Raw genomic sequence first — 72089 nt, forward strand, 5'->3', positions numbered from 1 at the left:
AGGTGACAAGGATGCACTAGAAAGAGGACAGGTTGGACACCCCATAGTGCTACTGAGACCTTCACCCCACATTGTCTAAGATTCGGGCTTCAGGAACTGGGTTTGACACCAATTCTGGACCAAGGTCAGATGGCTTACAAGGGACTCAGAGGGTGGGCTACAGATTGGGCTTAGGTGGGTGGACCAGTAACAGCAAACACAATGGGGCAGTAGCAGGTGGAATCTCCCCTTCAGGGTAAATTGAATTAAAGAGCCTTATGCTAGGATATGTAGCCTTGGGTTGCCATTTATTAAAAACAACCAAAGAAGAGATCTGAAGAGAGGAATTTGTGCACCTTTGTCACTGCCTAATAGGGAAATGCTAGTGGAGCTTAAATGGGAATTAGACAAGAAAGCTGGAGAGAAGAAGCTAAAGAGAACCAAGCTTCCTAGAACACGAGAGTTCCAGTTATGCAATTTAAGTAAGTTTTAATTTGCAAGATGACTGCAGGTAGAAGAGTGGCACTATTTAAGCATCAAGAGGCCATTCACAGGGCTTGCTTTTACCTGTGTTGTTATGGTCTTATTGTTTCTGTGTCCACTTTGGCTCTATTCTTTGAATAGCAAAATTTCCAAATACCTTTCTGCATAATCATGGAAGAGAGCGTAGGACAGCAATCCTGCTGTGCACTGATAGGAATGGGGAAGTTGCCCTAAAAGGTGTGTTCCACTGCCAACCTCTTTGAAATCGTAGCTTTCATTGTTTGTGATCTCTACAGCATTTCCAAGATCCGTTTTTGTGAAGAATCTAAGCTTTGACACTAACTTTCAAACGCTGAAGATATAAATCTCCTTCTAAAAACTTGTCTATAGAAGAGATGCTGCCAATGTATCCCGATGCATTAAAAACTCAGCTTCATGGGCTTTTGAGAAGAAATGAGCTTTAGTATGTTTACCATTTCCATTGCATATTTCAGCATGGTGTGATCTTCCTAATGATCCCCAGCTAAACAGTTTGAATATTCCAAGATTTGGATGAGCACAAAGGAATGTGCCCATCACTTCCTTTGTCCATTAAAATAAAAGGGAATTTAAAACACATGTTCTATGCTTGTAGTGTATATTTCAAGAAAGGAAAATTGACACTTGTTCCTGATTACTTTTGTGTGGAATAAATGCCATACAATACTTGCTATTTAAATACAATCTACTGTTTTGCCGAAGCATCGCTCAGTGATGGGGATGCCCAGTATCTCTTCTTATTTCCTTTTCAGTGTACACACAGCTTATAGCGCTGATGTGCAAAACAGTAAATATAGAACTGAAACATTTGTTTCTATGCCAGTCCACTGGTTCTAACAGGCCAAGGTAACCCCTACGTCTTGTAATCTTTTTATTTTCATATAGTTTAAAACTTTAAAAAGAATGGCCTGTCCAAGGCCATCCATGATACCTTGTACCAAGCAGGTGTACAGCTGTAGAGAAGTATTCTCATCATAAAGTTCTCTGTTCAATGGTTTATAACTTTGCTTGAAATATCTCATCTAGAAAGCAATATCATATATTGGGGCAGATACTCTGCACAGTGCTGCTCCATTTACAGCACTTGGGCAGTACAAAGGCAATGAAAAACCACCTGCAAGTACCCAAGTGTAGTGGCAGGGTAGGGCAGTGTTCAAAGTGTAATGCACTTCAGCCAGTGCATAGCCCATAGAGGGCTAGTGGAAGCCGCGATCAGCGGGACCTGCGGACGCGGCTGGTAAACAAACCAGCCCAGCCTGCCAGGGGCTTTCCCTGCACAAGTGGCGTCCCAAGTTTGGGAAGCACTGGTCTAGATAATTCTTCAACCTGCTTCAGAGCAGGGGATTGGACTAGATTTATTGAGGTCACTTCCAGTGTTACACTTCTAGGATTCCACTTGGCCTATGGTTAACTTTTTCACTGTAAGACCAAGGACAGATGTGCTAATAGATATCTTAATATAAATTAGATGCACAATTGTACCATTTGGTTAAATTCATTATAAATGCAAAACTGTTACCGTCCTTCATAATAGTTTCCATTTAGGCAATATATTGGCACTTCACCTGTTTGTAACATCGGAGGCCCGAGACTCAAAGGCAGCCTTTTAAAATTAATTTGTCTAAAAAAAAGATGTTTTCTTTAATGAGGAAGAAGGAGAGGCACCAACACTACAAACAAACACACACAAAATTCAGCAGCTTGCAAGCCGAGTAGGACTAATATTACAGGCCAATGTACCAACACTCCAGGAAACTATCGTTACACACAGAGAAAATAGTGAATTTGTGTGTCATTGGAAGCTGTGAATTTTTGCAATGAATCACCATTAAATAAGTGTGTCAAATAGCTTTGGGTTACGCTGGGAAGCTTTGCAATATTCTGTTACCCAACAATAAAAAAAATAATATTTCTCACTTGGGGGGCCTGCTTCAGTTATTGGACTGCTGTCAGTGTACCAGGTGTTTGAATTAAGTTATTTTAAATATTTACTGATGCATTGTGGGTATTTACATTGTCTTTAAAATCACCTTTTTTTGTTGTGTTCTTCCCTTCAGTTCTGCCTATATTGCATTGTATTTATCCTAGGAGCATTTAGGTCAGGATCAAAGTTGTGGGGAGGCAAAGATGGTTTTATTCACCATCTTTGTGGCTGCCTGACTCTGGGGTCTGCTGGGGCTGTCTTGACCTCTGAAATACTTAGGACAGTTCCCCGAGACTTTGTTCTGGCAGCTGGGAATAGCAAAGGTAGAGAGATGGTGCTCTGGTCATTGCATACAGTATGTTGGCCGTGTTCCACCTGATCTTGGGAACCATCTCCAGGAGTCTATTTAAATTGGTTTCATAGTCCCTTTGTGCCACGATAGTGATGCAAAGGGGCCACAGCGTAGGGAAGAATCTGCGCTTTGAACTTTTGTGTCATAGAATGTGAAGTGTTGCAGTGGTAGAGAGGTCAAGGGCTGGCTTCCAAATTCCAAAATACACCTAGTTTAACCCCTTTCTTTCTCCAGGTTGCATCATGTCTTCAAGCACTGAAGCATCAGATCCTAGGAGTGTCAGTGTGGATAACAATCAGTTAAAAAAGAAAGTCACCATTTGCGTCGATTGTATTGATTTGCAGCGGCTTGGGAAAATAAACCCTTTCTGGAAGTAACAAAAGGAAATGTTATTGTAACAGATCTAGATGCTGATTACCATGTCTTTCAGTGATAAGGGTTAACAAATTTAGTAAGCTGGGTCTGATGGAGTTTTGCAAAATACCGGTAAGTCTTTGAGTGCTTTAGGACTAAATGCTTCACTCGGATTGTGGGAACTCAACAGATTGATTTTGTTTGCCTTTTGATTAAGAGAACAGGATTTGGACATGAAAATCCAATTAGATGATTGTTTGGGGAGGAGAAGGGGGAGAGAAAAAGATGAAGTTGACAATGGCATACAAATCTCCTGCAAACATACTCAGCTCCAAATTCTGGACTACATCTTCATTGGCTTCAATTAGTTGTAAACCAGTTCTTTTCTGTAGCTCCATTTAAAGAAATAACATCAATTCAGAGTCTTGGGATTACCAGGGACTAATATGGAACATTTTTAAAATGACAACTTAAAATAATGAAAAGTAAATAAGAGTCTTAAAGTGCAAGAGGGCACTGATTTGTTATCTTCAGTATTACTTGGGGTCATATGTCTGCAACGGTCTTGTATCTTCAGTTTTGTTGTCAATAAACCAAATCACAAACCCCATCTGTTTTTCATTCATAAAATTAGATGTTATCTGTCTGCAGAACCATAAGCTGTATTGGGAGTTTATCCAAGAAGCAGACTCCAATGTCTAACTACACTGATCAAAACACTTACTTTCCAGGTAAAAGAATATTTAAGGCAGTTGTTCCTCTACTATATTAGAGACAATTATAATGTCACAGTAGTAGAATATAAACCTTCTCACACATCTTGTTCACCTATATATAGATTACCATCCAGCTGCAGACATAGCAGGGAATACAAAATGTATACAGTGCTGGGGAACAAGACAGACAACATAAGAATATAGGAATTGCCAGATGTCACAGATCAGTGACCCAGTTAATGTGGTCTATCCTATCACTAACACAGTGCTTCAGAGGAGCTACGTTAAACCTTGCTGGAGGCAGTTACTGGCTAACTTGTCCTTCCTAAGGCGCACTAGTTAGAAGCTGGTTTCAGTCCTGAAGCATGACGGCTAGTGTTCCTTCCAAAACACACTTTAATATTTACCATTATAAAGACATATTTTTGTTTTCTTTATAAAGGTCTAATCTAATGTGGATTTTGCTGAAATGTTGAGTTCAGTGCTGTCTTGTGGCAATGAGTTCCACAGGCTAATTGTCGTCATGTGGTGACTTATAATAAAGGTTTGTAACACAGCTGTGGCCTGCAGTCATACAGACCTGTGTGAAAGTGGCAAAGAAATTCCAAAATCTTGTGGGGGCATATAATTTTGTATGGAAGTGCTACAGCAGCAACCCTCATTGTTTTCCAGGGTGGTAGTGTACAGGGAGAAAGAGAGACTTGTAAATAATGCACAGGCAAGGCGGAAAGTGAGAGGAGAAATTGAGAGGAGAATACAAGGTTTAATGTTATAACATGGAGTGGCAGATATGGGGGACAAAGTGCCACCCTCGTTTATAAACTGTGCTTGGAATGCTGTTCTGAGGTTACTGAGGATTAGGGAACTGTCTTTTCATTATAAGTATGTACAGCGCCTAACACAATGAGGTCACAATTCCTGACTGGAACTTCTAGATGCTAATGCAATACAAATAAATAATGTAACAATGAAGTACCAGCTGAGTACAATGCAGATGGATAACAATGTGGTTCTACCATCAGACCACTCAGGGGGCTCCCAAACACCTGTGTGAGGCTGCTAAAGAGTTGCACCAAAACCAACATGGGGTGCAAGGGAGGCCGTGGCAGGCAGCAGTGGGAAGCAGCTGTACAGCCTTGCTACTGAGGGCTTGGCTACACTTGCAGGTGTGCAGCGCTAGGAGTTACAGCTGTCTTCGTACAGCTGTGCAGGGAAAGCGCTGGAGTGTGGCCACACACTGACAGCTACCAGCGCTGCAGCATTTGCAATGGTGTTGGGAGTGGTGCATTATGGGCAGCTATCCCACAGAGCACCTTGTCCCATTTTGGCGCCGTGGGTTGTGGGAAGGGGACGGAAGGGTGCGGGTCATTCTGTTCCTGTCCCAGACGTGATGCATCGCTTCACATCCCACAGTCCTGCTTTCCCGTCACATTTTGAAGCCATTGTGCTCTCCAACGTTGTGACAAGCGGATTTTGTGGAAATGAGCCAAATGCGAGGAGTATGCTGACGAGTCTCGCAACAACAGTTTGGCAGTTGAGCTATTCCTTAGCTAAAGTGATGAGAGTCGACGTGATAGCGAGTTCGCTAGACGCGTACGACACGACATTGCTTGTGGCATTCAGGAAATGTCAGCATGGGGAATGCGCTTGGCTCAGGCAAGCACAGAGTGTGAATAATCGCATGGAAGGTCTGGGATGAGACCAGTGGCTGGAGACTTTTGGATGAGAAAAGCCACTCATGGGACTGGGTGTTGAGCTCCGCCACCCTGCGCGCACGGAACAGATTGAGAGCTGCCTGCGATGGAATACCAGGTGGCTATTGCAATCTTGGAAGTGGACTCCAGACAGCTACCGATGTCGGGAAAAGTTTGGCGTGGAAAGTCGACCGGCTGAATATTTTGATGCAAGTTGCAGGGCCATTATCACATCCTCCTAAGAAGAACGTGACTCTGGGGGATTAAGGACATTCTGGATGGCTTTCCACAAATGGTTTTCCTAACTGTGGAGGCGATAGGGACACATATTCTATTTGTACCATCCACCTAGCTTTCGAGTAAGTTATCGAAGGGGTATTTTCTATGTTCTCAGGAGCTATGGAGCCACGTGGGCGTTTCATAACATTACACACGCTGGCTGGAAGGTGCATGATGCACGATCTTTCGCACACGGCCTGTTCAGCAGCTGCAGCAGGACTTTTTCCAGAACCGGAAGATCACAGTAGGGGACTTGAAATGCCCATTGTGATCCTTGGAGACCGCCGCTTAGAACCCGTTAATGCCCTTGGTTCATGAAACCATTATACAGTGAAGACTTTGACAGGAGCAAGGACAGTTCAGCTACAGCGTGAGCCGGTGCCGAATGACATGTGGAGTGTGCTTTTGGATGTTTAAAAAAGGATCGCTGGAGATCTCTGTATGGGAAGCTAGACTTGGGGGAAAGCAAGCAATCCCTGCGGTTGATATCCGCATGCCTTTTGGGTTAAAAACCTCCAGAAATATATTGTTGAAGGAAGGTTAAAGATTTCAGTCAGGCATGGACCTCTGATGTTCAATGCCTGGAGGCTGAATTTGGCACAGCCAGAGAGCAGGGCTACTAGAGAAGGCCCCAGCACAAGGGCTTCAAGGATTTAGGATCCGGGTTGAGAGAGGAATTTGAGGCTGAAAACCAACTAGTAAATGTTTGGTGCCTTGCATGGGAGTGAAGTGGCAGTGGTTACAATGTTAGTAGGAAAATCTGTTTTTCCTAAGCTGATTTGCAGTGCCTGTTTCTTTCCTGGGCTAAGGTATCTTTTTTACTTTCTGCAATAATAAAGACTGTTTCAAAGCCCAAGAAAATTATAATATTGAAAAGAAAAATAACTTTGATTGACAGAACACACAACATTTTGGGAACCTAAAAGGGCAGGGTGCGGTGCGGATGGTGAACTGTAACAGTCACAGGTATTGAATATGTCCTGTCTGGAAAGTGCTGTGCAATGACTGCTGCACTTCAGATTGCCCTATAACTGCCATGGTGATGGGGGTTGAGTGCAGAGGGTACAGGGTCAAAATAGTTTCTCAGGGCTTGAATTGGTGGACGTACAGGTGTTGGAAGGCAGCTGGTGGTTTTGGTGGTAAGAACCTGGATGCTGGGGTATTAAGGGGGTTTTGAGGTGACATTGGGGCCACAAAAGTGAATAGACCTTTGGCACGGGGAGGGTGCGGGGTTGGCAGCAGTAGAGCTCCTGCCTGAATTGTCTTAACGAGCGCCTGGATAGAGTCCACTTGGCCGAGCGCGAGATGCTTATCAGCTGCTTTTGTGTTTTTCTTCCTGTGCCGCTGCAATTTCTTCTGGTGGATCCTGCTTTCCATTTTCCCTCCAGAGTCCCTGCAGTTTTTGATTCTCTCTGGCAAGAGTGATCCATAACTGCTTGCAGCAGGTAGTTTTTGCTTTTCGCTAGCTTCTTCCAGAGGTTTGGAGTCTTTCAGCTGTTGATATACGTGCCATCTGAATCATGGCATAAACCCCCACTCTGAAAACCTTGGCGTACAAAAGCATGGAGTAACAGAGCGCATTGTTATATCCCTCTAAGACGTTAATTACCAAGCTAGTGAAGGGTTGACAGTTTACCTGTAAAGGGTTAACAAAGGGAACCAAAACCTGACCAGAGGACCAATCAGGAAACTGGATTTTTCAAAGTGAGGGAGGGAACTTCTGGTGTGTTTGTCTTTGTTCTGTCTGTTTGTTTCTCTCGGCTATGAGGGAAGAGCTTTTTTTTTTCTATCTCCAAGCTTCTTTCTACCCTTCTGTTCCCAAGTTGTGAGTACAAAAGGAAAAGCAATAGTTTATATTGTATTTTGTATTTACATGTGTGGAGTTGCTGGAATGTTTAAAATTGGATATCTTTTTGATAAGGCTGATTATTCATATTTTCTTTTAAGCAATAGCCCTGTGTTATGTCATCTTGATGCAGTGACCATAGTGTATGTTCTTAATGTCCTTTTCTTTCTTTTTTTATATAAAGCTTTCTTTTTAAAACTTGTTGGATTTTTTTCCTAGTTTAGGCAAGGGGAAGATTCTCTGTGCCAGGAGTACTGTCTCTCTCAGGAAAGACTGGGAGGGGGGAGAAGAGGAGGGGGAAAGAAGTAAAATATCTCGTTCTTGTGCTTGAGGTTTGTTCTCTTTGTGGAAGAGAGGGGACAGGCTTCTTTGTATTGTGAGTAAAGAGAAAATTGCATCAATACTCTCAAGTTAGCCCAGAGAGGAAGTCTGGGTGGGAGAGGGAGGGGGAAGGAAGTGAGTATTTCCCTTGGTAAGACTCAGGAGCTTGCTGGGTCTTGGGGGTCTCTCCAGGGGAAGGTTGGGGAGACCAGAGGTACTCAAACCCTGGAAAATTTTGGATGGCAGCAGGAGATAAGATCAAGCTGGTAATTAAGCTTGGAGGTTATGCAACACCGAAATGGTAAGTAAGGGGGACTGATTGATTTGCTTCTGGGCTGTACTGGGGTTTTCTGTGCATTGGGGAAAGCAAACAAGCTGCAGGGGCACCTACACTGAACAGTCTCTCCAACATTTTCCACAAAGGATTGCATGCTGCAAGATAAATCTCGCTGCTGCGGGTCACCTGGGAAGGGGGGAAGGGAGGATATCACAATGCGGATTCGCCTGGCTGTGCAGCTTGCGTGTGCAGATGGTCTCCACCCCTGTGGCACGTGGGTGGACACATTAGCCTGATGGAACAGGACCCACAGTGGTCTCTATAAACTGGCGCAAGCGCATTGCACACTCTGGCAAGAATTTAAGAATTACGAGGCAATTACTGTGAGTGATAGACACATTAATGGCTTTCCACATCTAGCATGCATGCAGCAGCCTAACTCCTTCTTCAAAAACATTTCCATCTGAAATAAAACACTCGGGAGCCCGCTCTCTGCTTGTTTTCACCAGTACAGCTGCTGCGGCTGCTACCTTCCTCCTGGCTTGAGAAGAACTCCTGGCTGCATGCCTCCTGGGACTCCAGGGTGTCTCCCTCCACCCCAGTACCCTCACTCTCGGTTTCCTCCTTCTCCTCCACCTCCACCTGTCCCCCACGCTCTGAAGTGTCCATCGTGGTCCTTGGATTGGCGGTGGGGTCACCCCCAATTATCGCGTCCAGCTCTTTGTAAAAACGGCAGGTCGTGGGGGCAGCACCAGAGCAGCGGTTTCCCTCACAGGCTTTGCAATAGGCTCTCCGCAGCTCCTTCACTTTAACCCTGCACTGCACTGCGTCCCGGTCATGGCCCCTTTCCAGCATCACCCTTGAGATCTGCCCATAGGTATCGTAATTCCTACGGCTGGAGCGCAGCTGTGACTGCACAACTTCCTCCCCCAAACACTGATGAGGTCCAGCAACTTGCCATTGCTCCATGCTGGGGCTCATTTGGTGCGTGGAGGCATGGTCACCTGGAAGGAGTCACTGATTGCACTCCACACCTGGCTGAGCAGACAGGAAGGGGATTTTTAAAATTCCCGGGGCATTTAAAGGGCAGGTCACCTGAGGCCAGGGCAGTAGAGTTCGAACTGATGAGCAGAGTAGCTGAGCAGGCATTCTGGGATATCTCCGAATACCTCTGAAGGCCAATAACAGCGCTTTTGGTGGCCACACTGGCGGAGCAGCGCTGCATCACCAGTTCTGGAGTTGTTATTCCCCAGGCAGAGGTGGAGTACATGCAGCCTGTAGCCAGGGAGATACAGTGCTGTATGTGCCTTGCAAGTGTGGACGGTGAGTAAGTTGCAGTGCTGTAAAGCCACCACCAGCACTGCAACTCTCCAGTGTAGCCAAGGCCTGAGTGTAACTAGAAACAAGCCAACTCTAGAACACTGGCTGGTGGGAGTGGGAACAGGGTGAGGTATGTGACAGAGTGAATTATGGTTTTTAAAAAGTGACAAGAAGTCCTGTGGCACCTTATAGACTAACAGACGTATTGGAGCATAAGCTTTCGTGGGTGAATACGGACAAAATGGATATTCACCCACGAAAGCTTATGCTCCAATATGTCTGTTAGTCTATAAGGTACCACAGGACGCTTTGTTGCTTGTTACAGATCCAGACTAACACGGCTACCCCTCTGATGGTTTTTAAACATGCAGGATAATTTTATGGCAGCCGGGGTGCTCTGGGGACTCACAGGCCACATGGCTTACTTCAGCATCAGATAAATTTGTTGAAACAATGAAGAGTTACAAACACCTAGATCAGAGGTAGGCAACCTATGGCATGCATGCAAAAGGCGGCACACGAGCTGATTTTCAGTGGCACTCACACTGCCCAAGTCCTCGCCACCGGTCTGCAGGGCTCTGCATTTTAATTTAATTTTAAATGAAGCTTCTTAAACATTTTAAAAACCTTATTTACTTTATATACAACAATAGTTTAGTTATATATTATAGACTTAAAAAAGGAGACCTTCTAAAAATGTTAAAATATATGACTGGCATGTGAAACCTTAAATTAGAGTGAATAACTTAAGACTCGGCACCCCACTTCTGAAAGGTTGCCGACCCCTGACCTAGATGAACTTGATGTGATAGGGACTAAGCAGCATGGCCTGGACCAAGGATCCACAGAAACCGGAAGTTTTATGCTGAAGAGAAGGGAATGCTTTTGCAACAGGGGCGTCCTGTTTAACTGCAGGACCAGCCAAGGTCAGAGAAAGCTAGCTCAAGAGGTGCCACGATCCTGTAGAAAAGCCAATGAGCTTCGGGAGAAGGATCCTGGAAACTCTAGAGGACCTTGACAAGCCCAAGCGCTCTCCCCAGTGGGGAAGAGACTGAGGCAGGAACATGTGTAAAGTGTATTTTATTATTGTGTCTAGATCTGTGCATTTCTCATGCTGCTAAGAAGAGTCAATTGTGTTCAGATGTCTGTGCAAAGTCTGCATGTCTGTTTGCTTTCACTGGCACTTGCCCCTATAAATCCAGAGTGCCCAAGCAGCTGGAGTTCTGAAAGAGAGGCTGTGCTTAAGCTATGAAGGATCAGAGGGGTCAGTATTGCTTCCAGGGGCTGGGCAGTGGAACCATGGGCTCTCCCCTCTCATGAGGGGTGCTAGACGGAGGATCTGCACACCAGGGTGTGCCTAGAGAGCCCAAGCTTGGGGTAGTGCCTGGACTCTGTTCAGACTTAAGAGGCTTTAGAGTATGTCTACACTGCAGGTGGGAGTGAGCATCGCAGCCTGGATAGACAGACACACACCAGTTGGGCTCAAGGTAGCGCACTAAAATTAGCAGGGTGGACATTGAGGATCAGAGCTCAGATCCACCTGGGACCCTGGAAGTAGACATGCCCTTAAAGCACATGGATCTCAGTGAAGTGGGCCCCAAAGACAATACCCAGGGGAACGTCCAGCCGGATGGAGCTCCGCTAGGGCAATAATATATTGTATGTTCATGATTTTCTTGTGTTTATTGAGCTGTTCACATCATCTGGGGAATTCTAAACATGATAAACAAGGCAATGATCAGGGCCAAATGTAAGTGTTGGCAGTTAACTTGGATGTTCAACACTTGGTACATTAGAGATATAAACTTATCAAAAATATTAGCAACATTATAAACACTGCAGTCCAAGAAATCCCCTACACAGCCTTGATTCTTCTTTGTGAGCGTAACCCAGTTGCCAGTGACTAGTGGGTGTTGTGATTTCCTACATCAACCACTGCTGTCAGGAAGCCTGTTAACAAAAACATTAAGCAATTTTCTTTCTTTGCAGTAATTTCCACTGCAAGAAGCCAGTTTTTAAAAATAAGCCTCAGCTGGTTTGGTCTGCTAAGACACATTACTCCCGATTGAGCCTGTCATATCCTGTTAAATTATCCATTGCCCCATCTAGTGACATTGTTGAGCCGTTCAGCGTGATGTGTGGCAATGTAGTAGGTCACCTGGGAATGTTAAAAATTCACTTTGCTGAAACCAGTGGGTTTTATTTTAGTTCCATTTATTCCATGCTACTCACAGTATTGGAGCCAATGAAAAAAGCACCTGCACTTGAAAGGCGGTTGTTTTTTATGCAGTCTCCTTCTTAGTTTGGGCCCTCAGTACAGCCAACAGAGATGGAGCTCGGACCCAAAAGCCTGCAGGCTTGTCTAAGTAGCAGTCCAGCCCCCTGCACAGGAAAGGAAGAGGCCACTGTGTTGTGGGTGAGAGACGGAAGCTACGCTGGCCCTGGCAGTGGATCGCCATAATGGCAGAGCCTGTGGTTCCTGCTTCTCTGCCATTCTATGTGAGGCCAGCATAGAGTCCTGTTAGGCAGCACACAGCTGCAGAGCTCCCTCCCCTACCTCCACCCCCCACATACTCTGTGTCCTACCACTGTAAGACTTGGGAGTGCTTTGCAAGGTCCCTCTGCTCTAGGATTAATTTCACCCATAGGCCTGGTCTACACTGGTGGAGAGGAGGGGGTGTCAGTCTAAGATATGCAACTTCAGCTACAGGAATAGCATAGCTGAAGTTGACGTAACTTATTTCGATTTACCTCCCGTCCTCACGGTGCGGGATCAACGGCCGCGGCTCCCCCTGTCGACTCCACTACCGTCACTTGCCCTGGTGGAGTTTCAGAGTCGATGGAGCGCGTTCAGGGATCGATATATCACATTTAGATGAGACGCAATGTATTGACTCCCAATAGATAGATCGCTACCCACCGATCCGGCGGGTAGTTTGGATGTACCCGTAAAACGTAATCAGCGCGCAGTAACGGTGGCCTTTCAAGTACAACTCAGGTGTTGCATGTACGATTGTTACCCAATATAATATAATCAGCCTCACTGCAGGCACACTTGCCCTCCTGGTGGCTGGTAGCGTCTAAAGAGCAGCTCTATGTAAGCTCGAAAGTTTCTCTCTCTCACCAGCAGAAGTTGGTCCAATAAGAGATATTACCTCATGCACCTTGTCTCATCCAAAACAGTCCCAACCCAGCCCCTCAGGGAAGTTCTGTACAAATGTAATAAGAGTCTTGTTGGGACCCCTCCTCACCAGCCTGTTTTCTATGGTGGTTTCTCTTCCTGCTGCAGCCACTGCCAGGACCCACTGCCAGCAAACTTGTGCAACTCTGGCTCTCATCCTTAACATCCCAGCTCCCAAGCTGCCTCCTGTCAAGGCTGAATCCCCACTATGTCACTCTGAGTGCAGAAGGTGGGGGCCCAAAAGGAGTCTAAAAATTAATACTTGCCACTCCGGGCTTGTATTAAACTCCCAACGTTACAGCTTTCTCTCACCTTGGCTTTGTAAACACTGCCACCACCCAAATGCAAAAAAAAAAACCTCTTTGAACACAGGAAGGAGCACTTGGGAATTCCTCTCTGTGGGGTACCCTCAAGCCCTTTCACCCCCCGTCCGGGAAAAGCTGAGAAAGAAAACAAATGAAATTAGCTGTGGCTGTCAGCTAATCAAACAACATGTACCGAAAAGCCAACCCTGTTCTTAAAAAAGGTAAAAAGAAAATACATCTGGAACTTAGGCTTTCACTAGATTTTAAAAGAACAATTCCAAAAATCAAAATAACATTCTTGGGGGTTCAGCTTAAAGGTTACAAGCAAACAAAAGCGTGTGGGGTTAGTACAGAGGAGATCCACAAGCCAAAATAAAAAATAAACCTGATTATGTCTGTCTAAACATTCCCTATCCAAATAATTTCTTCCAGGTATGGAAGATGAATTTTCATACCTGGTTCAAGCCTTACACAGCAATGTTGCTCCATCCCTGAAGCCCAGAGAACAGACACAGGGGAAGTTTTTTTCCTAATTTTAAAAGTTCCAGCCTTCCCATCGGCTCTTTTGGTCTGGTGCTCACTCCTTTTCTTTTACCTGTGGGCTTGTTAACCCTTTACAGGTAAAGCGAGCAGAGAACTGACACCAAGGGGGATTTTATAGCTAATTGGTTTGCCTGGTGTTCATAAAAGGAGGCTACCCTCCCCCCTTTTATTCATCACACCTCCAGGACCAGCTACTAAACTGCAGGCTCCATCCTGCTATGCCACTCACATAGCTTCCTTCTCCTTCCTGAACCTGGTCCTGTGGGATCTCAGGTTATACTTCCCATTCCTGTTCTCCAGAGGTTATGAGTCCTTTGCAGTCTGGATGTTGATTTGGGAGTAAACACCAGACCCAATAATGAGTCAGTAGGTTCATTACAAAAAAACCCATGTATACATCTCGTAACTTCAGCATCCTCTGGAAGGGTCTGTCTCCCCACTAAGATCTTCTAGACTTCAAGATTTATCCTGGAGATAAGCCTCTTTTGTACTTTATTTTTTAAGGAAAAAAGTTATCTACATTCAGAAAATATTTGAATTAACTGGGTTCCATTAGAGCTGGGTGAATAATGGATTTTTGGGTTCTCTGGCAAGTCTGAAAAAAAATCATTTCAGGTCAAACAAAAAATCAAACTATTCAAAAAAGTTCGGCAAATTGAAAAGTGATAAACAAACAAACAAATAAACAACTTGAAAGTTTTGTTTGACCTGGAACAAAATGTTTCCTTTAGATTTTGAGCATTTTAAAAAATAAATGAAAGGACATTTCAAAATGAAGTAATTTCAGACTGAAAAATCAAAGTAACTGATTTTGAAAATGTCGTAACAAAATATTTCAGGGTTTTTTCAGAATTTTATTTAGAGGGCTTTTTAAGTGAAACAATTCATCAAAATTGTCATGATTTCAAGGAATGGTTGAGTGTTGCTGAATATTCACTTTTCATTGAAAAAAAGTTTTGGTTGAAAAATTTCACCTAGCTCTAGTTTTCGATGCAATTAATAGGGTACATTATCTACGAAAAGCCCATTGTTATTTTACTGTTGTTAGCTCTGCATTGATCATGTCCTGTTGTAGCGGGTACCATTTTTCTCTTTTCCCATGCCATCTCTTATGTGACTCAATGATCCATACTCCAGCGTTTCAAAAGATTGCAAATCTTTAAGCTTTTGTTATTTACCAGTCAGCTGTAACTGCCATTGACTACTCATTCCCATCTGTATATTTAAGCCACAACCACGAAGCATATTTATCAAAATAGTTTTTCACATTTTCTTTTAACCGTAGTGATTAATTACTACACATTCCAAGAAGCCTAGAAAGGATAAGCAGAGGCATCTTCACATTTGCTGTGCGTACATGACAAACTGTGTTGATATTATAGGGATAGAATTATTGACACCTTTCTTAAATGTTTTACCAAACTGAAAGAAATGCCAGGTTTTCTATCGCCACTCTTCTGTTTAAGAGGATGCAATTGGTATTTAGTGCACTGGTTAATAATAATTATTAAACAGATCATATGCAAGAAAATAAAAGCATGTAACTGAAACAGGCATGCACCTAAAGCCATCAGATTACATTAGTATAATGAATGTCAATACAATAATAATGCATACGTTAATTATTATTTGTCTTACAATGAATTCATTGTAAGACAACAATAATTTATATCAACACATTACTGTGGAATTCTAACAGTCTAGGTTTATAGAACATTGGGTTGGCTGGAATTAGTAGATTTAAAATACATATTGCACATTGGTTATTTTTCAAGCTTGTAAATTTCCCCATAACAAATATGTTCCTTATATTGTTATACAGTCATAGAATCGTAGGGCTGGAAGGGACCTCAGTAAGTCATCTAGTCCAGTCCCCTGCATTCAAGGCACTCATCTTCCGACATCCCAGAATGAGTATAAATGGATATCATTACCTTATGGGGAAAGACAGGTGTAATTTATAGGATATGGTAATATCCCTTTAAATAGTCTGTAAGCCTGCTAGTACATTCCCTTATACAAAGTGCTTACAAATTTTTTTTGTATAAACCACAGTGGGTAAAGGGCCAGGTAATCTTCTCATCTGAGATTTCAGCATTAACTCCCTGCAACATGACGGACATAGATGAATTTTATGATGATTTGGTTTTTAATCTGTCTTGTCGTGTCCTGAATGATGTTTTTTTTAATCTCAGAGACACCCACCAAAGCAAACATTGACTGGCCAGACCATATGTATTTAAATCACTTAAACGCAGATGGGGGGGAGGGAGTTGACGGGTTCCCCCGGGGTGCCACCTGGAACTGTGGTACCACTGAGTCCTCTGATCCACCAGCCTGGGCTCTCTCACACTGTACTGCTGTGACAAGCTGCAAAGCCCTCCAGCCTGCACTTTCACCAGCATTCATACAGGCAGAGAAACACCCAGCTGCAGTTACATGCAGGATCTCTGACCAGCCCCTGCATAGGAAGGCTGCAGCCAAGGTAACTCCCATGCAGTCACCCTGGAGTATAAACCCCAAATTATACCATCTTGTGCTGCACAGGGAATTGTACAGTGTAAGCTCATAAAGTTTGCCCCCTCCCTCAATTTGGAGAGGAATATGAAACAGCTTTTGGCCCTTGAGCTATGATTCCCATACACTACACTCCAACTCACTGGTTTAGATAAAGCAAAAACAAGTTTATTAACTACAAAATATAGATTTTAAGTGATAGCAAACAGATCAAAGCAGATTACCTAGCAAATAAAAAATGCAAATTAAGCTTAATATACTAAATATAATAAATTAACAGATTCTCACCCTCAGAGATGATACAAGCAGGCTGCAGATTCCTGAGGGGCAAGCTTCACTTGCTTTACAGCTTGGAATCCCCAGGTGTTTCATTCACAGGCTAGAAATCTCTTTTGCCTGGTCCAGCAATTCCCCCAGTTCAGTCTTTGTTCCTCAGGTTTCCTTTGTTTCCAGGAGTCTTCTTGTGCGGGGCATGAAGAACACCAGATGATGTCACTCCCTGCCTTATATTTCTTTGCATAAAGAAATAGCAAAGGCCACTCCATCTTGTGTCCCTCTTCCCTTGCAGAACCCACTGCAGGGTTAAGTGGTGTGCGGGGCCTGGTAGCGAAATGCATGGATCCCATACAGACCCACGTGCATTGTCTACTCAAATGCACGCATTAGCCATATTTTACTGTACCTCTCATTCTCAAAAACATGCAACACATACTAAAGACTCAGCATTCGTGTGACTTGTTGGACCTAGGAAGACTCTCCAGTCATTCACTTTGATTTCATTAAGCTTTTGTGAGTGTGCAAACTCCAGTTGCTGACAGTATAACATGAGTTCATTTTTTGTTACTCTTTCTACTCTAGGGGTAGGCAAACTCTTTGGCCTGAGGATCGCATCAGGTTTTGTAAATTGTATGGAGGGCTGGTTAGGGGAGGGGGCTGTGGCCAGGCCCCCACCTCCTATCTGCTCCCACCTGGGACCCCTGCCCCATCTACCATCACCCCGCTCCCTGTCCCCTGACTGCACCCGAACCCTCCCCACCCCATCCAACCCCTCCTCTTATTCCTGACGGCCCGCCCGGGACCTCTTCCCCATCCAACCACCCCTTCTCCCTGTCCCGTGACTGCCCCTGGAATCCCTGCTCCTGACTGCCCCTTGCTGCCCCATCCAACCTCCCCCTCCTTCCTGACTGCCTACCCTGGGACCCCTGCCTCCATTCAATCCCCTGTTCCTCCCCTGGCCACCCTTGCCCCCTATCCACACCCCTGCCCCCTGACCACCACCCCAAACTCCCCTTCCCTCTATCCAATCCCCATGATCTCTGCCCCTTTACCGTGCTGCCTTGAGCACTGGTGGATGGTGGCACTACAGCTGTGCCGGCACTGCCACCACGCAGCACAGAGACCAGGTCAGGGCGGGCCCTGTAGCTGCACTGCCCCAGGAGCTCACAGCCCCGCTGCCCAGAGCATTGCGCCGGTGGCAGAGCAAGCGAGCTGAGGCTGCGGGGGGGAGGGAGGACAGTAGGGAGGAGCTGGGGGTGAGCCTCCCGGGCCAGGAGCTCAGGGGCCAGGCAGGATGGTCCCGCGGGCCGGATGTGGCCCGCAGACCGTAGTTTGCCCACCTCTGCTCTACTCTACTGAATACTGTGTATGTGGACCATATTTAGCTGGTGAAAAGAGCCCTTCTTTTGAATTGGCAGTGTTTTTAAAAAGCAGACATTAGAAAATTAGTTTTTCTCTGGTCAGTTTGTTGTTTGCTTTTCTAAGGGCTAAAGCGCTGCTGTGGCGCAGTGCTGGGACAGAGCTCTCCCAGCGCTCTAAAATTGAATCCAGATCTTAGCTTAGTGCTCTTTTCACCCATCATCCTGCCTTTCAGAAGGTCACACTGATCCTTTAACTCTCTAATTTGCTACTGTGCTTAGTAATTATTTGGAGGTCACTTTATACCGCCAACCTCAGAAGGCAAGTGAAGGATTAGATCTATTAATAAGCAGTTGCTGAGTTTTTGCGGGCTTTACCCTTTTAATTCGCATGCACTGTTTTTTCAGTTCGACTGTGAGAACTGCAAAACAACTACATTGTTTTGCTTTTATATTTGGACTGCTAAAAAAAAAACAACTCAACAACTTATGTCGCTTTGATTTAAACATACTTGATGCAGAAGGCTTTTCTATAAGTAATTCCATTACTCATTAGTGAGCAGAACCCAGATGGATTATATTTCAGGAGAGCACAACAGCCAGGCACTAGATAATTTCACTGCTTCTCTCCTACACTGAATCTATGTTGGTCTATTGGGCAAAGGTGAATTTCACACAGCCTTGTTGGAATGCAGGAGACTTCTGAGCCCCACTCAAGGATTTGCAAGATCAAATTCTATGTGAAAAAAGAAAATGAAAATAGCTGCATATGTGCAAAATTATTGTGATATGTGTTCCAGGATACATGCTGAGATTTTCAATGTAACCTAAGGAAATTAGGTGCAAAACAGCCACTGAATTTCAATGGGATTTGGGCACTTATGTCTTCTAACACTTCTTTGAAAATCTTAGCCATGGTGCATGCATTTTCCTATGACTAAATTCTGATTCCCTTACTCAGGTGGAATGGGAATCTGGCCATGGGTGAAGAATGTGCTTCCTAATATAAGGGTTTCAATTGTGTTTTGCAAAGGCCTCTCAGACTTGGTCCAGTTAACCTGTCACTGTGGTTATTCAGCATACAGAAAGAGGAAAAAGAAAAACTGCAGGGATACTTTAGTTTCTGTCAATGTGTGAACTTTTCTCTACTCTGTGGTATACAAATACAGTAACCCAGGGGTGTTTAAACAGCGATTCCAACTTCAAACAATGGTGCCTGTTTGCTTAATTAGGTTTCTGCGAGATTACAATTGTCCAACAAGGTTGGCCTTTGTTTATACAGATCTCTTGATTTCTCCTCTTCCTTTGACACACAAATCTTCAGTTCTGCATCACAGGGAGAGTGACGCATTTAGGCTCCCATCCTGCACCACAGAAATTAGTGGGAGTTTTGCTCTTGATTTTGCCAGGTGTAGGATAGAGTCTTTACAACATATATTTGGGATTTCTTCATTTTGACGTTTCTTCCCATTGTATTAAAAGCCGCTTGAAGTGACTCTTTTTAAAAGTCTGTAAGTTGTTATCTTGAAAGTGATGCTAATCTTTGAATCTAGTATAATAATCTATTGATGTATAAATCAAACATTGAGGTCTTATAGCTCATTTCTCAGCTGTGCTGAGTTGATGACCTGCATTTCCTTATTTATACCCCAGGCAGCTGATGGTGGGAGAGTGGGATCCTAAACTACCTTTCTCCGCCCCTGATTCTGAGCAGCAGCAGCATTCCAATGTGAAACCCATCATGTGTATTCCACCTGCCTTACCCTGGCAGACCATGACCCAGTTTTCTTATGCCCTCATAAGACAAAGATCCAGCTGCTTTCCACTGCCTTTGCAGGCACTAAGATTTGAGTCCATAGTGTAGAAATATATTTTAATGGCACTAATTAAGAAATAATTAACAATAGTAAGTACCTTTTGTACTTGTGCTTTTAAACAAAAGCTTGATTGTCTTTTCTTTCATGCTAGGATATGGGGATTGAGATAGTTCCAAACCAAACCACCAGATCAGTGATCTTTGGGGAAGGTGAGATCATTTCAAAAGATGAGCAGAAAATACTTCATGGGACAGTCTAACTCTAAGAAAAATTTATGGCTTGTCTATTCTGGGAAGTTAATTTCGAGAAAGGAAGAGTGTGAATTTAAAGTGGAATAAGCTATTCCTGATTAATGGGTTGTATGGATGCTCTTATTCTGGAGTAAGAGCGCTTTATTCCAAATTAGCTTAATCCCATCCAGAATAGATTGGGAATAGTTAATCAGAAATAATTCCCCATATAGAGAAGCCCTTAATTACTTAGAAAAGAGCTTTAGGTTAAAATCTATTAAAGAGAAATAAAACCTTGCATGGCAAGAAGGTCTATTATTTTCTTACTAGCAGTTCACTGGCTGTATCATTTCTGGCATCTTTCTCTAGGTCCAATGTCTTATCTCATTATAAATACATAGCCCATACTTACAAATGTATCAGTATTATAACATATTTAATTAAGTTCAATTATCCTTCCCTCTCTCTCTAGCTATATAAAAATCCTCTGTCTCAATTTGCATGGGGCATATCAAATGATACTGGCCCATTTCAAAAGATTCTTTAGATCATGTGTAAGGGGAAAACCTTTTAAGTTAAAAACACACACGTTAGATCTTTGCAAAATAGATGCATTTCCTGGCTGAGGTCTGAGCAAACATCTTTTTTAGAATTAGCTCTATTAGCATTTTAATAACATTCTCACTCCAGGAAGTCTTTGTTTCATTGGCTGAATATAGCAAAATATCCTACCCACACAAAATTTAAGTTAACTGCCATTTACCTCTTAAATTCAAATCAGATCAGACGGCAAGTTCTGATCATGACCCAGATATGAATACCAAACCATATACAAACAACCATATAAAAATGGACCAATATCTCTGCATAGTTTTAAAAATGTCCACTTTCTGCTTCTATATAAATTATGAATGCTGATAAATGTTGATAGCTGAGATTTCTGGGGTGTATTTTCACAGACAGTGATAAGAGTGATTCAATGTTCTCATTAGAGCTGGTTGGGAAAGGTACTTGTTTGTGTGGGGGAGGCGGGTGGGGGGTTCTGTGTAGAATTTAGCCTTTTAATTGAAAATCCAATAATTTTGAAAGCCCCAAACTGCCAAAACCCTAAAAACGGTGTCTAAAAGTGCCAAAATCTTTTAAAAAAAAATTGATGAAAAATCAAAAATTTTCAAGGCAAGTAGACAAATTTCCAGCAAAACTTTTGTTTACTTAAAAATCTAATTTTCCATTAAAAAAAAAGTTAGATGGAAATTTGTTCTACCCTCACTCAGGCTGAACTTTAAGCATAGACGTTATCCCGTTGGCTCCTGATTTGATGAAAGTGGAGCACGTTCCTAAGCGCTTTGCTGAACTGGGGCTTATAGGTTGTTTTAAAAATTCTCCTATCAGTATAATTGCTCAGGGACTCACAGTACCTTGTTCTCATTTCTCCATGAGGGGATGAGAGAAGAGAACAAAGAAGTACACATCCTCGGTCATTTTGACCCAGACACCAGAATGCCTGTCAGCTCCCAAGAACAGGCTAGGATCTGTAGTCATGGCTGTCTGTCAGTTCCATTAAATCTCTTTGCCATAGAGCTCTCTAAAAACATAGACTCTACAGAATTTCTGTATGTCTGCCTGTCTGGTGATCTATTTCTTATTCACTCATCACCATGGTACCCTGAGGCCATATACAAAATCAAGAATCCCATGGAACTTTCCATAAAGAAGTCTACTCTTTGCCGCTCCCTGCTTCCATCGCTGTGTGATTTTTTTGCCATGCAAGTAGCGTTAATAATTGCCATCATCACATATTTTTGAAAATGCTTTTTGTTGATGGCATCATCATAATCCTTCCTTTCTCCCATACTTGTTCTGTCTTCCCTGTTTAGCTAGTAAGCTCTTTGGGGGAGAGTCTGTATCATCCTATGTGTATGTAGAGTACCTTGCAAAATGAGTGTCTAGTTTTGCTTAGGGCATCTGCTGTAATACAAAAAGCTAGACCAATACTACTCCTAACACTGTTTTTCGGGGAGAATCCTATCCGAACTTCTTTCTGAGACATTGGTATCCTAAACTGAGCCCAAACATTACAGATTAAGCTGCCTGACCCCATTAACTTTAGAGGCAAATCCCCATTTCAAACACAGATTCTCTCCATTTCCTTCTCTTCCACACCCAGAACATTATGTGACACTCTTGTCTCATTTGAAGACAAGCTTAGGAGTGTGCCTCACTGTTGTGTTGCCTTGGCAATCACATACAGCTTCAGGCTCCAGCATATGTGTGAGCACTGAGTGGGCATGGCATCAGATTGTCCTAGAACATTTATTAGAAATGTTTCATGAAGTCCAGGCTAGACAGTCCATTACAAACAGAAGGTCCAATCCTGCAAGGTGCAAAGTACTTCTCATGTGATCCCTGTTGATATCAGCAGCAGCGTGGGATCAACCCCTGTTAATTTCCATGCCTTGTAGGCAAAGGCCCCAAGTTTGTGTCCTGAACATGTTGAAAAGTATTGAAGAATGGAGACACTGCTAATTGTCCAGTACTCTGTTTTTGGCCCTGTGACAGAAGTGCTTAAAAAGCATTAGGAGCCCTTTGGAAGTGGGACAAACAGTGAGGACTTGGGAATGTTCTTTATTCCAATTCCACTGAAAAATCCTACAGTGACACCAGCATAAACAGCTATGGAGCACCTGCACCTCTTCAGTTCTCACTGAAAGCTACAGAAGTTGAGAATGCTTTTCCCCTCATGGGAGGTGATGAGGATACCCTGCAGACTCATAGACTTTAAGGCCATAAGGGAAACCATTGTGATAATCTCATCTGATCTCCTGCATATTACAGGCCACAGAATCTCATCCACCCACTCCTGTAATAGACTCGTAACCTCTGGTGGAGTTACTGAAGTCTTCAAATGATTTAAAGACATCCAGTTACAGAAGTAGGGGTCATGAAGAAAGCAAGCAAGGGAATTATGTACATTCATCCTAGGAGAGAACTGGAAGCACCATTGATTTTGCTGAAATAAACCCATCTTTGGAAGGAAAATGTGAGAACATTTATCATGGAAGTAAACAATTCTTGAGAAACATTTTTTTCAGCTGAAGATCCTTTCTTCCAGGTCCATCCAACAATGCTCTTTAGACAATTATTTGTGATCTGACCAAGATAAGCATAAGTAATGCATGTTGCAATTCATTCTGAATTCCTATGATGTAGGTGTATGCATTGTATATGAACTCAAAGATGCATCCAAATTTAATGTACCTCAGAAGAGTAGTGCATGTTTTTCCCCCTCTATATCTCTAATTTGCTTTTTACTGGGTTAAAAAAATTGCTTTCATATAGCAAATGTAAGTCTCTTCTTCCCCAGCTCCGGTTCTCCAAGCTCATAATCCTAGTGTGGAATACATCCATACATGACTAGAAAGTTAAAACAGAAAATTACTAAAAACCATCAAAGTAACAAGCTATGCTTTGCAAAAATGACAAATAATTTTCTTCCAGTGGAACTTGGGAACAACTTTACAAGCTAAGCAATAAAAAATGCATTTTTATTGCTGAAGTACATTATAACCCTCATTTGAGAAGAATTTCAGGCTGGTTTGAAATCATTCAGTGCATATGTTATAGAAAGTCTGGAGGCATTTTGTTCTTTATTAATGAAGCATGAAAAGAATGGCACTGAGAATATTTTTGTTATAAGTTGAGACTTCAACTTTCTCATATGTACATTACACATTGAGTCTCATTACTAAGGTGATTTTCATAAATTAAAGGACCCAAGTGGGGCAATCACATGTGATTTGCTGATGGACATTTTAATAATGGTGTAACTGTAATTCTTTCAGTTGTGGGAACTAATGTTTGGCACTCTCTTTTCTCTGGCAGGTTCATGAAAAGGGGAACAGACTTGCAAAACTGAACTTGACTGGCTTGCTTTCAGAATTTGGAGAGAGAATGTTAGAAAATCCATTGTGCTAAAAAACCCCAGCAAACAGCATTTTCTCAACCCAACTCTGGTTATTCAGAAGGCCAGAGACACTGGCGTTTCACTAAGGCAGATAGTGGGGGCTCACCTGGTCTCATGGCGAACCCGTACAGCACCATGCTTGAGGTCATACAAGAAAGAGGTGATCTACCGTGCTATGCATGACTGTCACGGGGCCTGCTGGCTGGCTACCTCCAAAGAATATGAACACAGTCCGGAAGGTTCTGTGATATGCTATAACCTGATGCTGCAGACGTTCCCTGTCTCCAGTCATGGGTCTGGAATGTCAAGATGACTTCTGAAGTCCAGATGGTTGAGGTAGACTTAGGGAACTATGGCATGTAGTGCAATTTCAGTTCTACAGGTGTGCTGCTATGCAATAAATAAAGTACTTTGGAGGAATTAACTATGGGAACCCACTGGAATCAATAAGCGTTTTGCCATTGATTTCAAAGAAGCTACATTGTGCCCTTTATAAGGATAAGTTTAGATCAGAGCTATAATGCAAGTAGTGTGGTCCAGTGAATAGGGCAATAGACTGAGACAAAAGAGACCTGAACTTTATTCTTAGTTCTTCCACTGAACTACTATGTAACTTTGGACAAATCACATCACTTTCTGTGCCTCTGTTTCCTCTCCCATCTTTTTTCTATTTAGCCTGTAAGCTTTTCAGTGTGTGGATGATCTCTCTTCTTGTTTATGCAGCACTTATCACACCAACTGGGGCCCCAATCTTGCCTTGGGTTACTAAGCATCACCATAATGCAAATAATAGTTATGGTTAAAATAAAATAGATGCTTTCTGTGACAGACTCAGTGTTGGTGTGTGAATATTAAGGGTAGTGCTGTGTAAGATATGCAGAGAGTGTTCTGTATAGCTGTTCTTTGACAGCAGGACCTGGGTATTAATTGGTACTGGAATATTCCTCTTTCTTGTTTTTGCTAAAAGAATTAAGCTCAGAACTGCCAAAATCCATTTTAGTTCTAAGAATAGTCCACTGAGGTATTTTTTATTGTTCTTTCATCCATGAATCTAAATGTGCTTTCCAGACATCAATGAATTACCTGAGGGGGTGAAGTGAGACCCAGAGACAAGCATTGTTTTGACTATTTTACAAATGGGTGACATACAAGCACATTTGGGAGGGAGGACCAGATTATGAAAATCTACTCCCCTTTTTTGCACCTTGATATTGCTAGTGAAAATCATTGTGGGATGAAATGCGCTGGCTGCTTTACTAGCAGCCTTGTACCCTAAGCTGCAGCCAGGTACTAGGGCAGTCCTTGTGCTTCTTGGAGTGCTGGAACTGTTCCTTCTGTCCTCCCAAATGGGAATGGGGAAGTGGCAGGGCAAAGGCCACCGGGTGTCTCCCCGCCCACCCCTGGAGAATGCCTGGTATGCTGCATCCCTGAAGCGGGTGTAGCTGTTGGATGTGGTCCCTTGAGTAGTACAGCTTCCTGGGGATGTGCCTAAATGAAATAATAGAGCCTTGTAGTGACATACTCAGCTTAGCGCATGTTTATGTCTACCTGACTGGGCCCAAAAATCACCTACGAAGAATTTGGTTGTAAGCGACTTAAGGTAAATCAGTACCATGGTCAGGAACAGAACCCAGAGTGCCTCGATGTATTCAGCAACATTCTACCTCTTATGCCATTTCTGATGAATGCACATAAATATCACAGGTTCCCAGAGTCTGATATCCTTCCTCAGCTTGAATAATACCTTACTTTGAGAGCAATGCCATTGATTTCAATAGGACTGTCATGGTCTCTGTGCAAGCTGCCCCTTCTGCGTCTCTTTTCCAGTCCCCTCAATGTCTCCCTTTCCAGTGACGGTCTGTTCCTCCACATCTCCTTGGAATTGGACCCCATGATGGAACCCACTCTCTGACTGGGATTCTGAGTTACACCTCCCAGCCCCACACTGGTTACAAAGCGTGATACCTATCAGGCCCAGTAGGCTTGGCACCTACAAGAGGGCTTGTTGAGTTTTTTTTTTTCTTCGAGCCTGTGATAGTATATGTTTTCAGTGACACAGAAACCGTGTCTTCAGAACCAAGTATGATTTATTTGCCAAAAGATGCACAGCACTCCGAGACATTGATTTAAAGCAACAAAGAGTTCTAAATGCATATTGTCTGATGTATATTTGGCATTCCCTTCAAACCCTTAATAGATATTTCCTAGTTCACTAATCACAACACAAGTTACTCAACATGAGTCAGGGTAACAGAACCTGGCCTACACATTGTTGATCATAGCCCAGATTATGTCACTTTTGTGATTACAGAATGGATATGTCTACTAGAAAATCTTTCCTAGTAGATGCAGCTAATGATTTCCAGACACATAAGGGAGTGCTATTTACCCTTTCTCGTAACACAAGATCCAGAGGTTACCCAATGAAGTTAATAGGCAGCAGGTTTGAAGCGATCATAAGGAAGTGCTTCTTCACACAATAAACAGTGAGCCTATAGATTTGTTGCCAGGGGATATTGTGAAAGCCAAAAGTATAACTGTGTTCAAAAAATAATTAGATAAGTTCATGGACGATAGGTCCATCATCGGTTGTTAGCCAAGATGGTCAGGGATGCAACCCCATGCTCTAGGTGTCCCTAAACCTCTGACTGCCAGAATCTGGGACTGATAATAGGGTGTGGATCATTCAATAAACTGTCCTGTTCTATTCATTCTGTCTGAAGCATCTGGCACTGGCCACTGTTGGAAGACAGGCTATTGGGCTAGATGGACCACTGATCTGACCAGTATAGCTGTTCTTATGTTCTTAAATATTTTGGTCATTTTTAATGTTTCTTTTTTCCATACTAGCTAAGCCTCCAATTTGAGTTTCAAAGACTAGAAAAAATGAATAATAGGACTGTTGATTAATCAAAGTTAACTCACACAATTAACTCAAAAAATAATCCCAATTAAAAAAATTAATCACAATTAATCACAGTTTTAATTGTACTGTTAAACAACAGAATACCAACTAAAATGTATTAAATATTTTGGATGTTTTTCTAAATATCTTGTGATGCTGGCTACAATAGTGCCATACGAACACTTGTTCTCATTTTCAGGTGACATTGTAAACAAGACATGGGCAGCATTATCGCCTGCAAATTTAAACAAACTTGTTTGTCTGAGCAATTGACTGAACAAGAAGTAGGACTGAGTGGACCTGCAGGCTCTAAAACTTTACATTGGTCTATTTTTGAATGCAGTTATTTTCTGTACATAATTCTACATTTGTAAGTTCATATTTCATGATAAAGAGATTGTACTACACTACTTGTATTAGGTGAATTGAAAAATTCTATTTCTTTTGTTGTTTTACAGTGCAAGTACTTGTAATCAAAAATAAAGTGAGCACTGTACACTTTGTCTTCTGTATTGTAATTGAAATCAATACATTTGAAAATGTAAAAAACATCAAAAATATTTAAATACATGGTATTCCATTATTGTTTAACAGTGTGATTAATCATGATTATTTTTTATCACAATTGATCGTGATTAATTTTTTTAATCACGCGATTAATTTTTTAATCGCTTGACAGCCCTAATGAATAACTATTTTCTTGCACTCATTATGGTGCAAAACCCACTCCCTAGAGGTTAGATGTGAAAGGTTTTTTGGCCCTGGAATCAGTGTGAGGGAGGCAATGTTTGGATAACTACACAGAGGATAGATTTTCTTATGTGGATTGTAGACTGAAGTAACCTGCATTGAACAGTATTTCTGTCATGTTGGGGAGAGGATTATTTTCTTCCTTCACCCCATTGAACCACCCAGCCCCCAAAAGAAGCTCTTTACATTGATATGACGGCATGGATTTCCATGAAAAGTGCATAGTAATGTCTGAAACCTGTACATTCCTATAGTGACTCATATAAGTCCTAGCAGTGTAACAGTGAAGTCAATTGGAGCTGTGACATTTATTTCAAAGGGTGCAGGATCCGGTCCATAATGTAAAAGTAGCTATAATTCTGCAAAAACAAAAACAAAAAGCCCCACTAGCCTATAGTCTGAAGGTTTCACACCAAATTTAAAACCCAAAGCAACATGTTTTGGCCTGAATGATATCCCCAGGAAGAGCAACTTCTAACTGCAACACCAGCAGAACTCTGATGGCAGTGGAATTAGCAGAAGCCCTTAGTGTTTGACTGTATTCTGAGGCTGATATTCCAGACATTGGATATGTGCCATATAACTTATACATGCAGAGTTCAGGGGAAGCATAAGAACAATAAGCAGTATTTGGAAGAAGACAAGCAAATCACCTGTTGTTTTCCAATTTAAAATATATATATAAATAATGCAGCTGCAGCCTTCAGTTAGCCAAACAGAATGGAGAAATGGGCCGCATAACATTTTGCTCTTGCTGACTGTTTTCATTAATGGTGCCAACTGTCCTTCTGACTCTGGGCTTTAACAAACTGTTTAGAATTAACATGTACGATTTGTGTGCCTTTCTGTTAACACATAATCCTCTGAAGCCCATCTTAGGCCTGTGTTTATAATTCAAGTGGTAATGAAAAAGGAAATTAAAATCCTTCTAATTTATCAAAAGAATGAAAATTGCATTCTGAAAAGAAAAGAAAAGAAGAAAAAAATAGATCACTCTTGGGATTTGAGAAAATTAGTCCCACAATATATTTTTTTCCTCTGAAAAAGGACTATTAGTTAGATTTATTAACTTAATTCTTTTGCCCTTTCTTCTCTGATGTTCTTAACTCTTCATATTTTAAATCAAATAATTTGCTACCAAACTCTTAAATGGATGCAGCGTTTATCTTTTTTATAATGTTTTTGAATTGGTTTATTCTCCTGAATATTTTTTTTCAGCAAAAAAAAGCAGGCATCTCATAGGTAAGAATTTAAAAATTTGTGTTCCTAAAAGAAACAGAAGTATAACACACAACTACCTCCAGTGAATAACTTATATATTCACACATATATAGTTTAAACCCATTGTATGAGGAATGTTTTAATATTCTGAATTAAGCCAGTTTTTAATATTTGTAAATGAATTTTTTCAAAACACAATTGCATAATATAGATTGAAAATTTAGCAGGGAGTGAGGGGGAGAATGACTGAGACATAATTATATAAGTGCTTGGTTATTAAGTTCACAATGGGGACTGGAATTTTAAAATTATTGTTACTCTGTGATATGAGAGCGTGTATGTGTTTTCTAATGTGTCTCTTTTTTTTTTATTTGGAGGAGTATTGGTTTTTGATATTTTTATTAGATGTTATGTAAGTTATAAAAGAGTTAGGTATTTTCTATTTATTTATTAGTGTTGCACCTAGAGGCTCCTACCAAGTTTGGGGCCTATTTGTACACTATACAAATGCAGAATAAGTCTGCCTCTGCCCAGAAGAGCTTATAATCTAAATAGACAAGACAGACCAAAGGTGGAAGAAAATAAATGTTATCAGTTTTACAGCTGGGGTCACTGAGGCACCAGGGAATAAGTAATTAGCCTATAGAAAAATTATGGTTAAACAGGGATTAGAATCTAGACACTTGAGACTTAAACTAATAACCTTACCACAAGAACTTCCTTCCTCTTGATGCAAGGTAATAGTGTCTATGAGGGAGTATTAATGCTGTCTCCTATTTGTAGGGGGGACTCATCTTGCTTGTGCTCTTCCACCTCATCTGAGTAGAGCTGGAGAAGAACTCTCCCTCACCCAATGACCACCTGGTGATCGGAAGTGCTTCTCTTATTTGGTTTTTTGAGTGCCTGGTCAGGGATTGGCTGGTTTGAAACTGGCCTCCTTTTGAGTTGGCCAATCTATTGTGTGCTGTAGGGGATGAAAGGGGAATGTTCACTGAAGAAACACACCTGCTTCCTTTGTGGACAGAGGCCTTTGTTGGGACTAGGATTAGGAAGAAGGCAACACCCTGATGCTGAGTAAGCTGCAGCGAGCAAGAGTTACATTTTTTAGGCTGGAGGCAGATGGCAGCAGCTCATACTGAGGCTCAGGCATGGTAGCTTCCTTCCCTCCTTGGTCCAAGGACGCTTTTGTTTGCAGATGTGCTCTAGGTTATTGCTGCTGAGGGAAGAACTCAATGGCCTCTCACTAGTTCTCACCACCTACCTGTCTGTAGGCAGCAGCCTCCTCCCCCAGCCCAGAGTTGCCTGGTAGTGTTGGGGTTACAGGACAACTAGCTATATCAGGAGCATACCCAGCAGTGTGGGGACTTTGCAGTCAGAAGGGGGTACACACATCTTGCTATAAAGTGTTTACCTCACTCAAAGTAGATTCATATGTAAATTTTTATAGGGCATATGACTCTCCGGCACTTAGCCAGCTGCTGTCACTTAAAAGCCACCATTTTAATCCATTATAGTTTGAATTACATTTATGTGTAAAAGCCTTCTCAGATTCTTGACTTAATTATTTTGTCAGGTTGGTAAATATTCTTTAAGCAAGGATTCTTCCCTTACGCTCCCAAAACAACCTTGACACTCACATTAAAGAGATGCTGATACACTCTGAACTATATTCTTACCTGAGTGCAGCTCTGCCTATAATAAGCAGAGCTGATGTTTTATCATGACAATTTCAGAGAAATATTACAAGGTAGTGATGGGGATTAGCCCAAAAGTAATGCAATGCAGTAGATGAAATCATGCCTTGGCATTGTTTTGTGCCCTGAAGAGCCCTTACTTCCTCATTTCAATAACTAGAGCCCTGGTTTTGTGACAACAAAGTAATCACAGTAATTGCTATGATGGAAATCACCTTTGCAAAACCGGTGTAACGCACCCTTGTTTTAAGAGTTTATTTTTAAAAGGGGATGGGAGAAATGTGCTTTCTACACCTTACTTCTCAGAGAAATAAATGATCCCACTGACACTTCATTGGTCCTTCGTTTTGCTGCAGGATTGTTACTGAGTTCCTCTTTCCTATTAGCCTACTGTGCAGCTCTTGGTTTTACTTGGCAGCATTCAAATTTCTCACTGAAACCGGTTCAGCTGTTATCATGTTCAGTGACCCACATGCAAAGAGATCCCTGCATTATAAAAGTCAAAGTATTTCAAACAAACATTAAATGATCATAAACCGTGGCTCTTTCAACAGTCAAGATAATGCCATAGGTAAATGTTTAACATGAGTCGTTTCTGCCGTTGTTTTTTAATTTCTAGGACTGCTTGCAAAGTGCCCTGTGGGGCTTGAAACACACAGCTCCCATGACTTCCATTATGAAAAGGCCACTCAACTCTAAAAGTGTAGGAGTATCCTGAGCCAAGTGATATTGTGGCTTTAAATGGTGAAATCTGGTTCTCAAGTCTAACATCCAACAGGAGCAGTTTTCAGAGGTGCGAAGCCACTGCAGCTCCCAGTGGGCGCTCCTAAAAATCCGGTTCACTGGTATGAAATCTTGGGAGTTTTTCCATTGATTTAATTAAGAACCAGAATTTCCCCCTTGTATCTTTAAGTTCATATTGGGGTCAGTTCTACAAAGTGCTGGATGCTCTGGCCCCAATCCAACAAAGCAATTAGTCACAAGCTTCACTTTAAGTATTACAAAACTAAGTGTTTGGGCAACAAAATGGCACATGAAATTAACTGTGGATAAATGTAAAGTAATGCACATTGGAAAAAATAACCCCAACTATACATACAATATGATGGGGGCTAATTTAGCTACAACGAGTCAGGAAAAAGATCTTGGAATCATTGTGGATAGTTCTCTGAAGATGTCCACAGTGTGCAGAGTTGGTCAAAAAAGCAAACAGGATGTTAGGAATCATTAAATAGGGGATAGAGAATAAGACTGAGAATATATTATTGCCCTTATATAAACCCATGGCACGCAAACATCTCGAATACTCAGGAGCGGCGCCAGGGCTTTTGGCGCCCTAAGCGGGGGTCCTTCCGTGCTCCCAGTCATTGGCAGCAATTCTGCGACGGGGGGGGGGGTCCTTCCTCACTCCCGGTCTTCAGGGCACTTCGGTGGTAGGTCCCGGAGCAAGTGAAGGACCCGCCGCAGAATTGCTGCCACTGACCCAGAGCACGTAAGGCCCCCCCTGCCACCGAATTGCCGCTGAGGGCGGCAAAATGCCACCCTCCCAAATCCTGGCACCCTAGGCGACCGCCTAGGTTGCCTAAATGGAAGCGCTGGCTCTGTGAATACTGTGTACAGATGTGGTCTCCTCACCTCAAAAAAGATATTCTAGCACTAGAAAAGGTTCAGAAAAGGGCAACTAAAATGATTAAGGGTTTGGAGAGGGTCCCATATGAGGAAAGATTAAAGAGGCTAGGACTCTTCAGCTTGGAAGAGAGGAGACTAAGGGGGGATAATGATAGAGGTATATAAATATGAGTGATGTGAGGAAGTTATTTACTTATTCCCATAATACAGGAACTAGGGTCAAATGAAATTAATAGGCAGTTCTTCGTCACACAGCGCACAGTCAATTGTGGAATTCCTTACCTGAGGAGGTGTGAAGGCTGGACTATAACAATGTTTAAAGAGAACTGGATAAATTCATGGAGGTAAGTCCATAAAGGCTATTAGCCAGGATGATAAGGAATGGGTGGGCCCTACCTCTGTTTGTCAGAGGGTGGAGAAGGATGGCAGGAGAGAGATCACTTGATCATTACCTGTTAGGTTCACTCTCTCTGGGGCACCTGGCATTGGCCACTGTTGGTAGACAGATACTAGGCTAGATGGACCTTTGGTCTGACCCTGTACGGCCATTCTTATGTTCTTATCTGTGTAGTCTGTTCAGATCATTTGGTTCAAAATGGCAAGCTCTGTAGGTGGAGAAAAGGGCAAAAATATTTTGTGAAAAGTAGTTACTGTATATACTCGTTCATAGGCTGAATATTTTTGGTAAAAAAGTGATGCATCGAAGAGCAGGGGTTGGCTTATAAATGGGTCTACTCCAAAATTTGATGATCTTAAACTTTCTGGAATCATTGAATTGATTATCTAATACAGGACTCAGCAACCTTAGTCATGCAGCATACCAGGGTAAGCACCCTGATGGTCAGGCTGGTTTGTTTACCTGCCACATCCGCAGGTTCGGCTGATTGCAGCTTCCACTGGCCACAGTTCGCCACTCCAGGCCAATGCAGGCAGCAGGAAGCTGCGTCCAGCACATCCCTCGGCCCGCGCCACTTCCCGTGTGCCAAAGGTTGCCGATCCCTGATCTAATACATTGTAATTTTGTTTACCTAAAGCGTCTGCAGGCATGGAGCCCCTCAGCTCTCTGTGACCGCAGTTCGCCGTTTCCAGCCAATGGAAGTTGCGGGAAGTGGCGCCAAGTAAATAAAACATCCCGACCTGCCAGCGGCTTACCCTGATGGGCCAGGAGCCAAAGTTTTCCAACCCCTGAAATATAGGGTCGGCTTATGAAAGAGTCATACATTTTTTGCTATCTTTACCTATCCATTTTGGGGGATCGGCTTATAAATGAACGGGCTAATGAACGAGTATATACGGTATTTGTTTGCACTGAGCTAGCATCTAGAGGGCACAGCCAGGGCTAAAGTACTTGATCTGCAGCTGGTGTAAATCAGTTTAGCTCCACACTGGCCCTAAAAGTATCATAATGCTTCCCTTGTGGTTACTCACTTTCTCCCACAGCAGTGATGTACCACAGAATAGCATCCAAAGGCTCTATCTGTTTACAGACTCCATAGCTATAGAACAATTTGCATTGCTGAGTGACCTTTCGCATTAGTACTTCCTCCTTTGCAAGGACTGAGGTTCCCTTCATTTTGGCCTTGCAAAGATCTAACGTGTGCTTGACAAACTGTCCAAATCTTCAGCAGCAGCAGCAGCATCCTGGGCAAAGGATCTGGAGTGCATGTGCTTTTAAAGCCATTGCAAGCGGCATCCAGGCACACACCAATGAAGCGGTTTTGCTGCATTGGTCTGGGTGACACATCAGTTCTTGTCTGGTGGAAGCTGTCTCAATACCACATGCTTTGCTTTTAAATCTTCACTGCTTCTGTATAAGGGTTTATAAAATAAAGGAAATGTCTGAACTTGTATTTGAAATCCAATGTCTACCATGCACTGAGAAAACCCCACAGAAAATGCCAACATGTGGCCGATTTTTTCAGATGTTAGTTGAATACAGACTAGTGTATGGTACAGCTGGTAACATCCCTGCCCTTGTAGAAGAGACACATGCATGAGAAGGTGAGTGTGCGTGGAATGAAAATGTACCTGAAGGGATAAAAAATGTCTGGCAGAGTCCTTAGTGAACCATTTTATTAACTACACCTAACTGTGACATAGTGACAGAACAACAGTTAGGAAGGATATCTGCACACAAATGGTTATTGTTAGCTTATATTTACTAATTCCTCAAAAGAGTAAGGGTAATTACAAAGACAAATGTTGAATCCTGAGTAGAAATTACTTCCTTTGAAGCACAGTGTGTTTATATTTGGCATTTTCTAAGGGAAACAGGAAGGTAAAACTACTTTAAATCAGTAGCAATTGGCTTGAAAATGGGCAGCCAGTTAAAGCCGAAAGCACTTGTACCCACTTTCCTCTTTATTATGTCTATTTTTTGTGCAACATAGTTTGTAAAAATGCATTAGCCTGAAAGTTCAGTTGATTAAAAGTGACACTGTAAATATAGGCAAAGGCAATTTGTATTAGAAACTATTTTTGATAAGAAGGTTGCCCTCTGTAATGTTATTAGCCTTTGTGAGATGAAAGACAATGAAATCCTAATTTGCATATAATGCTGCTTAGTACTTTTTAATAAGGTTTCATGTATTCTCCAATCATAGTTCTTGGTTTGCACAGATGAAACCAAAGCTATAAACTTAACAAAAAGAAGTATTTCAATATGAGGTTTTGGGGGGAACAGGTGTTTTGGTTTTTTTTCATGGGAAAAGAATTCATACTGACGGGGGTGGGGATGGGGGCTGAAAGAATTCTACACTGCCCTCAGACCATGCTCAGGACTCCAATTGATGTTACTGTCTTGGCATGCTGGTTAGTGAGCCGAGATGCAGTATTTATATGCTGTCCTCAAGGCTATATGGACGTTCAGATGACACTCTGCAGCTTTGTGTTAAAAAATAAATTCATAGCTATGCAGGCTGCACATCACCCAGACTCCTAAGCATGACAATCCATGTCTAGGAGTCCATTAAAAAGCACCGAGCATTTTAGCATATTCAAATTATTAACACAGAGACTGATACAACAAAGTCAATCCAGCCAATTGAAGTAAACGGAAAGACTCCTGTGGACTTCCATGGGCATTGGATCAAACCCATAGAGAGGCAGAAAGAAGGTAAAATAAAATACAGGATTCCCAAAAGGGTGTAGAAAGACAAAGTGCCCAAGATGTGGAAGTGTCATTATAGTTTTAAAAAATTGACTCTGTGTGACTTTGTGGGTTCTTTATTAATTCCCTCCCAGGGGCTCCCTTATCAAATTTGCCCTGTTTACTAATCCAAGGACAGTTTTCCCAGCTGCCAGCACTGCTGACTCAACTTGGGGATCTTAAACTCAAGCTGATCTAGCTGATAATGCTAGTGATGACAGAAAAAGGCAAAATAGTCTCCAGTTGACTCTTCTGTAGCTGCACTGGCTTTGCAATGCTACTAGGCATAAAACCTTGTTTTCTGAGTAATATCAATATACACAATTCTGTTCATATACACAGAAAGCATAACACTCATGCTGAGACCAGATGACTTTCATATTAGCTGGAGTAAAACAATAAACAAAGAAAGAACGAATATAATTTTTCATGACACAGCATGCGCGTGTTAGTCACACACAGTGTGCGATTCATTCTGCAGCAGTTATTTTGGATTAACTCAGCATTTTCGCTGCCCACTGCAACCCTCATCAAGGAGACTCCTTATGTTTAAGGGTGCCACGCACAGAAAACAAGATCATAACACCTCCCTTATATTTGCATAGCCACAGACATGGCCCGAAGACACCTGAGGAGCAGGTCTGTGGACTAAGTGGAGGCCACTATTACACATTTTTTATCATAATTACACATTAAAATAAGGTGGAATTTTTTTTAAAGGCTGCTTCTCTCTCACAATTAACAGCTCTAGCAAAACACTTGTGAGAATAGCAGACGAGTTGTTCTACTGTCTCACTACAAGCTCCTTATGTTACTCTGACTATATCAATTGCTCAAGTTCAAGCACTTCAGATGACTTCTATTCTGTACTAGTTTTACATGGACAATGCTTCAGGGGCTGAGAAGAGTGCTGTGTTCTTTACAGAAGTGGAGACAGAACTATACTCCAGAGATGGCCTAATTAGTTTCTGTGTTGTCAGTTAAGAGTTTTAACTCTATAAATTTATGAGTGCAGTTGTATGCCAGAGCGGCTTGTGATGGCTGAGGGACAGGGCTCAACAGCCCTAGGGCTTACTACTGGTTTATGCCTTATGTTCCTAAAAGCTCATGCCTCTGGGTTTTAGCCAGCCAGCTGCAGAGGTCAGAAGGGAACCCCTTCCCCAAAGTATTCTATGACATTTTAAAATCTCCTTCCTCTGAAGCATCAGGCCACAGCTGGAGATGGGACGTTAGATGGGGAGATCCCAGGGCTACAAGGTGGCACTGAGCATTTTCTCTCTCAGATGCTTGGCTGACTGTTTCTTGCTCACATGCTCAGGGTCTAACTGATCGTCATATGTGGGATCGAGAAGGAATTCTTCCCCCAGATCAGATTGGTAGTGACCCTGTTTTTTTTTTGACCTTCCTCTGTTTACATGTGGATGTGGGTCACTTGCCAGGATTATCTGGGTATATCTCACCTAATCAACTCCCTGCCACTTCAGGAGCTTTGGGCACTGGTGCATCCCAGTCCCTCCTCTTCTCTGCTTGTGACAGATAATTGTCTATAATTATCTGTAATACTTTGGTCTAATTTCCATTGTTGGGTGGTGTAGGTGGCCTGGGATGTACAGGAGGTCAGACTCTGGTGGGCCCTTCTGGCCTTAAACTCTTACTGTTTGGGTCCTCTGTGAAGAGGATCCTCCATGCAAAATGATTGTAGAGATTGCTTCAGAGTGATCCCCATTAAATTGTTTTGTCCTGGGCTCCCATTTTCATTTCTATTTCATTTTAACCCTGCTTTCATCCTTGTGAACCTAGCAACCCTGCAAGTAGCTACAGCAGAGAAAATGAAGGTACGCCTTTCAAACCTGCTACAAGTCACCAGATGTCTGTTTAAAAGGAAGGGAAGGGTCACAGGGATAAATGGGTTAGCATAGCAACTGGTGTTATGACCCCCAGAAACCCCAGAACCTTTCAGCTGTTCACCCATGTGCATCCACACCTATTTCACATTCGCATTAATGGGAGCTATGTGGGTATGTGGACCCCTGTGTGAACTGAGAAATGAGTTTGGTAATGCATGTATAAGCAGCAGATTGGCAATGCAGGGGAAAGCAAATAAGGGGGTGAGAGGAACACAGAAGATAGGCTGAAGGGACCATGCTGCTCTTAAATGATCAAATTTTATTGCTGTAACAAAAAGAAAACCCTAAAAAAGAAAATCCTAAAAAAGAACAGCTTCTGCAGCTGGATCAGAAACCTGAAGTCCTGTGAGATCTACAATATGCATCTCTTCAATACAGCATTGCAATATTACCACCTGCTGTGGTCAACGAGGTTGAATGACTACCTGAACTAGAGGGAATATGACTACTCAGTATGCCCTGATTCTCAGGCACTGAGATAGGATAGTATCCATGTAGTGTCTTATGAGCAGAGACCAGAAAAAAGAAACTGCTGGAAAGACAAATGTAGTTCCTCAATTACCACCCTTGGGGAAATGCCTTTTTCATGTCGGTTGAGTAGAATGGCCATCAGAATGTAAATGCTGATGGTTGTTAAAAGCTGTCTATTTCACAAGCCATCTAAAAATTGTTATTTTGTTTTTATAATGGACCAGCTGTGGGTGTTGTGACAAAAGGATGGAGTGGAAGCCAGAATACTGATTGAGAATGCTGAGCAGGTGAGGATGGGTTAGGAACCCAGGTACAGGGAAAGAGCCTGGGGGAACACAATAGAAAATTATTTAGGACAAAGAATGGAAGGATGGAACCAGGGTAGCAGAGTGTAGATTGGGAGCCAGTGTAGGCAGTTAGGGGTATTTGGAGTCAGGAGATAGGGCAAAACATGAACTGAGGGTAGAGATGAATGGGGGAATGGACTAGATTGGCCTAGGGAAGCAGAGAATATAGGGGGCCTGTTGGAAGTAGAAGACAGATTGAGACAGAGAATTATTCTGCAGCCAGAGAATTTGTTGGCGAGGCTGTGGGCAAGAGTATAGACTGCGAGCAGAGAACTGATTACAGAGGCAATGGAAGAGAGAAAGATTAGGTTGGAAGAAGATGTCTGGATTGTTGGGTCAGACTAGGGACAGTGTTAGACTTGGTAGAGCTGAACGATAATTGGGGAAAATGGAGGGAGAGGAGGACATTGGATTCTGACACAGATTTTCAAAAGTGCCTAATCAGTCTGGGATGTCTCAGTGTTAGGGTGTCCAACCTGAGACCCTGATTTTCAGAAACAGCTGAGCACCATCCCTCTGAAAATTAAACCTTTTGGCATACAAAAACATTAGACATTTTTTAAAATTGTGGCTGATTTCTTTTTTAGAATGTTTTAATAAAGGGGGGGAAGGGGCAGAAGGGAATACATGCATGAATTTGATCCTAGGGATTTTGGCACAAGTTAATCAGTGTTAAACAAAGCATAATTGCACATAATCAGATCGCTTAGCTTTTCCCTCTTTTCCTCTAAATCCTTAGCCTAAAGTCTTCTAAAATACTGGGGACTGCACTGTGTATTCCAAAATTTGACAGGTGAGGACCCCTGGATTCACCCACTAAAAGGTTTCTTGCCTTTTCACAGCATCCTTACATTTGTTTGACATGCCATGGCCCTGGGTATCTCTGTCTGTGATCTTCATGGAGCCAGAGAGTTTGACTCTAAACAAAGTGAATGACTTCATATCTGCTGGAAAATCATGCCAACTCTTGTTTCATGAGGCTACAAGAGATAGTGAGCTCCTTTATGGCATTTTTTATTTATTCCACCATAATGAGGCTCAGCTGATTTTTTGAAGTTCTTGTTAGTAAATCTAGGGCATAATAAAATCCTCTTTGCAGTCTGTGTTCTCCCTTCTCAAGAGTATGACATTTGCACAGGAAATGCTGCAAAAGGAAAATAAAAATTCTGCCTAATGAATCCCTACCCAAGGAAAGATGCCGATCCTTTGCATTAGCTTACTGAGCAATAGCCAAAAACTAAATGAATCTGAAGTGGAAACACAAGGTTTTGTTCAGATTGTCTGTCTGCTGTATTGTCCAGTTGTGGGCAGAGTTTATAAGGTAACACTGAATTTGTGTGCAGTGTTGCGAGACAAGAAGTTAAACACAGATGAAAAATCAAAGAAATCCTTCAATCCATAAAACATACTGTGACAAACATATGCTATTGCAGAAAGTCGCATTGCACTATCTGAATTTCTCAGACAATATTAGTCCACCTTTATTACGATGAGATAAGGAGATATATTTTTAAAAGTTATATAGAGTAACTCATGAAAACGCAATTCCTTTTGATCACATTCTGATCAAGGGCAAACATGATAATAGCAAATAAACCTTGAAATCCATTACATTTTGAGCCTAATACTAAGCTCACCGGAGTGTTTCCATTGACTTCAGTGAGGTTGTATCTGGCCTTTTTGTGTGTTTGAGACTTTATTTTATTTTGCATAGGTCAATGTACAGTGGCCAACTGGGAATGAATGTAATGGACAGTCTTGGAGCAATGCATTCCTTAAAGTGTACCTCCAAACCAGTTTTGAGGCTTCAAGACTCTTTCAGTTGGCTCTGTCTCCATCATAATATAACATAATATCCTGTTTGCAGTAGTAAATTGTGTTGCAGATAATGAACAGTTGAAGTGTTCCTTTATGAGTAACCAGGGAAGGCTGATGATATACATACCCCAGTGAAGAAATAGCAGTTAAATATAAGCTAAAACCCACTTGATTACAGATTGCCTATAATCTTAGGGAGTCTGTGTTCTTTGCAACCAATAAAATATTTATGAGATTATCTAGGAAGCATATAATTGTTTCTTATGTTCTGGAATACCAGTTATTTTCAGATGACTATGGACTCTTTAAGTGCAAGATGTGGTGACAAAAATACAGGCATTTAAAGACAGGAGCATCATGTAAATCTCAGTAAAATCCTTCGCTGCTTAAGTGGCATTAGCTGAGTAAATATTATCACATAGATTTGCTTAATTAAAAGCTTCACTAATACCCATGCACCTACTTCTAGAGACACTAGATATGTAGGGGTATATTAACTTTTAGCGATTTTATTTAGTGTTTATTATTAGTCTGTGCTGAAATGTATTAACTGAGTTTCTTTGTTGCCTGTATTATAGATCGGCCAAATGTCAGGGCTCTTGGGCCATAATATTGCAATTAAACAGGCACATAAAAAGTAGTTAGAGCTGTGTGAAACCTGGCTTCTTCACTTGACAAAGCATTCAGAAAACCCTTGTGGATTTGTTTTGGGTAGGATCACATTTTCTGTTTCTTTCTGGGTTCAAGGCCAAAGCTAACAAATTTCACATGATTTTAAAGCATAGCTTCCTACCCTTCTCTAATAGTCTGACTTTCACTAACAGTCCAGCCTCCCCTACCCTGCTGTCTTCTAAGTGTGGAAGGGCATTAGCCTACGCTGTCTCCTCAACCTGATGTGTACAGAGTGTGGCTGCCTGTCCTTTTTCCCACACAGCTATTCAAGAGTAGCTGATGACCCTCCTTCCCTCCAGCTTTCATTTCATAAGCCCCCTAACCCCTGCCAACTCTCTATTCCGGTGGTACATTTTGTGTGGGCGGCTTGTGATGCCCCTCTCAATTCACCAAGGACAGAAGGTGTAACAACACCCCAAACCATAGGAGAGACCCCCTCATTCATGCAAGCATCTTAACACAAGGGTGGATTCATTCCTTTGGTGTCAATGACACCCTCTGTTTTCCAGGGCAGCTAGGGAATGCTGAGCACTTCTGAAAATCTGGCCACTTTGTTTAGGTACTGAAATGGGAACTGAAAGCTTTAGAAAAATCTTGCCCTTAGCTTTACACAGTACTGACTTGATTTACAACAGGATGTTGTGAATAGTCAGTACCAGACTTACCAACCTCCCAGTCGTGCACGCTGTTCTGTCCTGGCTGTTCCCATGTGATCACACAGAAATCCACTGACATAAAGGGGGTTCTCTATACAAGCAAAGGTCTGCCTGTCTGCAGAGGAAAGTGTCATGCTTTGTGTGCAAGTAGTCACAGGGTAAAATCCTGTCTACTCTGGCACTACTCTATTAAAAGTCAGACTAGATGCTTCTGATGGGTCTTTCAGGGCCTGTGAATGTGTGTGCTTATCAGCTTGCAGGGTCAAGGCCCTAGACTTTTTCTTTTCTGCTCTTTTATGAGCAAAGATTTGGGGCGTTCGTTCATAGGTGCTGGAACTACGGGTGCTGGGGGTGCTACTGCACCTCCAGGCTTGAAGTGGTTTCCATCATATACAGGGTTTACAGTTTGGTTCAATGGTTCTTAACACCCCCACTAAATTGTTCCAGCACCCCTGTGTTTGTTTATGTGATTTTTTTTTTAGCTTTAAAGAAACTTCAGATGAGATTTTCAAAAGGGTATAGTCCACTGAGAATCAGTCGGACTTGTGCACCTAAATGACTTTGGCAGTTTTGAAAATCACACCTTTCTCTCATTCCGTGTGATGCCTGGTAGCTGCGGTGTTTCCTTGTACCTCTTGGAAATGCTGAGAAGCAAGTGGAGAGGTCATGATCCATGTTGCTTGGCCTTTTTCAATCAGCAGCTGAAAATGATTTGCTCTGATTGGGTTCTGTAAGATTGTTACATTTAGGACAGAAAACAAATTCTCTGTGCCACTTAATCCTGGTAGATTTTTCATTCTGGCCTCTAATCCTGCAAATTTGTGTCTGTTCCACCCCTGTACTCACCTCCCCCTCAAAAGCCCAAACTTTTCTGTAGTGCTTAATGATAGTGATGTAAACCTCTGGTTAGAAATTACTTGACTCCTAGAACCACAGATTTGAATCTCAGAAGGGCTAAATCAGCTTTTCTTCCATCTGAGGGCAATAAATTTGAATTCCATGCAGTTAAATGTGGGTGGGATTTTCAGAAGTAACCTGAACAGCCAAGGATTCTGTCTGCCACCCCATTTACTACATGCCATTCTGCTAGTGGCAAAAGGGTCAGAGGAGAACTCAGCTAGTGCAGTATAAACGGAGGCTCAGGGGAGTCTCCATAGTACATGCCCTAATGGAAATTCTGGGCTGTTTTGGAGCAGCCCATATGCAGAGCAACTAGGAGGCCCTGGTAAGTTAGAGCACATTCTAGGGTGCTTGAAATGATGCTTGCTGGGGGGCTGTTTTGGCCCCCGGGGCATGCCAGAAGAACAGGGACCATTGTGTGCCCCTCCCTCAGGCACTGCCTTTTTGCGCTGAGCCCCCGAAGGTTCAACACAAAACCTGAACCGGAAGTCTTGCTTGCTCTACATGGATATGGAAGATTCTATGGCACTTTTAATAAAAGTGGAGGTTTGCCTCAGTGTCGTTGGGCAGGATCTCCCCTCCCATAACTATTGTGCAATTTGCCATGCACTGACTGTCATTCCTCACACCAAATATACCTGCATTTCGGTGGCTCTGTATACGTAGAAGGCCATATCCTGCTCCCATTGAAATCAACAAGAATCTTTCCACTGATTGACTTCAGTGAGGCTTGGCTCAAATTCCTTGTTTGCAAACAGCTTTGAAAAGAGAAGGGTTACAATATTTAAAGACAGGCAAACGAATGCCAGCCTGAAAGTTCACGTTGTAGTCCTGCTGATCCAAGCTATTTCAGAGCTGGTTAATGTGTTCAGATAAATGGAGTTTCTGATACACAAGGAAAAGAGAGAGCGTAACCAGTTGGGTGGTATAAGCATGGAATTTCATTTACCCAGAGCACAGTTAAATAAGATTGTAATTTTCAAAGATTACCATCACAGTGATGTTTTCCTTCATGGTTTGTAAGTGTATTCCGGAAAGATAATCTATATGGGTTGCTAAGTGAAGAATAGACACATTTGATCATTCATCAGAATGGATGTGTTTAATTTTGAAGAGTTAAATAGTATCATTAACGGAAAATATTCCAAGATATTATTTTTAAGGAGAATAGATATCTAAAGATATTTACCCTAAAGAACTATTTCACCTTGGGGAAAAAAAATAAACGCAAATGTTAAAGTCAGAAGCTTCCTGTACCAAATAATGCACGATTAAATTTTTAATTATTGATGCCAAACAAGGCAAAACAGCTGCTTCTTGCAGGAGTTTCCATGGCTTCAGAATAGTATAATGAAAACTATTTTTTTCATTATAGCTGAGTTCTTCATTGAGATGCAATTTTTCATTTTCACCTTTTGAATGTCTAAATCTATTTAAAACAAGGCCATCTAGAAGTGTAAATTACATAGAGAAAGTTAGTTGGCATATTGATGGTTTCAGTATGTTTTTAGGAGTTCAATACAATACAAAAACAATATGTTTTTAGGAGTTCAATAAATTCTGAAGTGAGGAGCATGAAACATGCTACGTATGCCCTGAAAAGCAGCCAAGTCTGCAGGATGAATTATTTGGGTTGTTCACCAATCTGGATGCGTGGTGTTATAGGGATAAATGTTAAACTAAATATATAGGGTATCCCTCACACACTCTGGTAAGTACCTACCCATATGAGGCATTCCACAGGGACAGCTCGTTATGGCTAATGGTAACATAATCTCAGAAGGGCCAACATTTTCAGAAGTGAACTTGAATAATACAGTCAGTGCAGGAGCCTCCTTCATTATTGATTCTTATATAAAATTCAATTTCTATTGACTTAGTTATGCATGATATTCTGATTTCAAAAATTAGCACTATGCAATATCAACAGAGCACACATTAAATGGGTCAAAAACTGGCTAACTGACAGGTCTCAAAAAGCATTTGACATGGGGAATCATCATCGAATGAGACTGTTTCTAGTGGAGTTCCTCAGGGGTCAGCATGAGGCCTGAACTAGTCAAGGTTTTCATCAGTGATCTGGCAGTAAATGTAAATCCCAGCTGATAAAAATCTGTGACACAAAGGCTGGTGGACTGGTAAATAATGCTAGGGACAAGGCAGCTGATCCAGAGCATATGGCTTGCTTACTAAATGAGACCCCTTCAAACCCGATATGTTTTAATACAGCGTAATACAGTGCTATATGTCTAGGAACAAGGAATGAAGGCCGTGCCTAAAGAACGGGGGGCTGGAAAACGGGGAGTCTGATAAGGATTTAGCTGTCATAATGGACAAGTAACTGAACATGAGCTCCCAGTGCGATCTTGTGGCCAAAAGGGCTAATGTGATCTTTGGTTGTATAAACAGGGGAATAGTGAGTAGGAGCAGGGAGGTGATTTTATCTCTGTATGCGACATTGGTGAGAGTGAAACAACATTACGGGGTCCTCATTTCTAAACGGATGTTGAAAAGTTGAAGAGGGTGCTGAAAAGAGCAAAAACCATTTGAGGGCTAGAGGAAAGGCCACACAGTGAGAGTCTGGGAGCTCAATCTGTTTAATTTATCCAAAAGAAGATTGAGAGGTGGCTTGATTACAGTGTACAAGTACCTTCCTGGGGAGAAAATACTAGTACTAAAGGGCTCTTTAATCTAGCAGGGGGAAAGCATAGCAAGAGCTAATGGCTGGAAGCTGAAGCCAGAAAAATTAAATTAGGCACAATTTTTTAACACTGAGGGTTGGAACAAACTACTGTACCACGGCAAGTGGTGGATTCTTCATGTCTTTAAGTCTTCAGATCAAGATTGGCTGCCTTTCTGGGAGATCTGCTTTAGTCAAACACAAGCTATTGGGCTCAGTACAGGGATAACTGGGGTAAAATCTAATGGCTTGCAATGTACAGGTGGTCAGACCAGATGATTTAATGGTCCTTCTGGCCTTAAACACTATGACTCTATCCTGTCCCTATACTCAGTTTTTTATATGCTGGAGGGTTTTGTGTAAGCAAATATGTTAGGCATTGTTGCGGCAAAGCTAAAGGTGGGGTTATAGGCATCTGGTAGGTGAGAGATGGTTTAGGGTTGAGAGATAAGCATATCAGTGAGTTGTTTCAGAAATAACACCCTGAGACTGCAAACACAGACCAATGGTTAACAGAGTTGTTCTGCTGGCTTGAATGCCCATGTGAGTAAAGTGGAGCATGCGCATAGGGTGGTTGCAGGATCTAATCCTTTTAATAGCTGAATGTAGAAGGTAAAAAAGGCTCAAGTGCTGAAGGTTAGCAGGCTGGCTTATAAATATCTAACTAGAAATGAATAATAAACCAAAGAATATTATGGCAAATTCAATTTAGTAACTGTGTGCAGCAACCTCGATGGAGTGGTTTTTTTGTTTTTGTTTTGTTTTTTTATCACTGCTAAATTATTTAAGGCTGAATTTTAAAATTAGAATATGTGGCATAACACACCTATTAATATTTTAGGAAAGATTCTGGGATTTCATGGTATCAAAATACCCATTGCAGCCTTTTAGTCTCCAGCAACGGGTCATGAAACAGGGTCTCAGGGATTTTGTGCTGAGCAGTCCTGTTGGTAGATGTGGACTCATTCTTGCTGATTCACTGTGGCTGATCCAGCCCATTTGCTGTTGCTAGAAAGGAGGTGGGAGTGATTGGTTTGGACAGGGGGAATTAAGGCCTGCCTGCTCTTGTGCACCCACACAGAGGTCACTATAAAGACTGACGCCAGAGGATGTCACCTTTGAGTCCAGAGACAACATCCAGGTTAGAGTGAGGAGGATTGGGTGTTTGGAATGTCCGTTCTGTCCCATCTCTTGCTGTAACTGGGACAATGACTTTATTTCAATGTAATAAACTAGAATACCAGGGCACCTCTAATAAGCCAAGACACTTAGTCCCCCTAAACCACTGAGAATTTTTTGGATTACGTGGGATGGTGAGTTAAGGTCTCTCTCATCCACAGAGAAGATTACTGCTGGGGGAATTCTGCACCAAAAAATTAAAAATTTTGCACAAAATATTTTAAAATTGTGCATATTTTATTTGTCAAAATAACACAATATAACCACACCAGTTTCAATTATTTTTGTTGTTTATTTCAAAATACCTGTCAGCAAGTATATCTGAAACAATACAGGCAAAAAAAAGAGATTCAGGAAATGTTTTTTGACAAATAGCTTCCTTACGAGGCATATTAATACAGAACTTTGAGTAATAATTCATTTAAACTACAGTACAGAACCATATTTCCCACATCTGTCAGAAGCAGTGCAAAGGCTTGGTGGAGTCAGGGGTAATGGAGGAGCTGAGGGAGAGGGAAATAAATTTCTGTGCCTCCACCCAGACACTTCCCATCCCTATGGGCTCTGTACCTCTTTCCCCTGTCCCCATGGGTCTCTGTGCCCCCACTCAGCCACCCTCTGTCCCTATGTAGCTCTGCACCCTCTCCCTCATCATCATGTGGCCCTGCACCTCCCTCCCCACTGTAGCCCTGTGCCTCCACTCCTATTCATCCCCTTCCCCAGTCTGTCCTCCCCCACTAGCCCTTATGAACTCCTGTCTGGCTCCCCCCCGACCCCTATGCTGTCTGTCTCCCCATAGCTCCTGTCTCCTGACCTGGCCTGACAGGCGCTGTGAAGAAGCCAGGCTCTTGCTCTTCCCTAGCTGGCCAGGAGCAGCTGCTGTGGTCTCTTACCACAGCGCCCTCTGGTGGGAAAAAGGTGGAACTGCAGCAACATTTCAGCAGTTTTTTTCTGCACAAAAAAATAAAAATATGCATGGCTCATTAATTATGCACAGGCACAGTAGCACAGAAGTGCCCCAGGAGCAGAAGATGTAAGAGGCAATGGGAATGGTGAAAGATATAAAGCCATTCTGGGGGAGCATCAGAGGATGAAGGAAGGACCAGCAGATGCACTAAAGACTCTTGCAGAGAAGGTGGGAGATAGCAAGGAAGCTGGTCAGGAGTCTGTGCAGAACTGAAGAAGCAGTTGCAGAGGAGCTGGAGCTGGAAAGCCAGCCTAAGAAGGAGTCTGTACAGTGGGATTAGTGGTGAGGAAGCAAATGTATGAGCCTGACACTGAAAATATTTGCACAAGTCATAGACAATGTGTATGAGAAATCTGTATGCACAGGACCCAGAACATATCTTCCTGCCTCCATGGATATTCTATGATTCTGTGATCCCTAAGCAAGCTTTAAAATCAGCTAAGATCTGCTGCAAACTCCAATTGCAACAGTCAGAATTTCTCCAGTGTAATTTACTCTCATCTAAACATAAAGCAGTGGACATGATATACTTTGACTTTAGCAAAGCTTTTGATATGATCTCCCATAGTATTCTTTCCAGCAAGTTAAAGACATATTGATTGAGAGGATGGACTATAAGGTGGATAGAAAGCTGGCTAGATCATTAGGCTCAGCTGGTGGAGATCCTGTCTAGTTGGCAGCCGGTATCAAGAGGAGTGCCCCAGGGGTTGGTCCTAATGCTGGTTTTGTTCAATGTCTTCATTAATGATCTAGATGACAGGATGGATTGCACCCTCACCAAGTTTGCAGATGACACTAAGCTGGGGGGAGAGATAGATATGCTGGAGGGTAGGAATAGGGTCCAGAGTCACCTAGACAAATTGGAGGATTGTGCAAAAGGAAATCTGACAAGGTTCAACAAGGACAAGTGCAGAGTCCTGCACTTAGGACGGAAGAATCCCAGGCACTGCTACAGGCTGGGGACTGACTGGTTAAGCGACAGTTTTGTAGAAAAGGACCTGGGGATTACAGTGGACAAGAATCTGGATATGAGTCAACAGTGTGCCTTTGCTGCCAAGAAGGCTAACGGCATATTGGTCTGCACTTAGGAGGAGCATTGCCAGCATTCCCCTCTATTCAGCATTGGTGAGGCCACATCTGGAGTATTGCGTCCAGTTTTGGGCCTTTCACTACAGAAAGGATGTGGACAAATTGGAGAGAGTCCAGCGGAGGGCAACAAAAAGGATTAGGGGGCTGGGGCACATGATTTACGAGGAGAGGCTGAGGGAGCTGGGCTTACTTAGTCTGCAGAAGAGAAGAGTGAGGGGGGATTTGATAGCAGCCTTCAACTACCTGAAGTAGGATTCCAAAGAGGATGGATCTAGACTGTTCTCAGTGGTGGCAGATGACAGAACAAGGAGCAATGGGCTCAAGTTACAGTGGGGAAGGTCTTGGTTGGATAATAGGAAAAACTATTTCACTAGGAGGGTGGTGAAGCACTGGTATGGGTTACTGAGGGAGATGGTGGTATCTCCATCCTTAAAAGTTTAAGGCCTGGCTTGACAAAGCCCTGGGTGGGATGATTTAGTTGGGGTTGGTCCCGCTTTGAGCACGGGATTGGACTAGATGACCTCCTGAGGTCTCTTCCAACCCTAATTTTCTATGATTCTATATGCAAAATAGATCTGGATACCATTTTTTCCCACTTTTAGCAGCTCTTTGCTGACATAAATCTGGAATTCAATAAAAGATTCGCAAGTGAATTAACCTCCTCCTAACATGCTACGTGCTGAGACGGTCCCATTATTACCTTAAAGTACCAGAAACTGGAGAAATGCCAGCTCCTCCCATCCACAGCAACACAATGACACAGACAGAAATAATTAGCTCAGTACTATATGACTGCCACAGAAAATGCCATTCTTCAAAGCACATTTCTCTTCCTTTAGCAGCTGTGCAGGAATCCTTGATAATTAATCAGCTTCTGGTGACAGTGCAACATTAAGACAACAGTCGAGAACTTATTAAAAACGTTATGCAGATACACAAATTTCAGTGTTGTCCAGAGAGTTGAACTGCAATGGAGGGGTCAAATCCTCAGCAGGTGTAAAGCAGCCTAGCCCTATTGAAGACAAAGGAACTATGAGAATTTACCACCAGCTGAGGATCTGAACCTAGTGCTCCAATTTCAGAGCTTCTCTTTGTTCTTAAGCTCAAAACGACAGCAGTCACTTGGGTTTTCAGCAATATTTGCAAACTGTTTATTACAATTTGGAAGAAAATAATTTCTGCCTACAAATGATCACTCTGGAGAACGACAGACAAAGAGGAAGTTTTTTTCCCCCAATTTTAATAAGTTCTACCTTCCCACTGGCTCTTTTGGTCAGGTGCCCACTTCCTTCTCTTTTACCTGTGGGCCTGTAAACCCTTTACAAGCAAAACAAGTAGAGAACAGCTACTAAGAGGAATTTTATAGCTAACTGACTGGCTGGGTATCCATAAACAGGAGATATCCCCACTTCATTTATCACAGGGCCCTTAAGAAAACCCATTCTCTTGAGATGTCCAGTCTTAGGATCTCATCCTAGAGGAGGCTGAATGCCTGAATGCCAGTGAAGAACTGAGGAATTCAGGGTGCTCAGTATTTCCCAGTAGTGGAGCATGCCTTTGCAGACTTGTGACTTTGGGAGAGTCTTAATCTTATCCAAAACATGTATTTTTGGCAACTGAGGCAAACTGCATCTCTGAATCTTATATTATTCTCTCATCGCCACTCAGAGCATTGTTTCATAGGATCATGAAGCAAGCATTGTCACTATCTCAAGAATGGGTTAATTTTCCACCAAATTAAATTGCAATTACAATCTTCACCAAGAGAATAATTTGTTGTTGCATTATAATGCATGAGCTTCTCTCTCTCTCTCACTCACTCCCTCTTTCATTGCATAGTTTCAATTTCTTATACTCCTGACAAATATTGTAACAAGAGCAGGAAACATCTTAAGAAGGTGTCCATCCTACTGACATAGTTTGTAATGAGAATGGAAAGTGGGCTAAAATTAGTTCTAGAAGTGTCAACCATAAAAGCCTAAGTGTGAAGCCATTGGTAGTTAATTATGTACTGTTGTAGCATTCAGTATATTCTATATACATGCTAAAATTAACTATATCCCCCCTTTCAATGAAAATAAACTATAGCCCTGCAGTTCTCTGGAAGCTGTCTGTTCCAATCCAGAAAATGATGCAGTATTCAGCATTCTTAAGTACTTTGCCTAATCCTGCAGCATTCCCTTAGAAGGCATTTTTAAGACAGTAAAAGACATTGGTCCAGGCTCACTGGTGCACTTCAGCAGTGCAAAGCAGCTCCAGACCTGGCTTGAGTTGCAAACTAACCTAGGTCTGTGGTTGCTTTGGGTCACCAAAGCAGGAGGAGCACACCAGTGAGTCTGGCCCAGTGTTTCTCAGTCAGGGTTTCAATAAAGCTTTTTGTTTCAACAAAACCTTTGTAGTTGTTCTTTTTAATCTTTTCCTCCCTTTCACTGTTGCTGAATCATGTTGGTCTCTCAGCAACAGATTTACAGCATGTCCATTGCTATGATGAATGAGTGGATGCCTGGTATGTTCCTCTCCAGTGTAGAAGGTATTTTCTAGATGTGCCTAATACACTCTGTATAACTGTTAAGAGGATAGGCACAAGCAAATTAATAATTAGAGACAAAGCAAACAAATTTTACACAAGCAAAATTTGCTAAAATTATTAGTCTATTGAACTTCAGATCATGCTGCAAATCTTTGCATGTTCTCAAAGGTGCTTCCTCTGGGACAGAGTTAAATTGTTATTGTAGGAGGGGAGATAATAACTGATGGTTGATTTAGGGAAAAATCATTAGTTTTGGTTCATATTTTAATTACTGTCATAATTGTAAATACTCCCATAGTCCAAAATGTATGGAAAACAAGCAAATCAGAATAAATAAATGATAACACGTACTAATGAAGGTCCAAAATATAAACTGTGAACAAATTTATCCAAATACAATAAATTGAAAGACCCTTTTCATGCCGTTTACTGTTGCAAAGAATGCACCAGAGGAATAACCCTCCCTTTCTCCTAGCTCAGTTAGACCTTTTCCATACCAGCTGGAACCCTTCCTCTGCCATCCCACTTGATGATGATGATGATGATTATGATAATGATGGAATCATCAAGTTTGACAAATGAGCTACAGTCACTTATTGTGGGACCTGAGATGAGACCTAAGATAAATTGTGGACGTGCTGTCCTGTCCGCAAGTGCCTCAGGTAAAGACAATTGTAGATTAATGTGTTCTGCTTTTAGCTTTATGCCTCACACATCTCTCCTTGACTGCAGCAATTTGTGAACTCTCAAAACCTTTTCATCCCAGGTGGCACAGCCACCGGCATTGGATCTTGTCATGGGCAAAAACTCCCAGGTGTTCAGGTCAACACTGCAAGATTGGAGGTTGGGCTTGAGATTGTCTTTGTGACTTTTTCTTGGTCTGCCCCTAAAATGAGTTCCAGTCCACAACATAGAAAAGACAGTGTGGTCATGACCCATAAGCTAAGAACCCCTGACCTATTTAATCCTTATTTTAACAGACTATAATATAATTTTCTATTGTGACCAGTTCCTCCTCTACCTTGGTGGGTCCTGCGCTTATTGGTGGATTTTGCTAGCCTCAGAGATCTTGCTGCATTGGATCAGGAGTTGGGAGGTTTTGGGGGGAACTGGGCCAGCCCTTTACCCCAGGTTCCAGCACAGGGCCCTGTGGACTGCAGCTGTCTAGAGTGCCTTCTGGAACAGCTACACAACAGCTACATTTCCCTGGGCTACTTCCCCATGGCCTCCTCTCAATACCTTCTGTATCCTCAACACAGGACCTTCCTCCTGATGTCTGTTAATGCTTGTACTCCTCAGTCCTCCAGCAGCACACCCTCTCACTCCCAGCTCCTTACTCACACCTCACTAACTGGCATGATAGCCTTTTTATACCGGGTGTCCTGATTAGCCTTAATTAATTCTAGTAACTTCCCAATTGGCTACAGGTGTCTAATTAGCCTGCCTGCCTTAATTAGTTCTAGGAAGTTCCTGAGTGTTCTGGAATACTCCCTGGTATCTCACCCAGGGAAAAGGGACCTGCTTAACCTGGAGCTAATGTATGTACCTTCAACCTCTCTCTTGTAGCCATCTGGCCTGACCCTGTCACGCTATGCAGAATTCAGCTATGTCTGATAGCACTTTAAAGTGGTTCACAGAATAACCTAAACACTGGACAATAGTTATCTCATGCAAGATCACACAAAACCGTTCATTTTGCCTGCTAACAAACTTCATCCATCTCTTTCAACAGGACCCCTGTGTGTGGGTTAAGCAGTCAGGATTTTACTCTATGTTATGTCCTCTTAAGTCAGGTCACATGTGCAGTCATTAGCAATATTAAAGAAACGTAAATAATATATCTGATTTTCCTCCACTTTTTAAATCAAGGATTGTACATTGTTTATTCAGTAGGCAGATCCGCAACATCTCAGTGACTAACATGTATGCAGTCTTTTCTTCTAATGCAGGCAGGAACAATGCATATGTGATGAGCACTCTGCCACAGACAGTCTTCATTAGACGATCACCCACCTGAATTCTGATGGAGAGCGGTAATATGGGACTATGATATCTTTTAATTGAGTGAAATGAACACAGAGCCTCCCCCCCACATGCCCCCAAACTGCATTTCCTTCCATATAGGTCTAGTCTGCTAGGGTGGAAGGTTGACTGTGGAAGTTTCTGGTGGTAAATATCTAGAAAGTACTCTGCACTATCCCTGTCAAAAGGGATGGATGTTTCAACAGCAGTCAGCCAATTTCACGGTAAAATTAAAGTTGTCCGTCATCAGGTGGCCTGCTCAGTAGATAAGTTATATTGCAGGGTTTCACACACCCAACGTTTTTCCACTGGCCAGGGTTTGATGCAAAGTCCTTGCCAGCACATAAAAAGTCACAATTATTGCTAGCATTTTTATTCTCAAGGTTTTGGGGCATATTAAGCTTAGCTTCCCATTTGCTTGGCCTAATGGATGTAAACAATCCAATTTTTCATCAATTCCATCAACAGCTCATCAATGGCTGCATATGGGCGTAATCAAGTAAGCATCATTTGCTAAATTCAGACCTCACTTCCTTCATTACCATCAGTTCCTATTGGTACTTAAGCTTTTCCAGAAGAGCGCCACGCTCCTTTTTTTAATATCTTAATTTAATGATCATTCAATCTTTTTTCACTTTTGCAGAATATCAGCTTGTATTGTTTTGATCGCTCTGTACTTGCTCTGTTGGATGCAAATGATCTCCCTTCCCTTTTCTGTGCGATGCAGAGAAAACAACAATAGTCTCTTGCCATTCCGAGCTGTCTCATAATTATTTACACCTAATATTGCCTGCTCCTAAACAATTTTGAGGAACATTTCTCTTATATGAGGCCACTTGAATTTGTATCTCAATCTATTGCTATCATCTCACCACCTTACTCCCTTCCCCTACACACATGTGTATTGGAAGTGGGGAAAGCCATGATGAGGCCTTGTGAAAGGGAAAGATTTCTATACAGAATGCTGCTTACCCCTCCACTCCAGCAAGGCCACTTTTCCACCCCTCTGCAAAACAGCTGCAGAGCCGCTGTGTTAAATGGTAAATTGTTGAGAAAGGAGCACTCTAGAACTACCACTGGTCTGTTGAATGTACATGCCAAAAGTGAACACCCCGCTGCCTGACCTCTCTGACTCTTCTCCATGAAGTCACAGTGTGAGGCTGGGGAAATGAGCTTACGGCAGAATGCTCAGGTGCTGTGTTCGAGGCTAAGGGCTGCAGGACAATGAGGAGGGAGGTCCCACTGCACATCTGCACACAATCTGTTGAGACTATCAATTTTTTTTAAATCTCACACTGTCACCATTCCACGGGTGATAGCACGAGTGCAGACAGGCTGTGGTGTCTGGTGGCCGCTGGTATTTTACAACCAGCTTCTTCTCTAGACATTCTGGGAGCTGAGTTAGATGACACTGAGGTTAAAATGCTGGCAGCTGGTCTACACCACCACTCCCCCATTGTGATGCTAGCACAACAGCGGGAAATGTTAATGGATGAACAGCCATTGGGGTTGGAGCCTTGGATCCCTGTGGATCCTTTGTCTCTCTATTGTTTTTCCAGATCTATCTCCTGTCTACTCTATCTCACTTCTGGCCCCAAAGAGAGAGAGAACATGCAAGCTCTGTAGCTGTAATGGAGGTGTTCATTCTTTCCATTCATGGGTTCCACCCTCCTCACTTTTCCATAGGGAGAGAGCATATACACCAGAATGTGTGTGTGTGTTATTTGGGGGAGAGGGAACCCTTACACTTCCAGTAATTTTACACTCTGTCACAAATATTTTGCACACTTCTAGAGCTAACTGTCATTAATGAAACCAGACAGTTCTAAATATTTATAATCCCATCCCTTATTGTGCTTCCCTTATCTCTTTTATGCCTGGCAGCATGCTTGCAAGTTTGCAGTTGTATGGCTCCTTTTTTGTTACCTTTGTACATGTGGGAAATGCACAGCCACCTTCTAATTTTCTAAAACTTCCCCTCTTTTAAGTGTGCTATCAAAAGTTTTAGCCACAGGCTTTCTTATTTTTCTCATTCTAGTGCCTTTGGGATTCTGGGGTGTTATTCATTTAAGCTCTGGTCCTCTGTCAACTTTTAATAGTACTAATTGCCTAATTATCTGCTCCATTGCAATGGTAAAGACTTTTACAAAACCACTTTTTTCCCTTCCCTGCAGGAAGATGTACCCCTCTCTACCAAGTTGTTTGACTTTCTTCTTAGAATCACTGAAGTTAGAGATGGGAAAGGAACATCCATTCTTCTGCCTTGTGGGATTGTTTCCTATGGTATCTTTTCAAACTAGTTCAACCACAAGTTGCTGGGCTAAATGCAGCACTTCACTAGGTGAAGTTCTCTGGTCTGTTTTCTAGTGTCTTGTCCAGGCTGGTTAAAATGTTCCAAGTGGCATGGTTTCCACAACTTCCCTGGGAGACTAGACATCAACCGAAAAAGAATATCAGGAAGTCTTCCCTAATATTCAGCCTAATTTCCCATTTCTTTGTTTCAGCCCCATCACTCCTTGTTATATCCTTCTGAACCACACTCAATAATCCCTTTCTTTCCTTGTTGTTAATCCTCTTCAAATCTTTGTAGGGTCATCATGTCCTTGCTATGGCTTGATCCTGTAAACACTTATACACGTGGTTAAGCACCTAAACAGACCCACCTATGTGAGTACAGATGCCCCCCAGGTTACACAAACCCGATTTACACAAATCAGCACTTACAGAAAAAGTTCCATAAGCTAGAAATAGGAGGAGGGGGTTGGGGTTTTTGGGGGTTTTTTCTGCGTAATAGTCGGGCACATGTTTCCAACTTATGCAAAATTGGAGTTACACAAGGCATTCCGGAACAGAATGCTTGTGTAAGTCGGGGAGCGTCTGTATACGATTGAGTGCTGAGGCTGAAATTAAGAAAGGGAGACATTCCACATATACCATATTTCCTTCAACTTCACTTTCAAATCAATCTTTTCAACCCCTGATCATGGTACTTGTTCTTCTCTGAATTCCTTTTCATATCCAGGTTAAATCTTATTTTTCTGTCCATGTTTTACCCTCTCTTGATCCCTTTCTATTATTTCTTGGACCTTTGCAGCTGCTTTTCCAGCCTAATGGTTGGGGTAGTGACTGCAGTGACAAACCCAAGAAAGAAACCAACAGGACTCCACTGGCCATCACATACAGCCCCCAGCTAAAACCCCTCCAACGCATCATCAGGGATCTACAACCCATCCTGGACAATGATCCCACACTTTCCACGGTCTTGGGTGCAGGCCGATCCTTGCCACAGACAGCCTGCCAAACCTGAAACGTATTCTCACCAGCACTGCACACCGTACCATAAGGAACTCTAGCTCAGGACAACAATCCATGCAAACAAACCTCGATGCCAACTCTTGCCCACATATCTACACCAGCGACACCATCACAGGACCTAACCAGATCAGCCATACCATCACTGGTTCATTCACCTGCACGTCCACCAATGTAATATACGCCATCATATGCCAGCAAATGCCCTCTGCTATGTACATCGGCCAAACTGGACAGTCACTACGGAAAGGATAAATGGACACAAATCAGATATCAGGAATGGCAATATACAAACCTGTAGGAGAGCACTTCAACCTCCTGGCCACACTATAACAGACCTTAAGGTGGCCATCCTGCAACAAAAAAACTTCAGGACCAGACTTCAAAGAGAAACTGCTGAGCTTCAGTTCATCTGCAAATTGACACCATTCAGCTGGACTAAACAAAGACTGTGAATGGCTTGCCAATAACAGAACCAGTTTTCTCCTCCCTTGGTTTTCACACCTCTACTGGCTTGAAACAGGGCCTCACCCTCCCTGATTGAACTACCTCGTTATCTCTAGGCTTGCTTGCTAGCATTATTCCTGCCCCTGGAAATTTCCACTGACTGCGTTCTGACGAAGTGGGTATTCACCCCGAAAGCTCACGCTCCAAAACGTCTGTTAGTCTATAAGGTGCCACAGGATTCTCTGCTGCTTTTACAGATCCAGACTAACACGGCTACCCCTCTGATAAGTGACTCTGTACTTGTTCTTCAGGGTCCCATGGTCCCTCCCCTGACTGAGCCCCATGGCAGCCTTCCATGGCAGCCTATGCTGGTCCTGAACCCAGACCTTTCCATCTCTGCATAGCCCTTCCTTTCTCCCCACATAGACTTAATGCACAGTTTAAACTGCATCATTCGTTCACAACTGTGATTGTGGTTTGTGCTCCATTTTTTTTCCAGTTCTTGGCAATCTCCTTTTGTCCATTACATGTTTTGAATGGTACTGTATTGGTGTGTATATCTATCTCTGGACACGGATGCACCTGCTGTATTTAGGGATTTACCCATTACCCTCAGTTATGCAAACGTTCCTGTGTTTTATCTACTGAGCCCATAAAGTCATTCCTCCATGTTAGCTGACAGGAGTAAACAGGAAATGATGTCCCCTCCCCAATGAAGCAGCACTTCCAGCACCTGAAAGGTCATTGCTAGGAATAGTCTGTCTGAGAGGAAGTACAGTAGGACTATTAGAAAAGACATCAAATGGAAATGATGACTGAATCAGTGGTACAAATTCATTCTTGCCTCCAAGGATAGATACACGCATTTATTTTATGAAGGGAGGAGTAAATATCAGATTTCCATTTTCCCCTTAATTGAATTTCCTGCTCCAGTAAGAGCAGCACCACATCAATGAACAAAGTGATTTTGCTTAGAGTAGCTCACTCATTTTGACTCAGTGTGAAGGGCCTGATTCAGCAAAGCACTTCAGAACATGCTTGAGCCCACTCCGATTCAGCATAGCACTTAAACATACGCTTGCGTTTCTGTCTCTTTTCGGTACTTATATGGCCCCTATCACCACAGTATCTGAGCATTGCACAATCTTTAATATACTGATCCTCACGACACCCTATGAGGTAGGGTAATATCATTATCCCCATTTTACAGATGGGGAACTAAGTCACAGAGAGATTAAGGCTACATTTACACTTAGAGCTGGGGTCGGCTAGTCGCAGCTCTAGTAGACATACTTGCATTAGCATGCTAAAAATAGTGGTTGTAGCTACAATAGCGTGGGCTAGCCACCTCAGATATGTACCCATAGGACAGGCGGGTTTGTACTCAGGGCAGTAGCTCACGCTGCTGCTTTCTACATTACTGTTTTAGGTGCATTAGCTGGATGAGCGTTAACAGATTACACCCCCTGCTCCAAATCTAGACATAGCCTTTGTGACTGACTCCAAGTTACACAGGATGTTTATGGCAGAGCAGGAACTGAATGCTGGTCTCTCATAGCCTAGACTATCACTCTAACCAATGGACCATCTCCTAGACCACACACCCTGCAAGCCACATGATGAGCAAAAACTACCTAGACTGATAAAAACCACTTCTAAAAATATTCCCACAAACCTTTTACTTGGAGAGCATCTTACAGGGGACCATAGGTTACTCTCTAATTATGCCTCTAGCATGTTATAACAGATCTTGATGAGACCAAACTGTGTTGATAAAACGATATTATAGAGTTACGTTACAGAACTGCAAAAAAACAGGCACCAAATTCATCCCAGATTTAACTCTGCTGAAGTCAATCATTATAACACATTTTGATTGTTATATTATGATTGTGGCATGCTTTGTAAGCCTGTAACAATTTACCAGTACAATGTCTTGTCTCTTAAATAATTGTTTAAAGTTCTAACTCAGCCAGAGTGCTTTAAAAGAGTAAAATACCCTCAGTATTAATATGATGGACATTAATATAATCTGCTAACCAAAATGGATGGGAATCCTTTTTTCAATACGCTCTTCTCATAGCTTTTATAATCTTGGACAAGCTAACCATGTTCCATAGTAGCAAAACAAAATAAGCTGTCACTCTCTTGATCTTTCTTAATTCCTTCCTTCTTAATCAGTAATTGTCTGTCTCGTTTACCATGTTTTAGTTACCTACTTTAACCTACAGAACCTCTCCAATGAAAATATCGAATCTTTATAAATTGTAGAAATAGGTTTTGGTACTGCACAGAGCACAATAGAGCATTATCTATCTTGCTGTTAATATTAAATTACAACAATAAAATAAGTAGGATTTTCTTGCAATTCCTCGTCTTTGCTATAGAGAGAGGAGAGGGAGGAGAAAGAGAGAGGAAAATGGTTATAAATAGGATTGGAAATGGGTGACACAGTGGAAAGTTCTTACAAATAGACATGTGGAGCAGTCTGTGACCTTAACAAAAGAGAAGTTGGAGGCTTTTGTAAAAGGGAAAATATTTGATGTGCTCGAAATGAGCTAGAAGACTGGACTGTAATCTGTGGGCCAAATCGTTGGCATACCTGCACCATTAGCTCGTGCAGCCTTCCCTGGCTGTGGGTCCAGACTCATGAGGTAGGCAGGAACAATGCCTGTGTTATTTCTCCGAAAGCTAAGCCAGTGTGAGGGATAGGAATCAGCTGCTGGTAAAGGCCAATAAATTGCTTGGGGCCTTTAGATGCTAGTGCAGTGCAAATAATAGTTAAAAGATCACAGAATTAGAACTCCAGGAGTGAATTCTTCTAAGCTCAAGGAAAGTTTGGATCCAAATCAAGACCCAGCCATGTCCAGTATCGCTAGTCTATTCCAGTGAGAAATTGACCTCTGCATGTGCCCTGGAGTTTGACTGTACTCAGTGCATGAGCGAAGAGAGAGGTGATGACCTGTTTGCACAGAGAAAACACTAAGTTAACAATTAACAAGCAAGTCTAAATTTTTGTTTCAAAAACATAATTGGCTGTAACTGTTCCCCAGAATGATCAATATGAGATTTTTGTAATATGTTTATGAGCAATTTGTATGACCCTATACATACACAGTAGGTATTGCTACCCATTGAGCGCAAAAGAGTTAGTAGGGAGAAGGGTCTTAGCTAGAATCAACATGGTTGAATGGAAGACCCAATAAAACAATGACGCCTTTCTTACTGGATATTAACACATAAGAAAAGGGAAGCAGAGGCAGTTGAACATGTGAACACTGTATGGCTGAGTATAAAGAACAAAGGGATGAGATGTGAACAGAGGGGCCTTAACATTGGTATTGTAGACTGAGCGGGACAGGGGAAAAAGACAACCAAGAAGGAGCTCAGAGAATCAGGGTATGAAGAAGCCATGTCTTCCACCAATATGAACTCTTCCAAAGCTTACCCCTGTCACGCTAACATAAAGACTTCCATATGCTGTATACCCAGTGACTAATAAATGTTACCTCGCTTTAGGAAGGTTGCAAATACTTACTGAATGAATTGTGCCCTAAGAAAGGGAAGTCTCTCTGAGGAGTCTGATTTCAGTTGGACTTACTGCAGATAGCCACAGAAAGAAACAGGGGCAGCAGGACACTAAATGCCCAGTCTCACAGTTGTGGCATCCTGCCCCGTGGAAAAGTGTAGGTCCTTGGTGTCCAGCAAGTTAAAGGGGTTACTCCTAGGAGACTGTTTACAGGCCATGGCATAGCACAGATGCTATGAATCCATGACAGCTAGTATTGGGTTAGATCTGGTATGATTCAGATCTGCTGATTATTTAGTGATTAGATGAGGACAGTATGTTGATAGTCATTATTCCAATACATGAGCAGGTTTTAATGTGCTCTCTTTCTCTGGCAAACAGGGCAGGCAATACTCCCATTGACTGTATCAAAACTCATCAGGAACAAAGTGACCAATGAGCCACTTGCTAGACCGGTAACAGATAATTAAAATTAAAGTAAAAACTGGCCACCTGGCCTGTATACTCAACAAACAAACAAACAGTTTAACTCTAGGTTTGGTCAGCTTGTTAAGTCCTGACCCAGTTCTGGGTAGGCTTGGAAATGCCTCTCCTTCCCCCAGTTCACCCAACTTCCTCTTTGAAGAAGCAGACAAGACCTCTTATCTCACCCAATGGGTCCTGATTGGCTACTACCTCTTCCCAGCTTTTCTAGCCTCTGGAGGACCAAGTCTTGTTAGTTCCACTGATATCACTACCTGAGTGGCTTTTCTAGGTAGTGCTCAGAGGTGTAAAGTCACTGTCCCTTTTTCCCAGGTAACATTTTTCCTTGGAGCAGGGGTGTCAGGGCAGCAATAACTCCAGCAGGGGGCAGAAGGCCCTGTACACTATGTCATAGACTTCAACAGAGTTAAATATATTAGGAATGCATGATCAGAAACTAAATAACTAATCCTGTAATTTGATCATAGTAATTTTCTTACAGTCTGGCAATCACTGATTTTACAGCTGTATATATGTGCCATTGGTAGTGAAGTACTGGATAATCCCCAAATAGCTGTCTGTTTCTCTGTAATCTAGTAATGTCAGACATGAATTATGTTTTATAACTAACTAATACTAAGTGGGCATCTTAAGGAATATGGTTTTATTAAAATAAGAGGGAGTGGGGGGAACTTTCCCTCCTGAGCTCAAGAGCTCAAATAATATTCTCTTGAAAAATTACTGAACTGAATCTTCCTATTCAGACTATACACCTACCTGGTCAGTTCCTTATATGTGGCAATACCAACTGAGCATCCTGTTCTGTAACAAGACTAGCTGGTGCCGTTTTTCTTATATATATATATCTAGTTGGCACTCTTTGGTTTCACTTCCTAAGCATGTGTTTCATAATGAACTGCAATGATACAACATAGTCACTTTAATTAGCTCCAACCTCCAAAACAGAAGTTTCTAACAAAGGCACTCAGGAGTATATGATTAACAGAAATGTAACAAATAAAGCCCTAAGTTGTTTATAATGAGGACACGTCAGCATTCTGAAATAGGAAATAAAATGTGGAGAATGTCTGTTTGACTAAACAAGCTGAAACTCCAGTTACATTCTGTACAGCTCCTCCACTCTGAACAGGAACAGTGGCAAAATCAGCTGGAAAATGTTACACATCAAGTAGGATGTTGTACAAACTAATGCACGGTGAAATTCATCCCTGTGCAAAGGCCTACTATAGGCCTGTGCACCATTTAAGCACTATTTTGTGCATTTCAGCATTTGTGTGCCAGTTCCCTATACTAGGGCAAATATCACCCTTAAATATTTTCAAAGAAAGATTTCTAAATGCATATCTGATTTTTGATTCAAGCAGATCTCTTAAGAGGTTCTGGGAAGAGGGAGGGATTGGATCTCCATAGGAGGTACCAGTTAATAATGCCAAATACATGAACACTTACACGTTGACTACACTCTGTTTCTTTTGCTGTTTCTTGCCAATCTCCATAAGATGCTGCTTGAAATATTAACCAAGGTTTTGTTCAGGCTTTATCAATTTGTCTTGGAAATATTTCTGAAGCAGGGAGAAACCTTTATTCCGAAACATTCATGCACTAAAGCCAGACATTTCTGATGACCTCTGCACCCACATTTGGGGCCAGAGTTTCACAGGAGCTCCGCCTGTTGGACAGGGAGCCCTTTTGAAAATATGACCAGAAGTGTCACAATAAGAACTTCTGGATGCTGACCACTTTTGGAAATCTGGGTCCTTATTTAGGTACCTAAATGGGAGCAGCGGTCTCTTGAGAATCTGGTCTCAAGTGAGGGTATGGAGAGGTTTCAGAAATCTAGCCCCAAGGGCTTTTGTTTCAGCAGGACTGAGCAAAGCCTATCTCCAACTGCGGCCAATGGGAGTTGTGGGTGCTCAGCAACTCTGAAAATCAGGCCCTGGAATTATTCTGCATGATTTGGCTATTTTTCTCACTAAATATTTTGCTTTTTCATCCTGCTCTCTGCTTCATTTTCACAATCTCTTTGTCTCTGTCTTTCAGTCTGCCTCCATTCCTCCAACCCCTTTTTAAAATCCCCATTGGCTTTTTTAAATTCAGTTGTGTTCAGAAGAAACTTTTCAACCCATGATGTTCAAGTGGATCCATCCGAGTTTCTTATCTCTGTTTTAACCCAGTTGGGATAATCCCTGTGCACTTGATTTCATTACTGTGACCGGAAGAGAAAAGGAAACAATTTGGGATGGTTTCTAATTGAAATTTGTGAAACTTTTTTCCACCAAGAGAATTTGGGCTCCCAGGGGCAAATTCTCTGCCTCTTTCCACTCTCTTTCTGCCCCTCAGGGGGGGCAAAGGGAACCCACTTGTTGGGAATTCCCCTGATGAGGGTGATTCCACAGCACTCATAGAGATGGATTAGCTTATACATCTGCCCCTTCACCCCCAGCTTCTGATACAGGGGGCACAACTGATTGGACAAAGTATGCTGAGCCCCAGTGAGCCCATTCTCTTCCATGTATAGTCCCTCAAAGACCATAGCCAGCTGGTGCAACTTAGACTAGCCCCCAGCCAGCTTTAGCCTGTGACCTAGCCAGGCTGGGAAGGGAAATAAGGGAGTTTGTAGGTCCCTGACCACTTTGCCACTGCTGCACCAGAGTCTGGTCCTATATCTGATTCAAATTCAAGATTCCAGCCAATAGCTCCAAGGGGTGATGGGGGGGGTGGGGGTGGAGGGGAGGAAGCATGGATTTCACTGCAGAACGGTCTCATAATTAATTTTGTTACTTCAGATATTAATACGTCTTTGTTACTTCAGCTGTAAATAAAGAATTTTGTTCAGGCTTTAGCTAAAGTATATTGATTTCTGCAGGAAACACCTCGATAATAAGTTACAGGATATAAATGGCCTCTTCCAAAATCTCAGTGACAGGTGGCTGGCATGGCTAAGTGATAGCAATTAGTGTCTTACCAATCAAAGAAATGGCAAAGTCTTATCCAACTTCCCACCCTTGCCTCTTTTCCTTGACCAAACACAGTATATACTGCTTTATAGTGCAGCCAAGCAGCTACCTTCCTGGGAGGTAGATGTCGGTGAATTTGTGACATATTGGTGCAATAAGCTTTGACTTCAGCAACACTTAAGCATGTGTTTATCTGTTTTGGGAACAAGGATGGATTTAAGCATGCACTTAAGGGCTTTGATGAATCAGGGACTAAATCCTAAGCAAGTAGATAGGTTCAATATTGCCAGGTCTAATGATTAGGCAGTTTTTCTTCAAAGTTCCAAGAACTGGGATGAGACTCTTTTCTAGCTCTCGTGATTGTAGAGAAAAGTCTGAAAATGTGACCTGAGTGCATTCTAAAGGCTCAGAAACCGAGAAGTCTAATGAAAAGCACTCCAAATTTGTGTTTAAAATCTCATGATTTTGGGGGGGAGGCAGTTGACTCACGATTTTGAACAGCTGGAGTTTGCAATACTGCGGGTTATACAGACTGATTGGCAGTACAATTCCCACATGCAGTAAAACGTTTTGTAACTTAATATGTAAATCCCTCATATCAATTGTTTCTGAGACCGAAAACAAGCAATAAAGATGCTTATCCAGTAGGTTGCAGGAGACAACAGCACTGTCTCCCTTTCACGTTCCTGCTTGTTCCTGGAATGGCTCCACTGTTCCTATCTGTGAACGAAGCTGAGTCACACCCTTGCTGGAAGAGGAGAGTTTCACATCTTTATTAAAAACCAGCCTGTGCCGTATAGCTGGGTTGCCATGGTTTAACTTTTAGTGAACAGCATTTCAGGCGCCACTCAAGATCCCTACTCCTCTGTGATCTTCCAGGACAATGAATTTGAAGCATTGGGCTTCTGCTCTCTCCACCCCAGCCCTTTCTGACACAGAATCATGATCCTGGATAGCCAGCATTAGGAAAGAGTGACTCATAGGTGCTGCCTGTGATTAATATAACCCATGCTGGAGACAGCTATGAGCACCTAGGCTTGCACAGGGAAGATGGCAGTAGGCCTCTGTTCTGGTGCACATATAGTCAGAGAAGAAACCAAGCAGAGCTGACAGCTCGCACTGTGAGGAAGTTCAGAAACTGAGGGGGAGCAGACTAGGCCAGGTGCAGCCCGTTGCAGAAGAGACAGAGCCGTGGGTATGGGAAAAAACAGCATCATTCTGGATCATCAAATATGCCCCTGGCAAATGAGCCTGTGAAAAGCTGGCAGTGTTTACCTGGAACACTCCATCCTGTCAGCAAATGAACAGCCCACTGGGAAAGGAACAAGTTGATTCTGCTGACTCAGTGAGGCAGACGATTTGCTATTGAACACACATATAGGAGAAGACAGGCTGGTTATTCAGGGAGAGATGATATAGGGTAAGGGCTGAGCAGTGCTGATGATGCTGTAGGAGAAGCTATGCCTGAGGAAGGAGATTAAGCTGAACTTTGTCATCTTATATCAGAGGAGTGGCCGTGTTAGTCTGTATCCACAAAAACAATGAGCAGGCCGGTGGTAACTCCCTTCTCTTGTGCCAACATATTTATGCCTGTATCCGTAATTTTCACTCCATGCATCTGAAGAAGTGGGTTTTTTACCCACAAAAGCTTATGCCCAAATAAATCTGTTAGGCTTTAAGCTGCCACCAGATTCCTCATTGTTTTTGTCTTCTTAATTTAGTTATTAATAAAAATCAAACCCTAAAAAGGAGGTGAGTTGTTGACTCAACACAGTGTGTGGAAACTGTAAGAATATTTTAGGAAAGACTTTTTGCTCACAAGGCTTTGGTGGCTGCAGGCAAAGTACTTGCTGCTCAACTTCCCGCTCTGGTAGCGGCCCCCAATATAGAGGAGCAGCTGATGTGTAAATGGGCACAGGTTTAGACAGCAACCTGTTGGTCCTTTCCTCTGCTGCCTGCTCACACATGAAAGCACATAAGCCTGGGGCTAGGGCTGGAAAACAAGAATTCTAATCTGTGAAAAATTTCACAGTCTTGGAATTTAGTTTTGTTCTGCATTGGTACAAAAGAGACACTTTGGAAATTTTCACAAATAATTCAGAGAAAGAGACTCCAGAATAGCCAATACCCTGGTGGTTTAGGCACTCACCTGGGCTGTTGGAGGCACAGGTTCAAGTTCTTGCATTGAATCAGACAGCACTGTCCTGGAACTGACAAACCTTTCCAGCAAAAGTTTTGTCAAAGCTGGTTTGACAAATCTGTATTTTCCAGAAATAAAATGTTTTATCAAAAAAAATGCCACCCAGGTTTATCTGGGGCTCAATTCTCCTCTCTCAGGATACTAGTAACTCACATGGCTGTCAACAGAAGCCATCCATATCCCAAGAAAGGAAGAGGCAGATCTGAGATCACCGTGAGTAGTAGGGTGACCAGAGAGCAAGTGTGAAAAATCGGGACTGGGTGGGGGGTAATAGGGATCTATATAAGAAAAAGACACAAAAATCGGGACTGTCCCTATAAAATCAGGACATCTGCTCACCCTAGTAGAAGGAAGGGGAGAGGAAGCCACCAGGAGAGGGAAGCGAACGCTTAAGGGCAAGAAGAAAATAATACTATTTAAAATAAATTTTAAAATGAGGGAACAATCAGAGAATTAAATTACAATTGTGGGAAAAAAGAGAGACTGAAAAATAGGCAGAGGGAGAGCGCAAAATAATGGCAACTCTGCCAGGGCTTGGTGAGAGACGGCATCTACCTTTCCATTCCTTTCTGGGACAAGGGCAACCGCCAAAAAAGGGCAGCAGCCACTGATGTGTAGGGTCAACTTAAAAGCAGCCTTCCCCACGGCCTCTCCCATGTCCTATAATAGATACTGCAATTCTACCATCCACCTTTTCAGTTGTCAGCTGAAGGAGCTTTCACTTCAGATTCATTACTGCATAAGTGAGATAGTGGAAAGCTATGAAGCAAAAAGCAATGCCACTCATCCTGCCGGTGCCACCTCATATTTCAGCTCCGTGAACTGCAGAGAAGCGACTCAGTGAGAGGAGAGGAATAGAAAATGGGATTGCCTGGGCGTCATCATCGCGTCTCTGATTAACCTGTTTCAAAGACCTCCCTGTTCAACCAGCTAATGAAAGAGGTCACAGTCCATATTGCTCCACATGTTTTGCGGCTGTTGGATTCAGCAATTTCACTGTCTCAGGTTGTGCTCTAAAGTAAAATCCTGTGACTTTAAAACAAAATGCCATTTGGTACAGCACAGAGTTTTAGAGGCTTTTCTGTGGCTAGTGTGTGATTGGGAGCTGGCTGTATAGCAAGGGAATGACTTTCTGCATGAACCCAATACAGCACAGAGCTGGCGAATGTCTTGATTTTGTTGGAGCAGGACGTTTTACCTAAGGTGTTTTTTTGTGTGTTTTTTTTTTGGTCTGGAACAACAGGTTGTTTTTCTTCCAGTTATATGTGTGATGAAATTTGTTTCAGTCGAGTAAAAAAAAAAAACTGTCAAGAATATCAGCCTCCTTGAGGCAGCTATATAAACAGGTTGGTTATGTATTAATGAGACCAAAAAGTTGACTCACTTCAGTGTGGGAGGAAGGATGTCCCTCTGATTAGGGTGTGAGCCTGGAACGTGGGAGACTGAGCTTTAAATACCCTATGCTGCCTCAGACTTTCTGTGTGACCTTGGACAGGTCACCTTGTCTCTCTGTGACTCACTTCTCCATCTGGCTTACTGTTTTTGGAAATTTCAGCCAAAATGCCCCAGCTTTTTCAGAGAATGAGGCTAGGGAAGAATATGGCTTTTTTGCCCCTGTTAAAAAATTCTGGTGAATTTCTTTGAAAAGCTCTAATTCTCCCCCATGCTTAGGAGCAGGGCCTTGAAATTTGGCAATGAGATGGCCTTTGGGACAGGGATGTGCCTTTTGCCATCCCTGTGACAATCTGCCCAAATCTTACTGAGTTATAAGCCATTGGAAAATCAGAGTTTGCACGCTCAGTAGGCTCTTAAGATTTTAGCAACTAAATTCCCTGAAGATTCTGTCTGGCATGTGCACTGAGTATGCTCCAGCCCAGGCCTGAGCAGGACTTTCTCCGTAATCTGTGCTGCTGCAGGTCATGCTGGGTCCAGTTCTGGGTACCCGAACTGAGGGTAGGGAGCTTGTCCGTCCTGTGCTCTCAGTAACAGCCCCTTCTGGACCCAGGCAATTTGGAGGAGGAAGGTGCCTGAATGTAATGCACAAGGGACAAGAGGTTGTGGGGGGATAGTATGTACTCATGTAATTAATGACTGTATCCCAAGGGGACCAAATGACAGTTGCACAGACAACCTTAATTCTGGCGTTTCCTGACATGTGAGTGCTTGACTTTGCAAACGTAATGATGTTCTGTTAATGTCATTTTTGTGTGTGCCCTAAGTGTACCCTAGGGCTTGATCTTTAATCAATGCTGAAACTCGTATTAACTTCTTTAGGAGCAGGATCATACTCTTTCAGATTGTACACTTCTCAAAGGTGCCTGGGACTGGTCTTCTTCGCACACAGAAATAATAACTAAATATGTTCTTTAAAAATATAATATCTATGTGTGTGTGTGATGGTTTGAGTCCTTTGGGGTGTCACCTGATGTGCTGACGTGCCACTGAGTCTGCCTGGGAGTGCAGATGCAGATCCAGCAAATTTCTCCTGGGCAAACCCTTCCCTGTAATAAGTGGGGGGACACTCCTGTACTCCCCCACATTCCTTCTTAACTCCTTTCCCTAGGCCTGCCCCTCAGGCACGCAGCCCTGTGTTCCTCAGAGCAGCATCTGCCCCCTGTTCCTTGGGCTCACAGCTAACAGCCAGAACAGACCCTTCACTGGTAAGCACTATGCCCTCCTCCCTCCTTGAATTGGGTTTGCCTCCAGTTACAGAGCCCATGGAATCCTTAATCACCACAGTAGCCTCCAGGATTTCACCTCGTTTCTCTGGACTTTCTTCTACAACACATTTTCCTGTGCATTTTAGAGTGAGTTCTGTTTCTTGCTTAACTGACACTTCTTGGCAGCCAGCAGCCTGGACAAACTCTCTACCATCAGACAAAACACTCCCATTCCCCGGACAGAAGCTGGTTCTACCCACCCCTACCTTTGGTAACAAATTGCTTTGGAGGGCAGTAAAGGAATTAAAGAGACACAGTCTCATTTCCTCAGGAATTTCTGTTGCTTTGCTCCTTCCCACTGGGGTTTCAGGACAAGATTCCTCCTTGCTGCTGCCAGATCCCTGGAAAAGTCATTCCCTAGAAGAATTTGTGTAGGATTTTGAGAAACTGCAACCATGGTTAACGCAGCTTGCAAGTCCCCAGCTTCCATGTGCACTTTAGCTAAAGTCTCAAGGATTTTGTGACCCTCTACTAACAGAAGTTTTGCCATCCATCCTGACGCTATGTCTTTCTCCTGAACCAGGTCTCTCCTGACTACAGAAATGTCTGCACCAGTCTATCTTCAGGCAGGGCGTTCTCTGCCATTTTACTTGACAGCCTTCATGAGCTTACTGCCTGGCTGTGCAGTGACAACCTTTACAAATCCTGTGTGATAAGTGGCAACTGCCTGAGGTAACTCTGTGCTCTGGGTAGCAGCATTTCAATGAGTTGCCTGATGCCTCAGCACAGGGCATTTATTCCTCGGGTGCTCAGTGGAATTACAATGATAGCACCTTCGGGGCTCTTCTGCTTTCAAAAAAGATTTGGGACGAGGATTGGAGGAGTGAACTTGAGGAGAATGAGTGTCCAGCCCATCTACCCTCCTTTTTCCCAGGGGAATCGAGGACCTTGCTTCCCATTAAACTTTAACCCCTCTCCCTGTGGTTTATTCCTGTGAGGTGCTTGGGATTGCTCAAATTTATCTGCAAAAACTGCAAGTTCATCGATGGTTTCTACCTTTTTATCCCATAAACACTGTTTTACATCATCACTAGACATATTCAGGACCTGTTCCAGAGCAATCAAATCACACATTCCTTCAAAACTTGTAATATCTTTTCTCCTCACGCACTTATCCAGTAGATCTCTCCTTTGGTTCACATAAGCCACATTACTTAATCCATCTCCTCTCTTAAGGCTTCTAAATTTTACTCTATATGTTTCAGGTGTAATCTGAAACTGTTTCAAAACCAAGTCCTTAAATTTACCGTAACTGGAAGCATCACCAAGTTGCATCTTATTAAATATGTCCAGAGCTCTCCCAGTCAACTTTGCAACCAAAGTAATTATATTTTGATCCTCAGGAACCACATGGATCATACACAGCCTCTCAAAGGTGATGAAATATTCAGCAATGTCACCAGATTCGCTATATGGTGGACACAACAGCTCCCACTTGTGGATTTGTGGAGAGTTGGAGCCCCCAGTGGGGTTTTTTGTCTTCTCCACTCCATTGCAGCCAGTTCATGCTTCAAGCTTCCCTTTCCCTGTCAGCCTTGAGCTGCCTCACTTCCATGGCTTGCTTCTGGGCCTCAATTTCTTTGTCTTTGAATTCCAGGTCTTACTTCTGTGCTTTCATGGCCCTCTCGTGGGCTGCTTTCTCCCTGGCATTTTCTGCTTCTTGCAATTCCATACATCATTTATGTTCTTTCTCATTTTCCACTGCCTGAAATCTGTAGAGTTCTAACTTTTGGGTAGCTTCATTTTCACTCATTTTGCTCTTTTTTCCTGTCCCTACTTCTCTTGCCCAAAATAAACAGAAAATAACAAACCGGTAACCACTTTGTCTGTTTTCTAGTCACCACACTTAAAACTCACTTAAAATCACCATCAGGGTCCAGGAGCAACAAGCTGTGCACACTGTCCTGCTCAACTATGCCACTGTGACAGGTTTGGGCCCTTTGGGGTGTCACCTGATGTGCCGGGGTGCCATTGAGTCAATCTATTCTACCAGTCTGGGTCCCCTTTACCTGGTCTTGCTGGGCTAGGCTCACAAGCATCTTCCAGTCAAGCAGACAGGCAGGGCCACACCCAGCTGCACAGAGAGACAGAAATCTGCTCTGGAAAAATTCAGCTTTAGGGCTCCCCCCAACACCCTGGTGCCCACTCCCTTTAAGGGGTACAAACCCAAAAGTTTTATAAAATTCACTCCCTCCCTCAATGTGGAGGGAGATATGCACAGCTTCTTGTCTCCCCCTCTCCCCAGACCCCCAAGTTAGAAATTACATAAACTGGGTTATATTATAAACAAGCTATAAGTTTATTAATTACAAAAGGTGAATTTTAAGTCAATATAAGAAATAACAGACAGAACAAAGCAGATTACTGACCAAATAAAGCCAAACACTCAAGCTAAACTCAATATACTTAAGAAACAGGTAACACAATGTGATTTCTTACCCTAAATGTTATTTTAGGCAGGTTGAAAAGTTTATGTGTGTAGTGGGGTGAACACCAGCTCCAGCCCTGAAGGGTTGGAAAAGCCCTGTACAGGGCTGGGGCTGCAGAAGGGAGCAAAACCCTGGCTGATTGGCAGAAGTGGCTGCAGCTGGGACCACGCCCCAACCTGAGCAACTAGGCTTTATAACAAGGCCAGGGCAACCAGAAGCTCAAGAGTCTTGCTCTGACTGGAGAGAGAGAGAAACAGGCCTGGCTGCTGGGGAACTCACCCGGGGACCTAGAGTGAGGCAGGGCTGGAGAAAGGCCTTGGGGGCTGGGAAGCCCTAGGCCAGCAACTCCCCAGGCTTCAGGGCCTGGTCCTAGACCCCTATAGGTACTGGGGTTGTAGAGGGACCACCTGAGGGTGGGTAAAGGCAGTCAGTCCAAACCCCTTGTTACCTGTGATGATTGGCTGACAGAATGAAGTCTGCCCCAGGGTGCAGGGGCTAAATGGTGACTGGCAGTAGCCATGACTGAGGCAATGTGGGATAGGGGATAGGGGTTCCCCTGGGTGGGGAAACCTAGAGAGAGTGGGGTACTGCCAGGGGGTCAGCACCCAAGACAAGGGCACTGAGGTCTGGAAGGGACACAAGGGGCCAATGACAGGTGGGACACCTGGCCTATAGAGGGTGCTCTGATGACTGGTGAGCAATTCCCGAGATGACCAGCAGGAGGTGCTGCTGGGTAAGTCTATTCCTGTTTACAATGTGGTTCAGCGTTCCACTTATATTCCTTTTCAGACTGGACCCATGTCTCAGTCTGGACTCCTCCTTGCCTTGCCTTCCCTTCCCTTCAGGTGGCTTTAGCAGTCTTTCTTCTTGGGCAGACAGACCATGGAGAGGAGGAGTTCTGTTTGCCTTCCTCCTCATCCCTAAATAGGATTTACATAAGGCAGAAATCCTTTGTTTCCCAAACTTGCCCCCCTCCCCCTTCCAGTGGAAAGTTACAGGCAGTCTCAGATAATGTTTAGTATCAGGTGACAAGGCCACCTGCCTCTGTAGTATCAGAGTGCCCATGAGTCAGTGGTAGTATGAAGCGTCGGTAGGAAGGCCAAGCCTTTTCACAGTCTATTGTCTTCGACAATGGGTTATCCACCCTGTCTGACTTTTCTATTGTTGTACCTGAAGAGTTAGCAGTGGTACAATAGTTGAAATACAGATACATAGTCAATATTCCTAACTTCAGATACAGAAATGATACAGTCATACAAATTGGATAATCACATTCAGTAAATTATAACCTTTCTAATGATGTCTTACAAGACCCATCTTGTATAAAGTACATCTCAGTTATGTCATATTCATATCCTAAGCATATTTTCATAAAAAATATGGAGTGAAACGTTAGTGTGTATGATAATTGATATTATTAGTATTCGGGTTATTGAGTCACCATTCATGTTCCGAATTATGAGAGAGGTTCTGTTTATTCACCTTTGACTGAGTAATACAGAGGTCACTAACCCACTGTTGTTGAAGTTTTGCTCCGGGCAATTCCTATTTACCTCATCATGTAGCATGAAGAGTTTTCCAGGAAATACCCATGTGTATGTTCCTCTATTTGACAATGTTGGATAGCGCAGCATATGAAAAAATCTACTCCT

This window comes from Chelonoidis abingdonii, chromosome 9, assembly GCF_003597395.2.
Source record: "Chelonoidis abingdonii isolate Lonesome George chromosome 9, CheloAbing_2.0, whole genome shotgun sequence".
NCBI classification, from domain to species: Eukaryota; Metazoa; Chordata; order Testudines; family Testudinidae; genus Chelonoidis; species Chelonoidis abingdonii.